The sequence below is a fragment of the Babylonia areolata genome, chromosome 16 (genome assembly GCF_041734735.1).
Source record: "Babylonia areolata isolate BAREFJ2019XMU chromosome 16, ASM4173473v1, whole genome shotgun sequence".
In the NCBI taxonomy this organism is placed as follows: domain Eukaryota; kingdom Metazoa; phylum Mollusca; class Gastropoda; order Neogastropoda; family Buccinidae; genus Babylonia; species Babylonia areolata.
Genome location: NC_134891.1, coordinates 29786992 through 29859080, shown reverse-complemented (window position 1 = coordinate 29859080; position 72089 = coordinate 29786992). Strand labels below are relative to the sequence as shown.

General features: G+C 42.8%; 3 protein-coding genes and 1 long non-coding RNA gene across 7 annotated transcripts in view; 1 reads left to right on the top strand and 3 right to left on the bottom strand.

Moving 5' to 3' along the window:
- The window catches only part of LOC143290980 (uncharacterized), an 11627-nt gene extending 2281 nt beyond the window's left edge, over window positions 1-9346 (top strand). For both annotated transcript variants that reach the window (XM_076600567.1, XM_076600566.1), the window contains exons 2-4: window positions 2656-2982; window positions 4888-5124; window positions 8662-9346. In XM_076600567.1, the coding sequence (XP_076456682.1) occupies window positions 2684-2982; window positions 4888-5124; window positions 8662-9277 (1152 nt within the window). In that variant the 5' untranslated portion in view covers window positions 2656-2683 and the 3' untranslated portion in view covers window positions 9278-9346. The remainder of the gene's footprint in view (window positions 1-2655; window positions 2983-4887; window positions 5125-8661) is intronic.
- A 3251-nt stretch (window positions 9347-12597) lies between these two features.
- On the bottom strand, window positions 12598-19770 carry LOC143290979 (uncharacterized). 2 transcript variants are annotated; one of them, XM_076600564.1, is made up of 3 exons: window positions 18968-19770; window positions 16398-16787; window positions 12598-15618 (listed from the first exon to the last, which is right to left on the bottom strand). In XM_076600564.1, the coding sequence occupies exons 1-3, from the start codon at window positions 19269-19271 to the stop codon at window positions 15023-15025; spliced, it is 1290 nt and encodes a 429-aa protein (XP_076456679.1). In that variant the 5' UTR covers window positions 19272-19770; the 3' UTR covers window positions 12598-15022. The 2 variants fall into 2 exon arrangements, with proteins under 2 accessions (XP_076456679.1, XP_076456680.1); XM_076600565.1 differs by having other exon boundaries at window positions 16398-16784.
- An 8172-nt stretch (window positions 19771-27942) lies between these two features.
- On the bottom strand, window positions 27943-52891 carry LOC143291308 (uncharacterized). Of its 2 annotated transcripts, none has more exons than XM_076601159.1 (13): window positions 52800-52891; window positions 49618-49821; window positions 48015-48103; window positions 46846-46989; window positions 45839-45948; window positions 44825-44949; window positions 39296-39408; window positions 36973-37112; window positions 34370-34491; window positions 33255-33427; window positions 31624-31737; window positions 30718-30840; window positions 27943-28509 (listed from the first exon to the last, which is right to left on the bottom strand). In XM_076601159.1, exons 2-13 carry the CDS (start codon window positions 49771-49773, stop codon window positions 28359-28361), a joined length of 1560 nt encoding a protein of 519 aa, XP_076457274.1. In that variant the 5' UTR covers window positions 49774-49821; window positions 52800-52891; the 3' UTR covers window positions 27943-28358. The 2 variants fall into 2 exon arrangements, with proteins under 2 accessions (XP_076457274.1, XP_076457273.1); XM_076601158.1 differs by having other exon boundaries at window positions 27946-28509; window positions 34370-34494.
- A 1663-nt stretch (window positions 52892-54554) lies between these two features.
- LOC143291307 (uncharacterized) lies at window positions 54555-59173 on the bottom strand. The gene is made up of 2 exons (XR_013056501.1): window positions 59043-59173; window positions 54555-58963 (listed from the first exon to the last, which is right to left on the bottom strand). It is a non-coding gene; the product is annotated as an uncharacterized LOC143291307 (long non-coding RNA).
- Between the last annotated feature and the right edge of the window lie 12916 nt (window positions 59174-72089).

The following is a 72089-nucleotide window of genomic DNA, read 5'->3' as shown; positions in this document are numbered from 1 at the left end:
CACACAAGCTTTTTATGTATTGAGAATAATTTCAAAATGTAATGTTCAAGATGAGAAAGATCAGTTTAAAGCAAAATAACTCCCCTAGCATTAATTACAGATTAATTTCCCTTTTTTACTATCTGCACCAAAACGTTTGCAAAATAAATATAACTTCCATGCTTAGCAAAAAAAGTTCCTGTTTGAACAAAAAATGATAATAATGACTGCTCTAGGTGTTGTGTCAGAATATCATATCAAAATGCCAAGTTTAGAGAATAAAATTTTTTTTAATATAACAGTAAATGCAGTTTGCATATAATTTGGCTTCTTTTTTTATTTTTTGTGCCAACTCCAGAGGTGCAATATTGTTTTGAACAATGTAGTATTGACTGTGCAATTAAGTGGATAGTATTGACTGTGTTGTCAAGTGAATAGTATTGACTGTGCTGACAAGTGAATAGTATTAACTGTGTTGTCAAGTTGATAGTATTGACTGTGCTGACAAGGGAATAGTATTGACTGTGTTGTCAAGTGAATAGCACTGACTGTGTTGTCAAGTGAATAGTATTGACTGTGTTGTCAAGTGAATAGTATTGACTGTGCTGACAAGTGAATAGTATTAACTGTGTTGTCAAGTTGATAGTATTGACTGTGTTGTCAAGTGGATAGTATTGACTGTGTTGTCAAGTGAATAGTATTAACTGTGTTGTCAAGTGAATAGTATTGACTGTGTTGTCAAGTGGATAGTATTCACTGTGCTGTCAAGTGAATAGTATTGACTGTGTTGTCAAGTGAATAGTATTAACTGTGTTGTCAAGTGGATAGTATTGACTGTGTTGTCAAGTGAACAGTATTGACTGTGCAATCAAGTGAATAGTATTGTCCATGCTGTCAAGTGAATAGCATTGACACTCTACAATTAAGTGAACATTAATGACCTTCTGCAGTCGAGTGATAGCATTAATGCTCTACTGTCATGGTGAATGAGCAACACAAACATTTTACGGCCAAAATACCTTCTCCGTCAAAGCTGGATGTCCCAGATGATTTGAGCAAAGCTGGAGTAAGTTCAATAGGTGGTGGAAAAATCGCAACATAGCAACACGACTGGACAAGGAAGAAAGAACCTAAAAGTGTGCCGTGTTTCTCGCTTGTTTGAGTGGGGAAACACAGGAAGTGAATGAAGGTCTCCCTATTGGAAACGATGATGAAAAGACAGACATCGCCTCTGTACTCACGGAGTCTGAAGACCTGTGTCGGATCAACGCATGAGGTCTATGAAAAATTAACGTTTCACAGTATCAGTATCAGTATCAGTAGCTCAAGGAGGCGTCACTGCGTTCGGACAAACCCATATACGCTACACCGTTTCACAGCAAACAAGAAGGGCAAATAGCAGATTCATACGTATAGTGGAGTGATGGCGTAGAGGTAACGCGTCCGCCTAGGAAGCGAGAGAATCTGAGTGCGCTGGTTCGAATCACGGCTCAGCCGCCGATATTTTCTCCCCCTCCACTAGACCTTGAGTGGTGGTCTGGACGCTAGTCATTCGGATGAGACGATAAACCGAGGTCCCGTGTGTAGCATGCACTTAGCGCACGTAAAAGAACCCACGGCAACAAAAGGGTTGTTCCTGACAAATTTCTGTAGAAAAATCCACTTGGATAGGAAAAACAAATCAAACTGCACGCAGGAAAAAATACAAAAAATGGGTGGCGCTGTAGTGTAGCGACGCGCTCTCCCCGGGGAGAGCAGCCCAAATTTCACACAGAGAAATCTGTTGTGATAAAACGAAATACAAATACAAATAGCAGTTCTCAGTAAAATGGCCAAATCATGCAGTTCTGGCAGTCCAGAAAACGGAATGATACGTGACAGACTTATCTTGGGCATCAGAAATGACGACGTGAAAACAAAACAAAAATATTTGAGGAGAAAGAGCACGACTTGGAAAAAGCATTTAAAATCTGTGGCATACAAGAGACTTCGCAGATACAGATGAAGTGCATGGCCACCAATGCTGAAGTCACTGTCCAGCAACTGAAGCAGTACTGAAAAAGAAACACAAACAAAACAAAACACACACACAAATTTTTTAACCCAAAAAAGCAACACTTCTGCTGATTGGACAAAGGCTTCGGGACAGCAAACTTCTGGAAATAAAGCTCGTCAGATGCATCAGAAATGCTCTCGTTGTACGAGGGGAGGGGAGGGGGATCCGCACAGCACAGAGGAATGTTCAGCAGGGGCTGCACAGTACTGGAACTGCAGGAAAGTTGGATATTTTGCAGCCTGTTGCCATCCAAGGGGCTTTACCTCAGTGACTGAAAGTGAAGATGATTGGGTAGGGGGATCGTGTGGCATTGTCAGTCTTGTTCAAACCAAGTAATTTTTAGTATATCTATTTGTTTATCTGTTTATCTATACTGCTGTGAGTATACAGACCCATTCATAGCGGATTAAAAGATATATATATATATATATATATATATATATATATATATATTGCATCCTCCTCACATTCTCTTTTCTTCTTCCTACTTCTGAGCACTGTTAACGTTGTTGCTGTTGTTGTTGTCGTCGATGGTGGGGGTGGTGGTTGTGTGTGTGTGTGTGTGTGTGTGTGTGTGTGTGTGTGCGCGCGCACATACACGGCAATCGTGTGTTTGCCAGCGAGCATTGCCGCAACTGGCTGATATCCATGATGAAGGGCACAGCACCCCCACACCTCAGCAGTGCAGAAGCTCAACTCACCACCATTGATATGGACTTCTACATCAACCACACCAACCACTCCACCGCCTATCCTGACCCAGTGTTCTTACCTTGCAACAATCCTCGGAATGTCATCAGCCCTCATGTCGCGGACATTGTGGACTTTGTGTTGTTTGTCGGGATATTTCCGGTCCTCGTGACTTGTGGCGTCATCACTAACGTCATCAACATGGCTGTCTTTGTTCGGCTTGGATTGGCGGATCGAATCAATCTGTGTTTGTTCTGGTAAGTGGTGTTCATGATGTTTGAGGTGGTAGTATTTCAGTGGCAGCATTTCACTTGTTCTGGTAAGTGGTGTTCATGATGTTTGAGGTGGTAGTATTTCAGTGGCAGCATTTCACGCCATAGCATTCCCTGTGAAACGCTGTAGACGTTTTCCCTTTTTCTTACACATGAGTGTACATCTGGTCCGGCTTCACACTTAACAAATCCATACATTTGGTCTGGCTTCACACTTAACAAATCCATACATCTGGTCTGGCTTCACACTTAACAAATCCATACATTTGGTCTGGCTTCACACTTAACAAATCCATACATCTGGTCTGGCTTCACACTTAACAAATCCATACATCTGGTCTGGCTTCACACTTAACAAATCCATACATTTGGTCTGGCTTCACACTTAACAAATCCATACATCTGGTCCGGCTTCACACTTAAATCCAGTTCATAACATGAAATGCGAAAGCACAAACGATGAAACAGAAGCATATAAAAATAGGTAATGAAATTACAATCCTCTATATCATAAAATACAAAACCCACAAAACAAGATTCTCAGGCCTACTACAATTGCTACACTCCAGCACGCACGCACACACACACACACACACACACACACACACACACACACACACACACACACACACACACACGCCCGCGCGCACGCGTACGGACTTCATTAAACAGTTGAGATAAGAGTTGTTACGGTTAAAACATATACATGTATAAAGGAGGATAATCATAATTAACATGAAATGGATTTATTGAAAATAAAAGGGTAAAATAAAGGATTTTAGATAGAATAGGTAAAATGGGTGACAATCTACAATTTGAACCAGGATTTATATGTACTTTAGTGTGTGTTTGTATTGATATGATGTGTATCGATGTTACATGTTATTTTATGATTTATCTGTACTTTGTTTTCTGTGTAGCCTACTGTCCAAACCTTGGAGACGAACGACTGAAAAAAGACACATTACCCCATGCTACATGTACTTTAAGCTGGTGACAAAGTGTCGCAAATCTCTCATTGTGCATGTTGTTGTTTTATTTGCGTGGGGTTTTATTTTGTTGTTGTTGTTGTTTTTGTTTTGTTTTGTTTTTTGTTTTGTTTTGTTTTTTCCCCTGTCTGTTCCATTGTATATAGTTTGCATCATTTTGTTCTGATTAGTACCCACTACACTTTGTCACCAGAGTTTTCAGCTAATGATATTAAACATTTCAGTGTTCAGTGTTCTCTCTCTGTCATAGTCATTTCAGGATTTATATGTACTTTAGTATATGTTTGTATTGATATGATGTGTGTCGATGTTACACGCGTAAATATTTATCATATGATTTATATGTACTTTGTTTTCTGTGTACTGTCCAAACCTTGGAGATGAACGACTGAAAACAAGATACATCCCCCCCTCCCCCCCTGTCACATATGCTTTAAGCTAATTCCAAAGTGTCACAAATTTCTTAATAGTTTATGTTGTTTCAATTCTGTTTTTCATTTCTGTTCCATTTTATCATTTTTGCACCATTTTGTTCTGATTAGTACCTGCTATGTCACTGGAGCTTTTCAGCTAATGACATTGAACATTTCAGTGTCCAGTGTAGTACAATATAGGTAATCGGGTGCTTGATGCTACATTGTGCCAAAATGAATGTGTTTTATGACTCTAAGGGTTCCTCTATATGTCTCTAATCTAGCTGTGTTTATTCAGTTATTTTATGTATTAGATAAGTAAAGCTACTATAGCTTCAGCTTATTTTGTAGCGCCATATAAAAATCTTCTCCTTGTTCGTCTTCTTCTTCTCCTCATCATCTTATTCATCTATTGTTATTGTCATTATTACTATTATTATCATAATAGTTGTTGTTATGGAATGATTGTATGTTCATCATTCTGTCAGTCTGGCAGTGTCAGACACAGGCTTCATGCTGTTCCTGATGTGTGGCAAGTCCTACGCTCTCATCAGTCTGCTGGACCCCGAGGCGGGCAACTTCTGGCAGAACCGACACCGTGGTGCTACGATGGGCAGTGCCCTTGGTTTCCAGGCCATCTCCAACGTCATCACGGCGCTGATCGCTGTGGAGAGGTGTCACTGTGTGCTGAGCCCTTTGAAGGCTGGTCAGATCTTCAAGACAAAGTGAGTCTCTCGTCCGTTTGCCTGGCTTTCGCTGGCACCGAACAGTCGTGAGACTCACCACTGCGTTTGAGACCGCGTTCCTTTACATGTGTGTGTGTGTGTGTGTGTGTGTGTGTGTGTGTGTGTGTGTGTTTGTGTGTGTTGATGCATATATAGTCATGTATGTGTATCATTAGATATTAACATATGCACACACACACACACACACACACACACACAGACAGACACACACACACACACACGCTCAGGTATGCAGGCACACCTGTCCAACAACTTTTTTTTTCTTCTCAAGGCCTGACTAAGCGCGTTGGGTTACGCTGCTGGTCAGGTATCTGCTTGGCAGATGTGGTGTAGCGTGTTTTCTGAAGGTCAGCATCCTGTCAAACTGTATTCCTAGGTAGTGTAGGCATTCAGTTTTCTCGATCTGAATTCCGTCGAATGACACAGGCGGTGGTGATTTGCTCACGGTTCTGTTGTTGAGGGTGCACAGCAACGTTTGGGCTTTCACTGGATTGATGGAAGATCTTGTGTCCTTGCACCACTGAGCGATATTGTTCAGTTGTTTCTGGACGGCTTTAGTTCTTTCCTGAGCATCTTTCGAAGTTTTGAAGACCAGGCCATCATCCACAAGAGTAAGCACCCGAGCTATTCCATTGTTGTTCAAGTCTGCAAGGCCTTTCGTGTAGACGTTGTAGAGGACAGGAGAGAGCGGAGACCCTTGTGGCAGTCCCATGGAAAGTTTAGAAGGTGCAGACAACCAATCTCCAAGGCGTAGGACGACGGTTCTTTCCTGAAGCGCTGCTGCTATCCATCTTGTCAGTGTCAAACTTACTCCATATCTTAGTAGCAGCTCTATGAGGTGCGCAAACTGAGCTTTATTGTAGGCATATTCAAGGTCGATTGCTACTGCTAGTGTTTCTTCTTTTCTTTGAAATCCTTCATATACCTCACAAAGACAAGATATATGCTTATTGTCAACGTGACTGGTCTAAGCATGATTCAGTGACAAAGTGACATAAAAAGATAGCAATCAAAAGAACTAGAGGGAGACAAATAAAACAAACAGAACATGCATTACGTTGTATTGCCACTCAGGTTCCTCTCAATGTTTCACCCAACCCTACCCTTGCACAATGAGCTGAATGATCACGAGCATAGCCACGTGTTGTTCAACGTCTGTTGCATTTCATGTTCTACTTTCGTGCTGAGTCAAGATTCTCTTCAATCGTTAATTTTCTCTCCACTTACTTTCTTGGTCGTGACGAGTCATATCAAATGTTTCAGAGTCAGCAGATCACTGGAGACAGTTATTAATGGACTCTTTGGAAAAAAAAGGCTGAACGTGGATGACTTTGTATCATCATCATCATCATCATCGTCATCGTCACAGTAATAATAATAATTGTGATGGCGATTATGATTATGACGGTAAAAAACAAACAAATTTGTAGCAGCAAATCTTGTGCACAGACAAAAAGGTTTAACACAACATTGTACACATATTCCCAACTCTGACGCAAAAGGGAAAAGGGTACAACCTGTAAATGAATGTGCACAGAATGCAACAGAAACTACAAATGGACGAAAGGAGGGCAAGCGGAGTGATTCTGGTAAGCAGTTGGACTTTAAAGAGCTGGGTTCTCATGAAGCAAAAGAGGGAGATCACTGTAAGGTCCAGACACAGAGGAAGAGTTATGGCCCGTTGTAGGGTGATGCTGGGAAGAAATAAAGTGGGTGTGAAGGTGATGGCTGAGATGTGGTGTGAAGGTGATGGCTGAGATGTGGTGTGAAGGTGATGGCTGAGATGTGGTGTGAAGGTGATGGCAGATGTGGTGTGGTGTGAAGGGACGTGATGACACAGATGTGGTGTGAAGGTGATGACACAGATGTGGTGTGAAGGTGATGACACAGATGTGGTGTGAAGGTGATGACAGAGATGTGGTGTGAAGGTGATCAGAGATGTGACGTGTGGTGTGAAGGGACGTGATGACACAGATGTGGTGTGAAGGTGATGGCAGAGATGTGGTGTGAAGGTGATGGCAGAGATGTGATGTGAAAGTGATGGCAGAGATGTGGTGTGAAGGTGATGACACAGATGTGGTGTGAAGGTGATGACAGATGTGGTGTGAAGGTGATGGCAGAGATGTGGTGTGAAGGTGATGACAGAGATGTGGTGTGAAGGTGATGACACAGATGTGGTGTGAAGGTGATGACAGATGTGGTGTGAAGGTGATGACAGATGTGGTGTGAAGGTGATGACAGATGTGGTGTGAAGGTGATGACAGATGTGGTGTGAAGGTGATGACAGATGTGGTGTGAAGGTGATGGCAGAGATGTGGTGTGAAGGTGATGACACAGATGTGGTGTGAAGGTGATGACGGAGATGTGGTGTGAAGGTGATGACGGAGATGTGGTGTGAAGGTGATGACAGATGTGGTGTGAAGGTGATGACAGAGATGTGGTGTGAAGGTGATGACACAGATGTGGTGTGAAGGTGATGACAGATGTGGTGTGAAGGTGATGACACAGATGTGGTGTGAAGGTGATGGCAGAGATGTGGTGTGAAGGTGATGACAGAGATGTGGTGTGAAGGTGATGACGGAGATGTGGTGTGAAGGTGATGACGGAGATGTGGTGTGAAGGTGATGACGGAGATTTGGTGTGAAAGTGATGACACATATATGGTGTGAAGGTGATGACAGATGTGGTGTGAAGGTGATGACAGATGTGGTGTGAAGGTGATGATAGAGATGTGATGTGGTGTGAAGGTGATGACAGATGTGGTGTGAAGGTGATGATAGAGATGTGATGTGGTGTGAAGGTGATGACGGAGATGTGGTGTGAAAGTGGTCACAGAGATGTGATGTGTGGTGTGAAGGTGATGATGGAGATGTGGTGTGAAGGTGATGACAGATGTGGTGTGAAGGTGATGACAGATGTGGTGTGAAGGTGATGACAGAGATGTGGTGTGAAGGTGATGACAGAGATGTGATGTGAAGGTGATGACAGATGTGGTGTGAAGATGTGATGTGAAGGTGATGACAGAGATGTGATGTGAAGGTGACGACAGATGTGGTGTGAAGGTGATGACACAGATGTGAGGTGGTGTGAAGGTGATGACAGATGTGGTGTGAAGGTGATGACAGATGTGGTGTGAAGGTGATGACACAGATGTGATGTGAAGGTGATGACACAGATGTGAGGTGGTGTGAAGGTGATGACAGATGTGGTGTGAAGGTGATGACAGATGTGATGTGAAGGTGATGACAGATGTGATGTGAAGGTGATGACAGATGTGGTGTGAAGGTGATGACACAGATGTGAGGTGGTGTGAAGGTGATGACAGATGTGGTGTGAAGGTGATGACAGATGTGATGTGAAGGTGATGACAGATGTGGTGTGAAGGTGATGACAGATGTGATGTGAAGGTGATGACAGATGTGATGTGAAGGTGATGACAGATGGGGAGAGCGATGCCGGAGGAGTGTTGTTGGGAGGGTGAAGCATTCTGTAGTTGTGAGTGACGTGACGTTTCAGGACCATGGGGGTGGTGATTGTCATGGTGGCTGTCTACATCCTGACCGTGCTCAACACTGCCCTGGGCATCAAGTACCAGACAGTGCACGTCACCGACCCCCTCACCAACACCTCCACCTTCATCTCCCACCTCTCCCCCACCTACCTCCGCCACAGAACCCTCATCGACATTGTTTATAACTTCATGCTGCTTGCCATCCTCCCTTTTCTCTGCCTCCTCACTGTCACCGTCTGCACTACCGCCATCATCGTTCGGCTCAAAGTCTCCGCCACTTGGCGGCGGGAGACTGCGTCAAACGTGACGTCAGTGGAGAAACAGGACGTGTCAGTGACGCGGATGCTGGTGACGGTGTGCTGTGTTTTCGTCACGTGTATGACGCCAACTGTGACGCGGCAGCTACTTGCCTTCGGTCGTACACCGGGCTTTTTAACCACTGGCCACCTGTGCAATTTATTCAAAGTTTCTGCTGCGTCACTTCACCTGCTGGAACTTATAAACACTTCCTGCAATTTCCTCATCTACATCAAGCAGAGTTCTGGCTATCGGTCGGCTCTCCAGATGATGTGTTCCTGTCTTACCAAGAACCCCAGGAAAAAGACAGGCTGCAGGTCCTAGTTTCTGTCACTCCATTCAATGTTTTGACAGAGCTCACTTCTGAACACAATGTCAAACTATACCAGACATGCCACGCGCTTAACAGAAATGATGTACTGTGCCATGTTTGTCATGTTCGCAGTAAAGCACGTTCATATCAATGAAGAATCAATAATTACGTCGGAAGCTACATCAATTCGTCTTTGATTCTTCACATAAGTAAAGTTGACACTTTACCTTCTTTTTTTAAAGCATGCCACAGATTGTTTTTTAACAAGCGAAGTAATCACACACACACGCACACTCGCATACACACACACACACACACGCACACACTCGCACACACACACACACACACACACACACAAACACGTCCACACGCACACACCTACCTTCACAATGTTCATAAAGACACACACACACACACACACACACACACACACACGCTAACGCGCATGCCCGCAACAGTAATGGCGTCAATATGATTATGGCTTTACAACATAAAAAGCAACATCTCAAGAAAAAAGGATGTGCGTGTGTGTGGGGGGGGGGGGGGTGTTGATGTGTGTGCACATATAACATAGAGAAAATCTCTCTCTCTCTACATATATATATATATATGTGTGTGTGTGTGTGTGTGTGTGTACTTTTGTATGCAGAGGTATTTAAAGAGAGCTTTTGAATGTCGACAATTCCTCTGCACGCACGATGTACCTGAATGAACCTTTGTTTTGTCCCCTTCCCGACCAAAGCCTCCTTTGTATTGTGGCCCAAGGCCCATGTACATTAAAACAGTTCTGAGTTCTGAGTTCTCTCTCTCTCTCTCTCTCACACACACACACACACATGGACGCAAACGAGCGCACAACACACAAGATGCACACTTACACACACACACACACACACACACACACACACACACACACTCACACAAACTCACACACACACACACACACACACACACACACACACACACACAGTAGGAAATGACTGAGAAATGGCTTTACTGTTTACAGTATGGCACATGACATGCATTTTGATCGTCACCGGGTTGCAATGTGAAAAATCATCAACGACAAAACATCAAGATAAAAAGAGGAGAGGGGTGGGAGGGGAGGGGGTATACGATAGTGAGCAACTGAACTGGAAAAACCTGAATAAAAGAAACGTTTATCATTTTATGTATTCATATTGAATGACTGTCATACTATTGTGCAACATACACCACGTGTGTCTTTCTCTTATTGGGATAATAAAAGTATTCTGTATTCTGTAAATGTTATACACTGCAGCAGCAGCTTAGAAAAAAAAAAAGCTCTCAAAGTAGCTGCAGTGAAAAGCAATGTTAAACAAATAGCAAAGTCAAACAAAACGGCAATGTCAAGCATAATATTAATGGCAGTGTCAAACAAAACGGCAGTGTCCAGCATAATATTAATGGCAGTGTCAAACAAGACGGCAATGTCAAGCATAATATTAATGGCAGTGTCAAACAAAACGGCAGTGTCCAGCATAATATTAATGGCAGTGTCAAACAAAACGGCAATGTCAAACAAATGGCAATGTCAAGCATAATGACAGTGTCTAACAAAATGGCCACCTTGAAACGCAATGCCAAACATTGCCTGTAGCAAAAAGCAATGTCAATGCCAAACAAAATGGCTGTTCTTAAAAGCAATATCAATGTCAAACATTAATGCCTGTAGCAAAAAGCAGTGTCAATGTCAAGCAAAATGCCTGTAGCAAAAAGCAATGTCAATGCCAAACAAAATGGCTGCTATGAAAAGCCATTTCAAATTAAACGGCTGTTGCAAAATGCAATGAATGAATGATGAATGATATAGATACTTCAAAAGCGCCTATCCTTGGTCGGAGACCAAGCTCTAGGCGCTTTACAAACACGGGGACATTTGCACAACAGGCTGCCTGTCTGGGTAGAGCCGTCTGACAGCTGCCATTGGGCGCTTATCATTCGTTTCCTGTGTCATTCAATTAGATTTCAGGCACGCACACACACACACTCAGACTAGTAACATTTTACGTGTATGACGGTTTTGTTTATTTACCCCACCATATTTCCACTTTCGGGGGAGAGGGGGGATAGAGGTGGGGGGAGAGCAGGGAGGGGTGAGGGGGGGTGCATGCTGGGTGTCTTGTTTCCATCACCCACCGAACGCTGTCATGACTGAATTACAGGATCTTTAATGTGTATATTTGATCTTCTCAGTGCGTATACACACGAAGGGGGTTCAGGCACTAGCAAGTCTGCACATATGTTGACCTGGGAGATCGGAATAAATCTCCACCCTTTACCCACGAGGCGAACCCGGGACCCTCAGACTGAAAGTCCAACGCTTTAACCATTCGTCTATTGCGCCCGTCAAAAAAAAAAAAATGGCTACAGCGTCAAGCTTTTACAGAAAAACTTTTACGTGTTTTGGGTCGCCTCTAACATTCGTTTTTCCGTCAGTTCTTTGTGATTAAGAGCGAAAAATTCAATTCTAGTGAGGCTTGACAAAAGCACGTTTGACAGGAAACCGGTTTGACTGAATGCACGCTGACCAGAAGTGCCAGGCAGCAATGATTTGGAGTGATGGCCCTTTGTTTCACTTCAGAGTCACAGTACGTTATTTTTACTGGTCTAGTTTGCCAAGTGTTTATATAGGTCAACTTTGCAAACTGTTTATATCAAAGACCAAGTTTGCCAACTGGAATAAAATAGATAAAAACTATTATTATTATTATATATATATATAATTCTTACAGTGATCTATCTGTCTTACATTCCGATTCCAACTGTCGTTTACATTCCGAATCTGCATCTGAATAACTGAATGTGGAAATAAGGAAAAGTGCAATGTGTTCAGCAGTCAAGCTCGTCAGAAACAGAAACCAATTCGGGTCATTTAAAACGTCTTTGAATTCTAGCCGGTCCAAACGGGGTAAAGACTTACTCATCAGAATGCATTTGTCACATACACAATAAAGTAAACAATACATACCGAAAAAGAAGAAGAAAGTCTGTATACATTTAAAATTTACGATAAACAAGAACAGAAATCGAAGAAATAGAAATCTTGTCTAGTCATGCACTGAAAGGTCGGAATGACATACATTCATTTTTAAAAGTTATAAAAACTAAAACAAAAACAACAACAAAAAAGAAACAAACAAAAAATCAACAACAGACATACAATCGACAACTACATTGTTGCCATATAAACAGACGAAACAAAAGACAAAAAAAAAAAAAAAAAAAACGAGATAAAATCGTTCCAGTTCTTTAAAAAAAAAAAAAAATTTTAAAAAGAGAGAGAGAGAAAGAGAGAGAGAAAACGGAGGGGATATAACCGCAACAAAGGTGGCCTTTCATGTCCTGCTCCCATGGTGACCTCCCATGGTGATCACACACACATGGTGACCTCAGTTTCAAACACCTTTCTCTTCACGTCCATCTTGGCGCGAGTCCTGCCAAGGTCTTCAGTGTCGGCAGATTGATGGGGAGCTGTCTGTGGGGGGACATGGTGGCGGTCTCCACTCGGGGGGAGAGGGAAGGGGGACCGGGGGCGCTCACTCAGTCTGGCTCCGCGACTGAGCGATTGTTGTCGTCAGTTGGGGGCTTAGTAGGTGGTGTCCCGATAGGAGTACTGCCGTAATGTTGGTTCCAAGGAAATTACTGTATACTTCCGTTTCGCTGGTTTCTGGTTTTCACTGTTTCGTCACTTCCTGTCAATGGTGGACATCTTAATTACTTAGCCGGTTAAATGTTGAGACTGAGTTAAAAAATACGACAAGTACGTTTGATCAGAACAGGCATTATCGAACACCACCGAAGTGACTCGGCAGCAGTGCAGGGTCTCCTCTGGTGTGTGGCCTCCTGACGACCTAACATCGATAGTTCCCTGTGGACTGCCTGCGTTGGGACTGGGACAGAGGAACACGGGTGACTGCGTGTCGAGGACTGGGAGTGAGCGCTGCGGGAGTCATGCCGCTGAAACGGCGCGGAGCATGGGGCACACGGTGAGTACGACTGATTAGTAACTGAGTCAATGTTAGTATTAATTATTATTGAAACAGTTTAAAAGCAAATCATGTCAGCAATTCGCCAAGCACACGTTATTGGCACTTAAATGTTTTCATAGATTGCCACCGGATAAAGAACCAGTCAGGTGAAGTTTGTACGTATGTCTGTACGCCGAATTTTTAAAGATTTTGAGAAGAAAAAAAAGTAATAATCATGACATAAATGTGACACAAATCAATACAAATGATTTTCAAAAGTATATATATAATGTCATAAAGTGGCATAAATCGATTCTTTCGACAAATACAGTTTATACTCATCTTACCACCAGCCTCATCAACCCGAAAACAGACAGGTAAAACTGGGCTATAGTTCTTACCACCAGCCTCATCAACCCGAAAACAGACAGGTAAAACTGGGCTATAGTTCTTACCACCAGCCTCATCAACCCGAAAACAGAAAGGTAAAACTGGGCTGTAGTTCTTACCACCAGCCTCATCAACCCGAAAACAGAAAGGTAAAACTGGGCTATAGTTCTTACCACCAGCCTCATCAACCCGAAAACAGACAGGTAAAACTGGGCTATAGTTCTTACCACCAGCCTCATCAACCCGAAAACAGACAGGTAAAACTGGGCTATAGTTCTTACCACCAGCCTCATCAACCCGAAAACAGAAAGGTAAAACTGGGCTATAGTTCTTACCACCAGCCTCATCAACCCGAAAACAGACAGGTAAAACTGGGCTATAGTTCTTACCACCAGCCTCATCAACCCGAAAACAGACAGACAGACAAAACTGGGCTATAGTTCTTACCACCAGCCTCATCAACCCGAAAACAGAAAGGTAAAACTGGGCTATAGTTCTTACCACCAGCCTCATCAACCCGAAAACAGACAGACAGACAAAACTGGGCTGTAGTTCTTACCACCAGCCTCATCAACCCGAAAACAGAAAGGTAAAACTGGGCTATAGTTCTTACCACCAGCCTCATCAACCCGAAAACAGACAGGTAAAACTGGGCTATAGTTCTTACCACCAGCCTCATCAACCCGAAAACAGACAGACAAAACTGGGCTATAGTTCTTACCACCAGCCTCATCAACCCGAAAACAGACAGGTAAAACTGGGCTATAGTTCTTACCACCAGCCTCATCAACCCGAAAACAGACAGGTAAAACTGGGCTATAGCTCGGCGTGTGTGAGACGCTACGCTGCCTAGTGTATTCAGTGTGTGTCATAGGAAATGGTTTTGGTACAAGTCACGGTTTATGTATCGTGCTGAATGCAAGTCAAAATGAAATTTACTTGACATGTTTTTACCCTGTACGCAAATGCAGTGCATATGACAGTAGACTATACGTTTCTATCTGACAAAATCATCTTCAAGTGATTCTGTGAAATACATACATACATATATATATATATATACTACCCTGAAAATGAGGGTTAGAATATAGTGCCAAAGAAATAAGGAACTATTTATTTATTTATAAAGAAAAAAATCGCTGAGGAATAAAAAAAATATTTTAAAAATAAATACACCGCGTTTTGCAAACGCGCACAGACGGTAAGGACAATAACCTTACTCCACATCAGGTAATCCGAAAGACAAATACCTCATTCAAGATTCTAAAAAAAATGATGTCATATCTAGGTCCCACACTCCACTGAGTGTTGACAAGTGTCAGGTACGGTGCATCTCCACCATTCAGAGCTCTACGGGGTGTGCGCCACCAGGCCTTACCTCTGCATGGCCGCTGGAAACCAGAACCCTGCAGCGCTGACGACGCAAGCGGCAACATTCTGGCACGGCAGAAGATACACGGCCAGATCCTTACCCATACGCAGATAAACCAGAAAAGACTCTATCCATTGCTGGAAGTGTTTTGACATCGACGAACAAGGATCTTCCCTTCGGTCAAAGAGTAGTACTTCTTCTTCTTCTTCTTCTTCTTCTTCTTCTTCTTCTTCTTCTTCATCATCATCATCATCATCATCATCATCATCTTCTTCTTCTTCTTCTTCTTCTTCTTCTTCTTCTTCTTCATCATCATCATCTTCTTCTTCTTCTTCTTCTTCTTCCATCTGATGTCCAGAGTCAAAACACTGACCGCTATCGCCATTTTGGACTGACAACGTCTTCGGGATTTCCCGTAACTGGAAGGTGACGAGGCGAAGCAGGGTGCAATAGCTGTACAGCTGAAGTCCGGAGGTGACCACCAGACACACCAAGGAGCTCAGGTACAGGCTGTAGCCACGCCGGTACGACTGGCGGCTGAAGGGAGGCAACTCGCAGTCGTATGGGAACACCAACATGAGGGACAGAATTCCGGTGTCTGAAACACGAGGCACACAACAGAATAGAGAATAGAATACAACACAATAGAATATATGTCTTTATTACCAAGTGTACCGGGGTCACAAGGAATATTGGGGGAGGGGGGGGGGGGTAATACATAATAAGATACGAACATAAATCGAAAATCATACAGTAGAAAATAGGATACATACAAGTGCATATCAGTATAAAACCTTGTGCATGCTCACACATGCACGCACTGCACACACACACACACGCGCGAACAGAAGCTGCATGTTACATGTGGATTGGGGCTGATGACTAGATCTTCAGATAGATGGTTATTTGTCATGAACACACACACACACACACACACACACACACACACACACAGAGAGAGAGAGAGAGAGAGAGAGAGAGAGAGAGAGAGAGAGAGAGAGAGAGAGTTGAAGATGAATTGCATTTCCGTCTTAGATACGTGTATCTTATTTCATAATTTGCGAAACCATCTAACTACAACTGTACAGCAGTATGATCATCAATCAAATGTGTGATCACTAGAAAAATACAAAACAATTTTCTAAAACCAAGTGATTCATTCAACCGCGATGACTGTCAAAAAACACTCGCCAACTATGTATTTCATTGCATGCGTATTAGATGACTGTTTATTTCTTTGTTCCCTTTGTTCTTTGTTGTGTCTACTGATTAATCCTTCGGGATTTTATGACACTAAGTCAAGTCAAGTCAAGTCAAGCCAAGTCAAGTCAAGTCAAGTGACAGTCCCACTCCCCAAACCCTCAAACCAACACTCACACGGCATCCACACTGTGCAGGCAGCCACGCACAGGACCAGGAAGTTGGAGAAGGTGCCGGCGCCCATGTTGGAGCAGCGACCCCCTCCCCGGCTCCCTCCCCCTCCACCCACCACCAAGGCCCAAGGGTCCAGGGGTCTGAGTGCCCCCCAGAAGGCCAGCCCGGCTCCAAGACCCAGCGCCAGAATCACACAGCCGAACAGCACGCAATACGCACTCCTCATGACGACATGCTGGAGGTCCGCGTCGATCTCGGTCTCAACGCGGTGGGCGTGTCTGTGGGCGTGGCTGAGGCCGTGTCTGTGGCTGGTGGTGGTGGTGGTGGTAGTCACGGTCAGGTTGAGGGCAAGCTGGACATACTTCAGGTAGATGTTCTTCGGCTCCTGGCCTGCTGTGGCAACGCCACGCAAAGGGTATACAGCATAGAGAGAATTCATAGGATTATATATAAATATATAGGATACAGTTACACACACACACACACACACACACACACACACACACACACACACACACACCGATATATATATATATATATATATATATATATATCCCCTCTGTTGTACTCGCTATTCACACATGACCGTGCAACTCATAATGAATGTAACACCATGGTTAAGTTTGCCTATATTATTACTCTAGACTGAAGGGCTGATTACGAACATTGATGAGTCAAAATATAGGGAAGAAGTACTACAACTTGTCAGCTGGTGTGATCAAAACAACTTAGAACTCAATGTATAAAAAACAAAAGATTTAATTTCAGATTTGAGGAAGACCAGATCTGACCCCTTACCACCTGTCATTAAAGACTGACGAGCACTGAAGTAGGGGTCATTAGTCAATTGAAATTTCTCGGACTGATCATTTCCGATGATTTGAAAAATACGGGAAAAAATTGTTAAGAAAGCACAGCAGTGCATGTATACCTACTTTCTTCGGCGCCTCAAATAGTCCGGAATTATAAAAAGAAATATCACGGTTGATCTCTACAGAGCTGTCATCGGAATTGTGTTAAGCTTTGCCGTTACTGTTTGGTACGGAAACATTTCCAAGGCAGAGATTACAGCCCTGAACAGAATCGTAAAACTGCCACCAAGGTTACCGGGACTGATCTACCTTCTCTAGACGACGTATATATATCATAAGCGGCTACTCAGAAAAGCAAAATAAATCAGCTATGACGAATAACATTCAGCTTTTGGAATTTTCGAGATGCTCCCATCCGGTCCTCTGTACAGAAGTATTAGAACCAAAGCCAATCGCTTCGCCAAGAACTTTTTCCCCCAAAGCTGTCAATGCCCTGTCTCTCGAACTAATCCAGTATGATTAATGAGAATTGTGCAATCAACAATCATTTACCTAAAGATCTAGTTGTCAGCCCCGTCCGTATGTAATGTGTAATGTGCGGCTTATGTTCAAACATGTGTGTGTGTGTGTGTGTGTGTGTGTGTGTGTGTGTGTGTGTGTGTGTGTGTGAGTGTGATATATCATTAGAGAGAGAGACAGAGAGAGAATCTATCATTCTTACTGAATCTAAGTGCATGGAATACGAAATATATAATTCTGAGAGCCAATACTACTTCAGCTTACCAAAAAATATTGGCATACCCCAACTGAAGCCCATAGTACCCGTAGAACAGAGATGAGAAATTGACTGAAAAAAAAGTGCAGTGTAAAAGTTCTACTGAGTTCTGAACGATTCACGGCGGATAACGTCTTTCAAAAGAATTCAGTTCTAATGGTGACAAGACTCATTTGATTCCCGATTCGATTAATCATCATCGACATGATAATAGTCATTGACAAATTTATAAATGGTGAATCAAAGACCATCCTTTATGTTTCGTTTATTTTTTCTCAGGCTCTCTCGTGCATGTAAAACAATTATTCTTAATCAACAGACTGTCAATAGTATAATAATAATAATAATATGATGATGATGATGATTATTATTATAATGATTATTATTATTATTACTCATTTATATTATTATTATTATTATTGTCGTCGTCGTTCAGTTATAAAGCTGATCGATGTTGTTGCTACAGGGACAGATTAGAAGACTACACAATGCCTAATATGTTGCATACTTGTAGTTTTGATGGCTGCAACATAAAAGGCTGTTGTTGTTGTTTGTTGTTGTTGTTGTTGTTTTTGTTTTGTTTTTTAGGGGGGTGCTGGGGGGGTTGTTTGTTTGTTTGTTTTAAAGGTTTTTTTGTTTGGTTTTTTTTGTACGCTTATAGTTGACTACATCAAGTTTTTGCGCCTTATAAATATTATTAGTAGTAGTAGTAGTTCTTTTTTTTATGTATTTATCTATTATTTATTTATTTATTTACTTATTTCTTTTTTTTATTATGATTATTTTATTATTATCATTTTCTTCTTTTTTTTCTTCTTTTTTTCTCAAGGCCTGACTCAGCGCGTTGGGTTACGCTGCTGGTCAGGCATCTGCTTGTCCGAACGCAGTGACGCCTCCATGAGCTACTGAAATTGAAACTGAAACTGAACACTGGACGATGGAGAAAAAAAAAAGAAAAAAAAGAAAAAAGCTCACACAACACTCACCCCGAGAAGTCTTGTTGGAGCCCCATAACTCCAGAATCCTGACACACTGTCCTATTGTCAGAATCTCTAACGTGGTGGGATACCGCCCGATGTCGTACTCTGCGTCAGTCCAGCAGCCTGGAATCACGGAGCAGGCCACAAAAAACGCCAGAGCTGCCATGTACATAGCCATCTCCCACGCACGAATCATTTTGAGTCTGGAGACTATACACGTATCATCTTCGAGGATATTGTCATCCACGACGTGAAGAGGAGTAGTGTCGTGTTCGTCAGTCAGAATGCTTACAGCCACAAATTCTTCCATGTTTGTCGCGGTCAATGTTCCGTTCAGTTCAATGGCTGCACCACGTGGGAAATGTGAAGTCACGTGAAGACTGAGGAAAATCAGCCAGTCACCACAAACACCAGCAATTTTAGCGAGATAAATATCCAGAATACTGAATGAACGAACAGTCGATGATGATCACAAACACTTCTTTTTTTTTTCAGATTGTTAACTTCATTTACCGGTCATTTTCCACCAACTGAGCCTGTTCACAATCAAGGCGACTAAAAAATGGGGAACAACCCTTCCCGGTCTTCGAACAGCACCGAACCGGTGTTGATGGTGGCGAGTCAACTTTTGCGGGTTGTTCTGGAAGATTCTGCTCTCATGAAAACGATCTGAGTTCCACAGATTTGTGAAGAAAAGGCCGAGCCTTACTTCTACACAATTGAAAACAATAGTGGGTCTAAAGATGACGTGGAAGGTTGTTTTGGAATGTCAGTCAGCGCGTGCAGGACTGAGGTATGGATGGGTTCCGGTGGTGGTGTTGTTTTTGCAGGGGCCTGTCGAGGGCCGGTCACGTGGAACGAATGACAGCCCTTGGGGCGTCTGGCCTGTTGACTAACAGGTGAAGAGTTACCCCCTGATTACCAAACTTGAAAGCGTGTCAAAGTTATGTGCGTCCTTCACCACAGGCACTTGAAAAGAGACTTCTTCCTTTTTTCTTTTTTCTTTTTTTCTTTTTTTTTGTCCCCCCTCACCAATGCCTAACTAAGCGTGCTGATGATACGCCGCTGGTCAGGCATCTGCTTAGCAGATGTGGTGAAGCGTATATGGATTTGTCCGAACGCTCCTTCAGTAACTGAACTGAACTGAACTGAACTTCTTCATCGTTCGAAGGCTGCGACTCCAACTGAACTCGTCAGTGTACACGAGTGGGCTTTTATGTGTACGACCGTTTTTACCCCCACCACGTAGGCATGTATACTCCGTTTTCGGGGAGATGATGGAGGAAGGGAAGAGACAAACCAGCCATCCAGACAAGACAGAGAAGACATAATTCTTTATTTCTGATGATAACAAATAAGCTGTTATAGTATCCTATATACATGGACCTATCTAAAAGCAAATTTTATGCACAGTTTAAGTGATATTTGGCCTACCGTTAACAGGGTCATTTTCAATTTTAGTATCCTAAATTCTGGGAGATATTTTAACGTAAATTTTCGCGCATTTTGCAATGCAGGCATGTGAAAAGTGTGCAATGTAATCCACCCTTGTGATCAAGAGTTAAGAGGCGTATCAGTGTTTTCCTATTTAAGTATCCTGATTTAATTGTTTAAGTATCGTGACTTAATTCTGTGAGCGATCAAACGGAAATATTCCTGTATAGTATTTTGCAATGCGGCAGGGGCGTGAAATTGACGAGTAATACACCTTCTATTCAAGGAGAAGGTTTTAACTCTTTCACCGCCATCAGTAGGCGACTTTTCGTTGTTGACCAGACAGTGTATCGCCTTATGCATATTTTGTCGACATCATAGGGGTCATGTTGATAAGACCACTTTTTCACATTGTAACAATGCTTGACAGCTGCAGGCAGTTTCCAGCCAACAGAACAATGACTAACTTTTGCTTCCTGACCCAGCGGTTTGAAGTGAACAAGTCCATACATGCGCGCGCGCGCGTGTGTGTGTGTGTGTGTGAATAGAATAGAATAGATTTTATTGTCATGAAACCTTAAGGTTTATAAGACACAAGTGCAATGATAAATAAATGAAAGAATAAAAATACACAATTAATCAGTTAATGCAATACAATTGGAACAGCATTCATAAACAAATTTTCCTAATCTTGTTCGTATATATTCATCATCTGTTAGCATCAACTGACTGGAAAAATGTCCTGTGTTGTTCGAATTTTTAATATTGTGTGTGTGTGTGTGTGTGATTACGTGCCCACTCCAGTTTTTTGGTTGATTTTTTTATCAGTATGTATGTATCAGTGTGTTTGTGGGTGGGTGTGTGTATGTGTGTGTGTGCGTGCGCGCGTTCCCGCTCAGGTTCTTTCCTTTTTTTCTTTTTCTTTTTTTTTTTCTTTTTTTTATTGATAAGGTATTTGTGTGTGTGTGTGTGTGTGAGAGAGAGAGAGAGTCTGTGTGTGTCTGTGCCTGTTTATGTGCGTTCGTTCGATCTCAGTTTAGCTGAATGTTACATTCATGTGTGTGTGTGTGTGTCTGAATGTGACAGAGTAGCAAGAGATCGTAGTATATAGTGAATGTTTATTAATGTTCTGCCCTGCCTTGCAGTTGTATCGTGTTGCAAAATGTTCACTACGTGCAAGCGCCTGTGAAGCTGTTTACTTCCTCCGATCAGTACCTGACGTCACGGCACACTGACTGACTGCCGTCCCATTGTCGCCACTGTTCTGTGTTGTTGGTTTTCACCTGCGGGAGAGTTTAGGGGTGAGACAGAGAGAGAGAGAGTGGGAGAGAGAGAGAAGAGAGGGAGAGAGCGTGGGGGAGCGCTGTTTGTCCGTTTGAGCGCGTGTGCTTGTCAGTGGTGTGTGCGTATGTGTTTGGGAAGAAGAAAGAGTGTTTTGGTTTTGTGGTGTGTGTGTGTGTGTGTGTGTGTGTGTGTGTGTGATAGAGAGAGTTCTGTATGTATGTGTGTGTGTGTGTGTGTGTGAGTGATAAGAGTTTTTGTGTGTGTGTGTGTGTGTGTGCACGCTTTTTTTTTTCTTTTTCTTTTTTTCTTTTTTTTTTTTTTTTGTTGCTTTTTTGTCATTTCCATGAAATCCCAATATCTTATGTCGACTTACATCTTGTATAATTTCTTGCGATACTTTTCTTGTTGGATCTCACTATAGCAGGAAGAAAAAAAACAAAACAAAAAAAATCCACACACAAACAAATAATGACTATTTCTGTTTTAATCAAAACACTGATTAGACATATATTACAATTTCATTACAGATCAAACGAGTCATCATCAATTAACATTTCAAAAGTGTCCATTACAGTTTCTTAAGATGGCTGCACCTTGTAATTTCCCAAACACCAGAATCATGCGATAAATTTGTTTTCATTACTATGTATCACTGACAACAACAATCGATTAGTTGTGATCTCTAGTTAACTGAAGATTATAAGTGACAGGAAGAAAATCAACTGCAATAATCACAACATTAACAACAACAAAAATGATAATAATAATAATAATAATAAAACAATAACTATAATTATGATAAGACATAATGAATGGCATTTGTACAGCACATTTCTCTGAGTACTTTTGGACTCAAGTGTTGGTTGGGTATCTCCCATCCACACTCAATCATTCCAGAAAATGACCAACAACACTCAGCCACACACACACACACACACACACACACACACCAATCAGCTGAAAAAACAGCTTAAATCAACAAGGAAAAAAAAAAGAAAAATCACAAAACACCTCACACAACAGATGAGTTTTTAGCTGCGAATGGAACAGAGTGAACGTTGGTTTGTGCCAAAGACCTGAAGGCAGTGAATTCCAGAGGGTGGGAACTAAAAAACTAAAATTGCGATAGCCGAAAGACTTCATTCGTTTGGACTACTTAAGATCTTTTCCCCTGAGGAATGATATTGGCAACATAGCACTTTATATACTGATAAGGAAATATGTATAAATGTATTGAGAAAAATGCACATACATTTACACATAGATGCTCTCTATACATAAAAAAATAATAATGATAAAATTACATAACATGGACAAAAAGTCAAGAATATAAATCTTTTTGAGCCTGTTCAAAAATCCCTGAAAGAAGCTGCCTTCTGTTTTACAGTTAAACCTTGATACTTAAGAGAATCAGCATTTTATTATATTAAAGTGGCAATTCACGAATCTTAAAACACAGCAAGACGGTCTTTAACTTCCATAAATATAACCTCAGTTGTTGGGGTTTTTTTTTAATATTTAATAGCACCATGTTTCCAATTTTTACAGTAATATGTATCAAACTAATAGAACAAAGAAAATTAGAAAAAGGGGAAGAAGAACGGCAAAGGAAAAAAAAAGAAGGAAAAAAGAAGGGAAACAATCAGAAAAGAAGGGAAACAACAAGGGAAAAAAGAAGGGAAACAACAAGAAAAGAAGGGGGGAAAAGAAGGGAAACAACAAGAAAAGAAGGGGAAAAAGAAGGGAAACAACAAGAAGGGGGGAAAAGAAGGGAAACAACAAGAAAAGAAGGGGGAAAAAGAAGGGAAACAACAGGAAAAGAAGGGAAACAACAAGAAAAGAAGGGGAAAAAGAAGGGAAACAACAAGAAAAGAAGGGGAAAAAGAAGGGAAACAACAAGAAAAGAAGGGAAACAACAAGAAAAGAAGGGGAAAAAGAAGGGAAACAACAAGAAGGGGGGAAAAGAAGGGAAACAACAAGAAGGGGGGAAAAGAAGGGAAACAACAAGAAAAGAAGGGGGAAAAAGAAGGGAAACAACAGGAAAAGAAGGGAAACAACAAGAAAAGAAGGGGAAAAAGAAGGGAAACAACAAGAAAAGAAGGGAAACAACAAGAAAAGAAGGGGGAAAAGAAGGGAAACAACAAGAAGGGGGGAAAAGAAGGGAAACAACAAGAAAAGAAGGGGGAAAAAGAAGGGAAACAACAGGAAAAGAAGGGAAACAACAAGAAAAGAAGGGGAAAAAGAAGGGAAACAACAGGAAAATAAGGGAAACAACAGGAAAAGAGGGGGGGGGGAGAAGGGAAACAACAAGAAGGGGGAAAAAGAAGGGAAACAACAAGAAGGGGGAAAAAGAAGGGAAACAACAAGAAAAGAAGGGAACAACAGGAAAAGAAGGGGGAAAAGAAGGGAAACAACAAGAAGGGGGGGAAAGAAGGGAAACAACAAGAAAAGAAGGGAAACAACAAGAAAAGAAGGGAAACAACAAGAAAAGAAGGAGAAAAAAAGAAGGGAAACAAGAAGAAAAGAAGGAGAAAAAAAGAAGGGAAACAACAAGAAAAGAAGGGGGGGAGAAGGGAAACAAGAAGAAAAGAAGGAAAAAAAAAGAAGGGAAACAACAAGAAAAGAAGGGAAACAACAAGAAAAGAAGGAGAAAAAAAGAAGGGAAACAACAAGAAAAGAAGGGAAACAACAAGAAAAGAAGGAATACATCAACACTTCATACAATCAAACACATCAAGTGAAGATCATGAGCTTTTTGTTCTGAAGGCGACAGGAGTATTGTGTTGTCTGCATGTAAAACATGAACATTGTGTGGTCTGTATGTAAAACATGAACATTGTGTGGTCTGTATGTAAAACATGAACATTGTCTGGTCTGTATGTAAAACATGAATAACTGTACACAAAATGTGTCAATGAGCAAAAAGCAGAAATAACACAATGCAAGAAAATAGCCGATAACATTCAGTTAACAAAACAGAAAATTTCTGTGCTTATTTTAAAATATTCAAGAATATGTGTTTGATGCTTCCAAATGGACAATATCTCTGATTATGTGTAATATGATACAAGATGTGATCGCAAGAATTAAAAAGTTTTTCTTTTAAGAGCAAAAACAAAATTCTCCAGATATACAATTCTCTCATTATTAGTAATATTCTAAAATATATGATCAGTGCTAACTAGCATTAAAAAAAAAAAGAGAAATTAAAACAAACTGTTCGTTTAGCTGGTTATACTATTTTGAAATATATGATCTGTGCTAGGAAACACAAAAAGAAATTCACAAAAAAGGCATATAGGGCCTAACAAATTCAAGTGAGCTTCAGAAACCAATCAGTCTGCAGCCATAACTGACCATAACCAAAAATATCAAGCAGTCAACATTAAAACAAAGGCTTCACTGATTGATCAAACATCAACATCAAAGGTGAAGGCTGCACAGTCATTTCTCTAGCAATACAAATATAAAAACTCCATGCTAAAAAAAATTCAGCTGTGTATATTTACATCAATCGGATTCTTTCTACAAGATCACTCGTATGTATGTATGTATGTATGTATGTGTATGTGTGTGTGTGTGTGTGTGTGTGTGTGTGTGTGTGTGTGTGTTGTTGTGTGTGTGTGTGTTGTGTGTGTGTGTGTGTGTGTGTGTGTGTGTGTGTGTGTGTGTGTGTCTGTTGTGTGTGTGTGTGTTGTGTGTGTGTGTGTGTGTGTTGTGTGTGTGTTGTGTGTGTGTGTGTTGTGTGTGTGTGTGTGTGTGCACATACGTGTACAATGTGTGTTGCTTTGTTTCTGTTGGTATTTTATTACATATGAATTCCACAAGTGAATTCACCATCACACTGAACAACTTCCCCCACCTAAGCAATCATCACACACATGCTCATGTGTTTCTTTCTCCATCACCTGATGGTGTACCCCAAAACAACAGAGCTCCTTTCTCTATCACCTGATGGTGTACCCCAAAACAACAGAACTTTCCCTATCACCTGATGGTGTACCCCAAAACAACAGAACTTTCCCTATCACCTGATGGTGTACCCCAAAACAACACAGCTCCTTTCTCTATCACCTGATGGTGTACCCCAAAACAACACAGCTCCTTTCTCTATCACCTGATGGTGTACCCCAAAACAACAGAACTTTCCCTATCACCTGATGGTGTACCCCAAAACAACAGAACTTTCCCTATCACCTGATGGTGTACCCCAAAACAACAGAACTCCTTTCTCTATCACCTGATGGTGTACCCCAAAACAACACAGCTCCTTTCTCTATCACCTGATGGTGTACCCCAAAACAACACAGCTCCTTTCTCTATCACCTGATGGTGTACCCCAAAACAACACAGCTCCTTTCTCTATCACCTGATGGTGTACCCCAAAACAACACAGCTCCTTTCTCTATCACCTGATGGTGTACCCCAAAACAACACAGCTCCTTTCTCTATCACCTGATGGTGTACCCCAAAACAACACAGCTCCTTTCTCTATCACCTGATGGTGTACCCCAAAACAACAGATCTCCTTTCTCTATCACCTGATGGTGTACCCCAAAACAACAGAGTTCCTTTCTCTATCACCTGATGGTGTACCCCAAAACAACACAGCTCCTTTCTCTATCACCTGATGGTGTACCCCAAAACAACAGATCTCCTTTCTCTATCACCTGATGGTGTACCCCAAAACAACACAGCTCCTTTCTCTATCACCTGATGGTGTACCCCAAAACAACACAGTTCCTTTCTCTATCACCTGATGGTGTACCCCAAAACAACACAGCTCCTTTCTCTATCACCTGATGGTGTACCCCAAAACAACACAGCTCCTTTCTCTATCACCTGATGGTGTACCCCAAAACAACACAGCTCCTTTCTCTATCACCTGATGGTGTACCCCAAAACAACAGATCTCCTTTCTCTATCACCTGATGGTGTACCCTAAAACAACACATCTTTAACTTTTCCATAATCATAAAACATCAATGCACCCCAAATCCCACCCAAACACAGCATATTTTGTATTTTGTATTTCTTTTTATCACAACAGATTTCTCTGTGTGAAATTCAGGCTGCTCTCCCCAGGGAGAGCGCATCGCTACACTACAGCGCCACCCATTTTTTTGTATTTTTTCCTGCGTGCATTTTTGTTTGTTTTTCGTATCGAAGTGGATTTTTATACAGAATTTTGCCAGGAACAACCTTTTTGTTGCCGTGGGTTCTTTTACGTGCGCTAAGTGCATGCTGCACACGGGAGCTCAGTTTATCGTCTCATCCGAATGACTAGCGTCCAGACCACCACTCAAGGTCTAGTGGAGAGGGAGAAAATATCGGCAGCTAAGCTGTGATTGGAACCAGCGCGCTCAGATTCTCTCGCTTCCCAGGCGGACGCGTTACCTCTAGGCCATCACTCCACATATGTACAATCATGAAACATCAATTCACCCAAACCCACCCAAACACATCTGATGTAAAATCATGAAACATCAATTCACCCAAACCCACCCAAACACAGTGGATCTGATGTTCAATCATGCAACATCAATTCACCAAACCCACCCAAACACAGCATATCTGATGTAAAATCATGCAACATCAATTCACCAAACCCACCCAAACACAGCATATCTGATGTAAAATCATGAAACATCAATTCACCCAAACCCACCCAAACACAGTGGATCTGATGTACAATCATGAAACATCAATTCACCCAAACCCACCCAAACACAGCATATCTGATGTTCAATCATGAAACCTCAATTCACCAAACCCAACCAAACACAGCGTATTTCACGTTCAACCACAGAATGGAACATGCCCAAACTCATTCTCACATAAAGTACCTGACATTCAACCACATAACTTGAACACACCCAAACACACCCTCACACAACACACACCCACCCTCACACACACCCTCACATAACAAACACACCCACCCTCACACAACAAACACACCCTCACACAGCAAACACACCCACCCTCACACAACAAACACACCCTCACACAACAAACCCACCCACCCTCACACACACCCTCACACAGCAAACACACACACCCTCACACAGCAAACACACCCACCCTCACACAACAAACACACCCTCACACAGCAAACCCACCCACCCTCACACAACAAACACACCCTCACACAGCAAACACACCCACCCTCACACAACAAACACACCCTCACACAACAAACCCACCCACCCTCACACAATAAACACACCCACCTCACACAGCAAACACACCCTCAAACAACAAACACACCCACCCTCACACAACAAACACACCCACCCTCACACAACAAACACACTCTCACACAGCAAACACACCCACCCTCACACAACAAACACACCCTCACACAACAAACACACCCACCCTCACACAACAAACACACCCTCACACAACACACACACCCTCCCTCACACAACAAACACACCCACCCACACACAACGTATCCAATGCTGAGCCATGGGACTGTCTCTCACACAGCGTATTTCAGGTTCAGCCACAACTCGGGGGTGGGTCTCAGGGTGAAGGACTGTCTCTCACACAGCGTATTTCAGGTTCAGCCACAGCTTGGGGGTGGGTCTCAGGGTGAAGGACTGTCTCTCACACAGCGTATTTCAGGTTCAGCCACAACTCGGGGGTGGGTCTCAGGGTGAAGGACTGTCTCTCACACAGCGTATTTCAGGGTCAGCCACAGCTCGGGGGTGGGTCTCAGGGTGAAGGTCTGTGTCTTGCGGTAAGTGACGCCTGGCAAGGGGGAGAACTCAAACTTGCTCAGCAGTACAGCCACAAAGAGACGTAGCTCCAGCATGGCGAACCTGTGGACATCACACACACACACACACACACACACACACACACACACACACATACACACACATTAAATGGTGAACCTGTATTTTTTTTGTGGATATTACACACACACACACACAAGCACACATAAACACACATAAACACATACACACTCACACCCTCACCCCACACCCCCTCCACACACACACATACACACACAGTCACTCACTCATACATAAATACACACACATACACTCAATCACACACACACACACACATACTCATCTCCCACCCCCCACCCCCTCCCACACACACATACACTAAATGGTGATCCTGTAGTTCTTGATGATTATTTATTATTTCAATATCTTTCAAATTGTTTGAATCAAAACGAAATTGGTATTTCTTATAAATTTTTTACAAATTTCTGAATGTTTGAAGTTCAGTTGGTATATACCTTTGACTGATTATGCTTTTGTTATAATGAATACGCTTTATACTGTTATCAATATGGTTAAGATAGTTATACTTCATTCTCAGTCAGTCATACCAAAGAAAGTTAAGCTTCACTCTCAGTCAGTCGAATCAAAAACATTTACACTTCACTATCAGTCAGTTCTTTCCAGGAAGATGTTGAAGAGAGTTGGTGAGAGCAAACAGCCTTGCCTCACTCCGACTGTGGTTCTGAACCAGTCCCCTATGTTACTGTTGAAGTAGACTGATCATCAGGGCTTGCCAAGACATTCCTGCAGGGCACAGTGCAAGGGGGGAGAAGGAGAGGCAGACAGAGGAAGAGATGGGAGGACAACATCCCAGAATGGACGGGCTTGAGGTTGAGCGATACAATCAGGAGGTCAGAAAACCGAGAGGATTGGAGGATGCTGGTTGCCAGATCACCTGTGGCGCCCCAACGGTCCACAAGACTACGGGATAGGTGAAGGTGAAGGTGATCAGTCAGTAAAATCAAAGACAGTCACGCTTTACTCTCAGTCAGTCCAATCCTTTGTTGCTCCTCCTTTTCACATCTCTGTCACTTCTTCTGTCACTTCTTCTGTCACTTCTTCTGCTGCTTTCCCGGTCTCAGTCATCCCACCACCTCCTCTTATCACTCCCACCTACCCACCCCACCCCTGTGCGCACACGCACACACACACACACACACACACAGGGTTTTTTTCCTATCTACTGTCACTGAACAGTTTTCAGTTTCAATTTCTCAAGTAGGCGACACCGCGTTCGGACAAATCCATACACGCTACACCACAATTGCTAGGCAGATGCCTGACAGCAGCATAACCCAACACGCTTGTCAGGCCTTGACTGCATGCTTATATAATTATTTGTGTACCTATCAGAGTAGATTCCTTTTTACATAATTTTGCCAGGGGACAACACTCTCGTTGCCATGGGCTCTTTTTCAGTGCACCAAGTGCGTGCTGCACACGGGATTTCGGTGTATCGTCTCACCCAAAAAGACTAGACGCTCAGTTTGATTTTCCAGACAAACTTGGGAGAAAGGGCGAGAGCGGGATTCGAACCCTCATCCTCACAGAATCTCTGAGAGTCTTAACCATTCTGCCACCTTCCCTTTCTTTTTCTTTTTTTCTTTTTTTTTTTTGCTGCCCCACCATTATCTGCACTGTTTCAGTGGCATTACTCCCACACCGCTCATTTAGATTCCCCCATACAAGGCCGTCGCAGTTCCAGCGTTGGCAGTCCGCAGGGAACCATGGATGTTAGGTCGCCAGGAGGCCACACACCAGAGGAGACCCTGCACTGCTGCTGAGTCACTTCGGTGGTGTTCAATGGTGCCTGTTCTGTCTCCCTTCCTTTTTGTTGGGTTATGTTGCTGTCAGGCATCTGCCTACAAGTGGTGTAGCATATACAGAATTTGTCCAAACGCAGTGACTCCTCTTCAAGAAACTGAAACTGAAACTGTCACTGAAATGGAAAGACAGTAAGTGAAGAAAGAAAGGAAGAGAACCTGGTGACGCCTCCTTGAGAAACTGAAACTGAAACTGTCACTGAAATGGAAAGACAGTAAGTGAAGAAAGAAAGGAAGAGAACCTGGTGACGCTTCCTTGAGAAACTGAAACTGAAACTGTCACTGAAATGGAAAGACAGTAAGTGAAGAAAGAAAGGAAGAGAACCTGGTGACGCCTCCTTGAGAAACTGAAACTGAAACTGTCACTGAAATGGAAAGACAGTAAGTGAAGAAAGAAAGGAAAAACTACCTGTAGCCCAGACACATGTGGGGACCGCTGATGAAAGGCTGGTAGGCGTAGAACGGCACCGACGATTCATCCAGGAACCGCTCCGGATGAAACTCATCTGGGTTCTCCCAGTACGCTGGGTTTCTGCAACATCACATTGCTCTGTGTGTGTGTGTGTGTCTGTCTGTCTGTCTGCGAAAGAAAGAGAGCACAAAACAACACAACACATTATAACCCAACCCAAAACAACCCAGCACAACCCAACCCAACCCAGCACAACCCAACCCAACCCAACCCAGCACAACCCAACCCAACCCAGCACAACCCAACCCAACCCAGCACAACCCAACCCAACCCAACCCAGCACAACCCAGCACAACCCAACCCAACTCAGCACAACACAACCCAACCCAGCACAACCCAACCCAACCCAGCACAACCCAGCCCAAAACAACACAACACATTATAACCCAACCCAAAACAACCCAGCCAAACCCAACCCAACCCAACCCAACCCAACACAATACCAAACACACACACACCCTACACACACACACCCTACAGAAACACACACACAAACACACACACACTACCCACACACACACACACTACCCACACCACACACACACACACCCACACACACACACCCACACACACACACACACACCCTACCCACACACACACACACACACACACCCTACCCGCACACACACACACACACACACACACACTACCCACACACCCACACACTACCCACACACACACACACACAGACACACACACCCTACCCCCCCCCCCTCCCACACACACACACCCTACCCGCCCGCCCCCCCCAAACACACAGACACCCTACCCACACACACACACCCACACACACACCCTACCCACACACACACACACACACACACACACAGAGCAGCGACCGACCTGTGCAGGGCTCCAATGGACAGGGTGATCACCGTGCCCTGCGGGATCTGGTAGCCACACATCATCATGTCTCTCCGTGCAATCCGCATCACCGTGGGCACCGGGGGGTACAGCCTGAAGGAGCACACACACAACGCACAGCATCGCTGTGGGTCCAATGGTCACCCCCCCCACCTGACTAGCAATCCAGTGTCTGGGGGTTCGAGTTTTCAATGTGTCCGGTACGCAGACTTGGATTTTTTTTTTCCCCTCCCTCCACCTGGATGACTTTGTGTAATGGTCTGGGTGCTAGTCTTTCGGATGAGGCAATAAACTGAGGTTTCATGTGCGGCATTCACTTAGTGCATGTAAAAGAACCTACGGTAAAAAAAAAAAAAAAAAATCTAATTTAAAAAAAAAAGAGCAATCCAAGCAGAATTCTGTAGAAAAATCCACTTTGGTCGTAAAACATAAAAATATATACAAATGCAGTCAAGAAAACAAGGGGGGTGGGTGGAGCTGGTGCACTGTGGTGATGCCCTCCCCAGGGAGAACAGCCTGAAATCTCTTGTGACAAAATATAAAAAACAACAACAGTGTAGGCCCATGGGTAGCACGACCACCTAGGAAGCAAGAGAATCTGTGCACACTGGTTTTATCTCCACACTCGCCACAGAATTTTCTCCCCATCCACTTGACTTTGACCAACGATGGACTGACATCACAGGACTAACAACAACAACAACAAGAAAACCCAACCAATGATGGACTGACATCACAGGACTAACAACAACAACAACAACAACAAGAAAACCCAACCAACAATGGACTGACATCACAGGACTAACAACAACAACAACAACAACAAGAAAACCCAACCAACAATGGACTGACATCACAGGACTAACAACAACAACAACAACAACAAGAAAACCCAACCAACAATGGACTGACATCACAGGACTAACAACAGCAACAACAACAAAACCCAACCAACAATGGACTGACATCACAGGACTAACAACAACAACAACAACAACATGAAAACCCAACCAACAATGGACTGACATCACAGGACTAGCAACAACAACAACAACAACAAGAAAACCCAACCAACGATGAACTGACATCACAGGACTAACAACAACAACAACAACAAGAAAACCCAACCAACGATGAACTGACATCACAAGACTAACAACAACAACAAGAAAACCCAACCAACGATGGACATCACAGGACTAACAACAACAACAACAAGAAAACCCAACCAATGATGGACTGACATCACAGGACTAACAACAACAACAAGAAAACCCAACCAATGATGGACTGACATCACAGGACTAACAACAACAACAAGAAAACCCAACCAATGATGGACATTACAGGACTAACAACAACAACAACAACAACAAGAAAACCCAACCAATGATGGACTGACATCACAGGACTAACAACAACACCAAGAAAACCCAACCAATGATGGACATTACAGGACTAACAACAACAACAACAACAAGAAAACCCAACCAATGATGGACTGACATCACAGGACTAACAACAACACCAAGAAAACCCAACCAATGATGGACATTACAGGACTAACAACAACAACAACAACAAGAAAACCCAACCAACGATGGACTGACCTCATCACTTCCTTCACCACACAGTTGACATACGGCATCTGGTCCAGGTCTTTCAAGGTGATTGGCTGTCCAGACGGAGGCAGGTGTGACATCACTTCCTGTCTGGCCTTGGCCTGGACGTCCGGCCGCGTGGCCAGCGTCAGCAGTATCCAGCACAGGGAGGAAGCCGACGTCTGCACAGCACGGAGCGAGACGTTGGTCTGTTTACCGGTCTCTCTTCACACCCGTCAAGCGATATATCACAGTTTGAATATACTGTTCTCTCTTCAAACTGGTCGGTGACGTCAGAATTTGAGTAAACAAAATAATGCTATGATTTGCATTTGTGTCAACCATCATAAGAGTAATTACTTTCAAAAAGTGAAGGGGAAAAAAGGGAGAAAGAACGGGCAAGACAGCAGGAAAGTAACTAAAGGAGAGACACAAAGAAAACAAAACGTTGGCCTTTCGGGGTCTGTGCTAAATACCTGGCCACCTAGCTTAAACACTACATACATCACAGCAAACTATGATAATTATGATATAACTCACAGATACCTATGATCATTATGACATACCTCACATTATGACATACCTCACAGTTAGCTATGATAGTCACGACATACCTCATAGCTACTTATGATAACTACGACATACCTCACAGCTATTTATGATGATTATGGTATACCTCACAGCTAGCTATGCTAGCTATGGTAGTCACAACACACCTCACAGCTAGCTATGCTAGCTATGGTAGTCACAACACACCTCACAGCTAGCTGATAATTACAACATACCTCACAACTATGATGATTACGACATACCTCACAGTTTTAATGATTACGATATAATTCACAGATACATATGCTAATTACAACGTACCTCACAACTAACTATGATGATTACAATATATCTCACAGCTAGCTATGACAATCATGATATACCTCATAGCTAGCTACGATAATTATGACATACCTCACAGCTAGCTATGGTAGTCACGACATACCTCACAGCTAGCTATGACAGTCACGACATACCTCACAGCCAGCTATGGTAGTCACGACATACCTCGTGACCTGCGATCATGAAGGTCATGACATACCTCGTGACCTGCGATCATGAAGGTCATGACATACCTCGTGACCTGCGATCATGAAGGTCATGACATGGTCCCTCAGCTCCACGTCAGACAGACGATCCCCCGTCTCTCCGTCCGTTGCCAATAGCAACGTCTCCAGGAGATCCCTGCCTGACCTTTCTTCTGCCCATCACACAGGAGATTCCATCATTCCTTCAATCATATCCCTCATGATTAACATCACCATGCAACTAATCAGTATCTGTCTACCACACAGGAGATTCCATCATTCCTTCAATCATATCCCTCATGATTAACATCACCATGCAACTAATCAGTATCTGTCTACCACACAGGAGATTCCATCATTCCTTCAATCGTGTCCCTCATGATTAACATCACCATGCAACTAATCAGTATCTGTCTACCACAGAAAAGATTCCATCATTCCTTCAATCATATCCCTCATGATTAACATCACCATGCAACTAATCAGTATCTGTCTACCACAGAAAAGATTCCATCATTCCTTCAATCGTGTCCCTCATGATTAACATCACCATGCAACTAATCAGTATCTGTCTACCACAGAAAAGATTCCATCATTCCTTCAATCATATCCCTCATGATTAACATCACCATGCAACTAATCAGTATCTGTCTACCACAGAAAAGATTCCATCATTCCTTCAATCATGTCCCTCATGATTAACATCACCATGCAACTAATCAGTATCTGTCTACCACAGAAAAGATTCCATCATTCCTTCAATCATGTCCCTCATGATTAACATCACCATGCAACTAATCAGTATCTGTCTACCACAGAAAAGATTCCATCATTCCTTCAATCATATCCCTCATGATTAACATCACCATGCAACTAATCAGTATCTGTCCATCACAGAAAAGATTCCTTCAATCATGTCCCTCATGATTAACATCACCATGCAACTAATCAGTATCTGTCTACCACAGAAATGATTCCATCATTCCTTCAATCATGTCCCTCATGATTAACATCACCATGTACAAATCAATGTCTGTCCATCACAAAAAAGACTCAATCATTCGTTCAACAGAAACCGAAGAAAAACCTGGCATGCCCATTATGTAAAACTTTGAAGGCAGATGAACCACATTTTGTTTTGTGCTGTCCAGCTCTCAGTGAAATTAGACTGAAGGCTCCTCCTTCCAAGTATTACCATTATTCAACTTTTCTGATGTCATCCACTAGACAAAGAGATATGCATTATCTATCATACTGGATTGCTGTTTTTTAAGCATTCAAACTTAGAGAAACTATGACACAGCATATCACGATCTGTAGTCCTCATTTCCGGTATTGCAAGAAACATCTGAATGCTTCCTGGACATTCAAAACTGGATGACTCTAAATAAGGTACAATTGAACACAGACAAAACTGAAGCAACAATCATAGGAACTAAACAAAAACTCTCTTCCATCATAGCTGACAAAATCAAACTAGGCAGTACATCCATCCCTCTTTCCAGCTCAGTCAGGAACCTCGGTGTTGTCCTTGACAACACACTGTCCATGCAAAAATTTATCAGTCAGACATGTCAATCCTGCTCCTATCAATTGCAACGCATCAGTTCCATTCTGAAATATCTGTCCACTGATGCAACATCTAGACTTGTTTCTCTCATTCTCTCTCGCCTTGACTGCTGTAACTCTCTATTGCCTGGTTTGCCTGCTTCATCCATTCAGTCCCTTCAGCGCATACAAAACTGCTGTCCGACTCGTCCTTAGAAAGAAAAGATCTGAGCACATCACTCCTATTTTGCAACATCTCCCTGTCTCACACAGAATAAAGTATAAGATCAGCACTCTATGTTATAAATGTATTCACAAATCTGCCCCTTCCTATCTTTGTGCTGCCTTCACCTCTACACTCCATCTCGCTCTCTATGATCGGCTTCGGATCCACTCTGTTTACGCACCCCCAGATTCAAACACTCCACTGTTGGACGCCGTTCTTTCTCTGTCTCTGGACCTTGTATTTGGAATGAACTTCCTCTTTTGCTTCGTGAGGTCTCCATACTCAGCTCTTCCAAGTCTGGCCTTAAAACCCACCTCTTCCCAAAATAGCCTCCCTTGCCTGCCCCTCCTTTGTCTTTATTTCTACAGTTTTAGAGTTATGCATGCATGTGAATGACTGGTGTGAAAGTGCTTAGATTCGTCTCTGCACAAGATTCAGCGATGTATAAATACCATCATTTATTTATTTTATTTATTTATTGTTTCACTGAATTTTGTTTATGCTCATGAAGATGTTGAGATGGTGTTTGTTCACACACCCCTTCATGAGGGGGCCACAGGCTGAGTTTCAGTTTCAGTAGCTCAAGGAGGCGTCACTGCATTCTGACAAATCCATATACGCTACACCACATCTGCCAAGCAGATGCCTGACCAGCAGCGTAACCCATAGTCAGGCCTTGAGGATAAAAAAAAAAAGGGTGAATAAATAATAGATAAATACATAAAAAATAACTACTACCACTACTAATAATATGTATAAGGCGCAAAAACGTGACGAAGTCAACTATAAGCGTACATAAATAACTAAACAATACTGAAGATTGACATTGACTCAGTGAGCGGGTTGACTGTGTGAGCAGTGTGAGGCGACCCTTCACCTGATTCCTCCATGGCCTTCTCCTTTTCACCAACGATTTTCTTGATGAGGGAGTTGATAAACCCCAGACCGGCAGCAAACTTTCTGTTTCCCTCCGTGGGCAGTCTGCTGTACACGCTGGGGATGACCACTCTCAATAGGCTGAAATAAAAACAAAATGTGTGAGCATGCAACACACGCACGAGAGGACAAGCACGCAGACACACACACACACACACACACACACAACTGAACACATTCACACCACACACACACACACACACACACACACACACACACACACACACACACACAGCACAGCACAGCACAGTTTGAGAGACTGACCCGGCGCGGCCCCAAACCTACGTGCATCACAAAACGCCACACCTAACAGACACATCACACACAGCACGCACAAGGCACAAAACGCCACACCTAACAGAAACATCACACACAGCACACACAGCACGCACAAGGCACAAAACACCACACCTAACAGAAACATCACACACAGCACGCACAAGGCACAAAACGCCACACCTAACAGAAACATCACAAACATCACACACAGCACACACAGCACGCACAAGGCACAAAACACCACACCTAACAGAAACATCACACACAACACGCACAAGGCACAAAACGCCACACCTAACAGACACATCACACACAGCACACACAGCACACACAAGGCACAAAACGCCACACCTAACAGACACATCACACACAGCACACACAGCACGCACAAGGCACAAAACGCCACACCTAACAGACACATCACACACAGCACGCACAGCACACACAAGGCACAAAACGCCACACCTAACAGACACATCACACACAGCACACACAGCACACACAGCACACACAGCACACACAAGGCACAAAACGCCACACCTAACAGAAACATCACACACAGCACACACAAGGCACAAAACGCCACACCTAACAGAAACATCACACACAGCACACACAGCACGCACAAGGCACAAAACGCCACACCTAACAGAAACATCACACACAGCACACACAAGGCACAAAACGCCACACCTAACAGAAACATCACACACAGCACACACAAGGCACAAAACGCCACACCTAACAGACACATCACACACAGCACGCACAAGGCACAAAACGCCACACCTAACAGACACATCAAACACAGCACGCACAAGGCACAAAACGCCACACCTAACAGACACATCAAACACAGCACGCACAAGGCACAAAACGCCACACCTAACAGAAACATCACACACAGCACGCACAAGGCACAAAACGCCACACCTAACAGACACATCAAACACAGCACGCACAAGGCACAAAACGCCACACCTAACAGAAACATCACACACAGCACGCACAAGGCACAAAACGCCACACCTAACAGACACATCAAACACAGCACGCACAAGGCACAAAACGCCACACCTAACAGAAACATCACACACAGCACGCACAAGGCACAAAACGCCACACCTAACAGACACATCAAACACAGCACACACAAGGCACAAAACGCCACACCTAACAGAAACATCGCACACAGCACACACAGCACACACAAGGCACAAAACACCACACCTAACAGAAACATCACACACAGCACGCACAGCACGCACAAGGCACAAAACGCCACACCTAACAGAAACATCACACACAGCACACACAGCACACACAGCACACACAAGGCACAAAACGCCACACCTAACAGAAACATCACACACATCGCACACAGCACACACAAGGCACAAAACACCACACCTAACAGAAACATCAAACACAGCACGCACAAGGCACAAAACGCCACACGTAACAGACACATCACACACAGCACACACAAGGCACAAAACGCCACACCTAACAGAAACATCACACACAGCACACACAGCACGCACAAGGCACAAAACCCCACACCTAACAGAAACATCACACACATCGCACACAGCACGCACAAGGCACAAAACACCACACCTAACAGAAACATCACACACAGCACACACAGCACGCACAAGGCACAAAACGCCACACCTAACAGAAACATCACACACAGCACACACAAGGCACAAAACGCCACACCTAACAGAAACATCACACACATCACACACAGCACGCACAAGGCACAAAACACCACACCTAACAGACACATCAAACACAGCACACACAGCACGCACAAGGCACAAAACGCCACACCTAACAGAAACATCACACACAGCACACACAGCACACACAAGGCACAAAACGCCACACCTAACAGAAACATCGCACACAGCACACACAAGGCAAACATATCCAGTCACTCTGGTGACAACGCCCAGCACACACAGTCAGTGACTGACCCGGCGCGACCCCTCTGCAGGATGTTCCTCAAGGCCTGGTGCATCTTGTCCGCCGGGTCCTCCAGGGCGTTGCTATGGTAACCCAGGCCCGACTGGTTCAGCACGTCCAGCGTCTGCCGCACAAACACATTGGACTTACAGTACAGTGTTGCACAGTTTTGTACAGCAGTGTTGTCAGTGCAGTACAGTGTCATATAGTGCTGTACATTATAGGACAGTGCAGTGTTGTAGAGTGCAGTACGGTGTTGTACACTATAGTGCAGTATGGTGTTGTGCACTATAGTGCCGTACAGTGTTGTACACTATATTGCAGTACAGTGTTGTACACTATTATACAGTACAGTGTTGTGCACTATAGTGCAGTACAGTGTTGTATACCATAGTACAGTACAGTGTTGTACACTATAGTGCAGTACAGTGTTGTATACCATAGTACAGTACAGTGTTGTGCACTATAGTACAGTGCAGTACAGTGTTGTACACTATAGTGCAGTACAGTGTTGTATACCATAGTACAGTACAGTGTTGTGCACTATAGTACAGTGCAGTACAGTGTTGTACACTATAGTACAGTGCAGTGTTGAACACTATAGTACATTACAGTGCAGTAGTGTTGTACACTATAGTACAGTATAATACAGTACAATATTGTACACTATAGTACATTACAGTGTAATAAGTACAGTGCAGTACAGTATTGTACACTACAGTACAGTGCAGTACAGTGTTGCACACTATAGTACAGTGCAGTGTAGTAAGTACAGTGTAGTACAGTGTTGTACATTACAGTACAGTGCAGTACAGTGTTGTACACTATAGTACAGTACAGTGCAGTACACTGTAGTAAGTACAGTGCAGTACAGGGTTGTACACTACAGTACAGTAGTGTTGTACACTATAGTATAGTACAATACAGTGCAGTACATTGTAGTAAGTACAGTGCAGTACAGTGTTGTACACTACAGTGCAGTACAGTGTTGTACACTACAGTACAGTAGTGTTGTACACTATAGTATAGTACAATACAGTGCAGTACACTGTAGTAAGTACAGTGCAGTACAGTGTTGTACACTACAGTGCAGTACAGTGTTGTACACTACAGTACAGCGCAGTACAATACAGTATTGTACAGTACCATTCTGGCTTCTACACAACAGTGCAATACAGTATTGTACAGTTCAGTTTTGGATTCTACTGTACAGAACACAACAGTCCAAACCAATACAGCACAGCACAGTGCATTAAAGTACAGTACAGTGCAATATCGTACAGTACAGTATCATACATCACAGTACAAAACGGTACAGTACAGTACAGTGCAAAAAAGTGCAGTGCAGTACGGTCCTGAACAATACTTTACAGTTCAGTACAGTACAGCACAGTGCAATACAGTTCAGTACAGTACAGCACAGTGCAATACAGTACAATGCAGTTCAGTATGGTACAGCACAGTGCAATACAGTACAATGCAGTTCAGTACGGTACAGCACAGTGCAATACAGTACAATACAGTTCAGTATGGTACAGCACAGTGCAATACAGTACAATGCAGTTCAGTACAGTACAGCACAGTGCAATACAGTACAATGCAGTTCAGTACGGTACAGCACAGTGCAATACAGTACAATGCAGTTCAGTACAGCACAGTGCAATACAGTACAATACAGTTCAGTACAACACAGTGCAATACAGTACAATACAGTTCAGTACGGTACAGCACAGTGCAATACAGAACAATACAGTTCAGTACGGTACAGCACAGTGCGATACAGTACAATGCAGTTCAGTATGGTACAGCACAGTGCAATACAGAACAATGCAGTTCAGTACAGTACAGCACAGTGCAATACAGTACAATGCAGTTCAGTACGGTACAGCACAGTGCAATACAGTACAATGCAGTTCAGTACAGCACAGTGCAATACAGTACAATGCAGTTCAGTACAGTACAGTGCAATACAGTACAATGCAGTTCAGTATAGTACAGCACAGTGCAATACAGTACAATGCAGTTCAGTACAGTACAGCACAGTGCAATACAGTACAATGCAGTTCAGTACAGTACAGCACAGTGCAATACAGTACAATGCAGTTCAGTACAGTACAGCACAGTGCAATACAGTACAATACAGTTCAGTACAGCACAGTGCAATACAGTTCAGTACGGTACAGCACAGTGCAATACAGAACAATACAGTTCAGTACGGTACAGCACAGTGCAATACAGTACAATGCAGTTCAGTACAGCACAGTGCAATTCAGTTCAGTACAGTACAGCACAGTGCAATACAGTACAATGCAGTTCAGTACAGTACAGCACAGTGCAATACAGTTCAGTACGGTACAGCACAGTGCAATACAGTACAATACAGTTCAGTATGGTACAGCACAGTGCAATACAGTACAATGCAGTTCGGTACAGTACAGCACAGTGCAATACAGTACAATACAGTTCAGTACAGCACAGTGCAATACAGTTCAGTACGGTACAGCACAGTGCAATACAGTACAATGCAGTTCAGTACAGTACAGCACAGTGCAATACAGTACAATGCAGTTCAGTACAGTACAGCACAGTGCAATACAGTTCAGTACGGTACAGCACAGTGCAATACAGTACAATGCAGTTCAGTACAGTACAGCACAGTGCAATGCAGTACAATGCAGTTCAGTACAGTACAGCACAGTGCAATACAGTACAATACAGTTCAGTACAGCACAGTGCAATACAGTTCAGTACGGTACAGCACAGTGCAATACAGTTCAGTACGGTACAGCACAGTGCAATACAGTACAATGCAGTTCAGTACAGCACAGCACAGTGCAATACAGTACAATGCAGTTCAGTACAGCACAGTGCAATACAGTACAATACAGTTCAGTATGGTACAGCACAGTGCAATACAGTACAATGCAGTTCAGTACAGTACAGCACAGTGCAATACAGTACAATACAGTTCAGTACAGTACAGCACAGTGCAATACAGTACAATGCAGTTCAGTACAGTACAGCACAGTGCAATACAGTACAATGCAGTTCAGTACAGTACAGCACAGTGCAATACAGTAATCAGTACGGTACAGCACAGTGCAATACAGTACAATGCAGTTCAGTACAGTACAGCACAGTGCAATACAGTACAATACAGTTCAGTACAGCACAGTGCAATACAGTTCAGTACGGTACAGCACAGTGCAATACAGTACAATACAGTTCAGTACAGTACAGCACAGTGCAATACAGTACAATGCAGTTCAGTACGGTACAGCACAGTGCAATACAGTACAATGCAGTTCAGTACAGCACAGTGCAATACAGTACAATGCAGTTCAGTACGGTACAGCACAGTGCAATACAGTCAGTACAATGCAGTTCAGTACGGTACAGCACAGTGCAATACAGTACAATGCAGTTCAGTACAGTACAGCACAGTGCAATACAGTACAATGCAGTTCAGTACAGTACAGCACAGTGCAATACAGTTCAGTACGGTACAGCACAGTGCAATACAGTACAATACAGTTCAGTACAACACAGTGCAATACAGTACAATACAGTTCAGTACAGCACAGTGCAATACAGTACAATACAGTTCAGTATGGTACAGTACAGTACAGCACAGTACAATGCAGTTCAGTACAGTACAGCACAGTGCAATACAGTTCAGTACAGCACAGTGCAATACAGTTCAGTACGGTACAGCACAGTGCAATACAGTACAATGCAGTTCAGTACAGTACAGCACAGTGCAATACAGTTCAGTACGGTACAGCACAGTGCAATACAGTACAATGCAGTTCAGTACAGTACAGCACAGTGCAATACAGTACAATGCAGTTCAGTACAGTACAGCACAGTGCAATACAGTACAATACAGTTCAGTACAGCACAGTGCAATACAGTTCAGTACGGTACAGCACAGTGCAATACAGTTCAGTACGGTACAGCACAGTGCAATACAGTACAATACAGTTCAGTACGGTACAGCACAGTGCAATACAGTTCAGTACAGTACAGCACAGTGCAATACAGTACAATGCAGTTCAGTACAGCACAGTGCAATACAGTACAATACAGTTCAGTATGGTACAGCACAGTGCAATACAGTACAATACAGTTCAGTACAGTACAGCACAGTGCAATACAGTACAATGCAGTTCAGTACAGCACAGTGCAATACAGTTCAGTACGGTACAGCACAGTGCAATACAGTACAATGCAGTTCAGTACAGTACAGCACAGTGCAATACAGTACAATGCAGTTCAGTACAGTACAGCACAGTGCAATACAGTTCAGTACGGTACAGCACAGTGCAATACAGTACAATACAGTTCAGTACAGTACAGCACAGTGCAATACAGTACAATGCAGTTCAGTACAGTACAGCACAGTGCAATACAGTACAATGCAGTTCAGTACAGTACAGCACAGTGCAATACAGTACAATGCAGTTCAGTACAGTACAGCACAGTGCAATACAGTACAATACAGTTCAGTACAGCACAGTGCAATACAGTACAATACAGTTCAGTACGGTACAGCACAGTGCAATACAGTACAATACAGTTCAGTACGGTACAGCAGAGCACAGCACAGTACAGGCCTGTACAGTACAGTCTGTGTGTATAAATGGACAGCAGTGCAGCGCTTTGCACCAAATTATATTGTACTGTACTGTACTGTACTGTATTGTATTGAATTGTATTGTATTATATTGTATTGCACTGCATTGTATTGTACCCATTCTGCATTGCAACGCACTGTAATGTGTTGTATTGCATTACATTGTAATGTGTTGTATTGCATTACATTAAATTGTATTACACTGTATTGTAATGCACTGCACCGCATTGTTCTGCATTGCATCACACAGTATTGTAATGTATTACATTGTTTTGCATTGTATTACAGTATTGTAGTGCACAGCATTGTATTGTTCAGCGTCGTATCGCACTGCATTGTAATGTATTGTATTGTACTGTATTGCATTGTAATGTATTGTACTGTATTGTATTGTATTGCATCATATTCTATTGCACTGCATTACCTTATATTGCCTTGTACTGAGGAGGTGGCAGAATGGTTAAGACGCTCAGCTGCCAGTACAGAGAGTCCGTGAGGGTGTGGGTTCGAATCTTGCTCTCGCCCTTTCTCCCAAATTTGACTGGAAAAATCAAACTGAGCGTCCAGTCTTTCGGATAAGACAATAAACCAAGGTCTCCTGTGCAGCACGCACTTGGTGCACTGAAAAAGAACCCATGGCAACGAGAGTGTTGTCCTCTGGCCAAATCATATAAAAAGAAATCCACTCTGATAGGTACACAAATATATAAGCAGGCACCCAAGGCCTGACTAAGCGCGTTGGGTTATGCTGCTGTCAGGCATCTGCCTAGCAGATGTGGTGTGGCGGATACGGATTTGTCCGAATGCAGTGACGCCTCCTTGAGAAACTGAAACCGTACTGGATTGCATTCTACTGTGTTCTATTCTGATACAGTAACGCGCTGAAGTGTTACAGTCCAGGTACCAGGTTACTGGAGGTGGAGTGCACGTCCACTTGGGCAGTTCCCTCGGACTGGCTGTCCGTGTCTATGGCCCTGCCCCACATGGCACACAGCTGTTCCGCTTTCTTCTGGAACACCGGCAGCAGACCTGGAAGAAACATCATAATAATGGTATTTATACAGCGCTGAATCTTGTGCAGAGACAAATCAAAGGGCTTTCACACCAGTCATTCACACGCATGCATAACTCTAAAACTGGAGAAACTAAAGACAAGGAAGAGGCAGGGAAGGGAGGCTATTTTGGGAAGAGGTGTGTTTTAAGGCCAGACTTGAAAGAGCTGAATGTGGAGACTTGACGAAGCGAAAAAGGAAGTTCATTCCAAACATCACAATACGCTGCCAGCACCATGTCTTCAGTCCTCTGGTCTTCACTATAAGTGGGGTTTATGTGCGCATGCACACACACGCACACACACACACACATAGATATATGTGTATATATATACAACACACCTATATGCACATCACTCCTATTTTGCAACATCTCCATTGGCTCCCTGTCACACACAGAATAAAGCATAAGATCAGCACTCTATGTTATAAATGTATTCACAAATCTGCCCCTTCCTATCTCTGTGGCTGCCTTCACCTCTACACTCCATCTCGCTCTCTACGATCGGCTTCTGATCCACTTTGTTTACGCATACCCAGATTCAAACACTCAACTGTTGGACACCGTTCTTTCTCTGTCTCTGGACCTTGCATTTGGAATGAACTTCCTTTTTCGCTTCATCAGGTGGCACTCAGCTCTTTCAAGTCTGGCCTTAAAACCCACCTCTTCACAAAATAGCCTCCCTCCCCTACCTCTTCCTTGTCTTCAGTTTCTTCAGTTTAGAGTTATGCATGCGTGTGAATGACTGGTGTGAAAGCGCTCAGATTTGTCTCTGCACAAGATTCAGCGCTATATAATTATTATCATAATATATTATTATTATTTTATTACCTTCCAGGTAAGCCATTAACACAACATAACTCACCTTCCAGGTAGCCCATCTTGAAGGCAGGGCTGCACAGTCGACGCTGCGCTGTGTGGTGGGCACCTTCCGTAGACAACAGACTGGTTTTGCCGGCGATCATCTCAAACACTCTGGAACCATTGGCATTATGATCACCATTTACTTTCACTTTCACTTTCTCACGGACCTGTCACATACCTACTACATCACATCTGCTTGGCAGATGCCTGAACAGCAGTGTGAACTCAATGTACCAGTCAGTCCTTGAGTGCATGCATGTATACTGGAGTGTCTGTAACTTAGAAAAACTGCTAGAAAGACACAGGGACAGTTTCTGAGGTATTTCTGGTCTGTCTCCCTAACCTTTCTCCATTTCACGACCATCTGCACAAAACAGAACAAAACACTGATTGTCTCCCTTGTATTAACACACACACACACACACACACACACACACACACACACACACACACATACACATGCACACACAAGCGCGTGCGTGCACACACACACACACACACACACACACACGTGTTCACATACATGTGTGAACACAAAGATATGTATGTCAAGATATGTATGTATATACACAGTCAAGCATACCACATGTACAGGAGTATATACTGTTTGAACAGGTAACTTGAGGTAACTTACTGCAGAGAGAAGAGGTCAGTTTGGAGATTTCTACCTGTAAATGATAGACACACCAAAAGGTAACTTACTGCAGAGAGAAGAGGTCAGTTTGGAGATTTCTACCTGTAGATAATAGACACACCAAAAGGTAACTTACTGCAGAGAGAAGAGGTCAGTTTGGAGATTTCTACCTGTAGATAATAGACACACCAAAAGGTAACTTACTGCAGAGAGAAGAGGTCAGTTTGGAGATTTCTACCTGTAGATAATAGACACACCAAAAGGTAACTTACTGCAGAGAGAAGAGGTCAGTTTGGAGATTTCTACCTGTAGATAATAGACACACCAAAAGGTAACTTACTGCAGAGAGAAGAGGTCAGTTTGGAGATTTCTACCTGTAGATGAAAGAAGGGCGGGGGTAATGCTTGGTGTTGGTCACCAGGACGTCTTTGAAAGCGTCGGCATCGGCAACCATCACACGGTAACGTCCAAAGACTGAGCGGTACCGCACAATCCCTGTCTTCAGCTCTGTAACCCAGCTGTTGGCAGTCGTCCGTCAGTCCTGGTTTCTTTCTTTTTAAGACATTTTTCATAAAATAAAGTACATACAGACAAAAAAATCAAAGTGAAATGACAGCCCTTCACTGACATCCTGACCTGTAAACTCTCTCTATCTCAGTGAGGTGACAGCCCTTCACTGACATCCCGACCTGTTAGCTCTGTTTCATCTCAGTGAGGTGAAAGCCCTTCACTGACATCCTGACCTGTAAGCTCTGCTGATTTCAGTGAGGTGACAGCCCTTCACTGACATCCTGACCTGTAAGCTCAGTCTGATCTCAGTGAGGTGACAGCTACTTCACTGACATCCTGACCTGTAAGCCCTCTCTTATCTCAGTGAGGTGACAGCCCTTCACTGACATCCTGACCTGTAAGCTCTCTCTTATCTCAGTGAGGTGACAGCTACTTCACTGACATCCTCACCTGTAAGCTCTCTCTTATCTCAGTGAGGTGACAGCCCTTCACTGACATCCTGACCTGTAAGCTCTCTCTTATCTCAGTGAGGTGACAGCTACTTCACTGACATCCTGACCTGTAAGCTCTCTCTTATCTCAGTGAGGTGACAGCCCTTCACTGACATCCTGACCTGTAAGCTCTCTCTTATCTCAGTGAGGTGACAGCCCTTCAATGGCATCCTGACCTGTAAGCTCTGTCTGATCTCAGTGAGGTGACAGCCCTTCACTGGCATCCTGACCTGTAAGCTCTGTCTGATCTCACTGACTCCTGCAATGTCACCGCACTGAATGGTAACCACAGAAGCACCTTAAACTTCTCAAACAAGTTAATATATTTCCACGAATGTTTGTGTGCACATGTGTGTGTGCATGTGTGTGCATGTGTGTGTGTGTGTGTGTATGTGCTTTATGTCGGACTGATGTGCTATTGTAAACCACTTGGAAAGGTTTGAAAGCGCTATACAAATGTATTATTATAGTCATTATTATTATCATTAGTGTTGTTGTTCGCAATGTATAGCACAGCACTGTGACAGGGACAAGTGACTCACTCTATAAAAGGGTCAATGGGCTCTCTCCTCAAGATCTCTGGGATGTGGCCGAACAGAAGATGATACCAGGACTCTGCAGCTCCTGGAATCTGTACACACGCAGTATGCAGATGCGCAGGCACACATTCATGTACACGTGCGTAGGACACATGCATACACACGCATGTACTTACACACAAAGTGCACAAATAGTTCAGTTCAGTTAACTCAGCGAGGCGTCACTGACCAACAGCGGAACCCAACGCACCAAGTCAGGCCTTGAAAGTGTAGAAATAACATGCGTACATCAACACACATGTCAATACATGTGTGTTCACACATACTCACTTTGTATACAAATGTATGTTCACTCAGTGATTCACTACCATTCCCTTCAGTCACTCAGTATCCTCTCTTCTTCCTCTCTCTCTCCCTTCTTCCTCTCTCTCTCTCTTCTTCCTCTCTCTCTCTTCCTCTCTTTCATCTTCCTCTCTCTTCTTCCTCTCTCTCTCCCTTCTTCCTCTCTCTCTTCCTGTCTCTCATCTTCCTGTCTCTCTCTCTTCTTCCTCTCTCTCTCTTCCTCTCATCTTCCTCTCTCTTCTTCCTCTCTCTCTCCCTTCTTCCTCTCTCTCTTCCTGTCTCTCATCTTCCTGTCTCTCTCTCTTCTTCCTCTCTTCCTGTCTCTCTCTCTCTTCTTCCTCTCTCTCTTCCTGTCTCTCTGTCTGTCTCTCTCTCTGTCTCTCTCTTCTTCCTCTCTCTTCTTCCTGTCTCTCTTCCTGTCTCTCTTCTTCCTCTCTCTCTCTTCCTGTCTCTCTCTTCTTTCTCTCTCTCTCATCTTCCTGTCTCTTTTCTTTCCCTCTCTCTCTCTTCCTGTCTCTCTCTTCTTCTCTCTCTCTCATCTTCCTGTCTCTCTCTTCTTTCCCTCTCTCTCATCTTCCTGTCTCTCTCTTCTTTCCCTCTCTCTCATCTTCCTGTCTCTCTCTCATCTTCCTGTCTCTCTCTTCTTTCTCTCTCTCTCATCTTCCTGTCTCTCTCTCTTCCTGTCTCTCTCTTCTTCCTCTCTCTCTCTCTTCTTCCTCTCTCTCTCATCTTCCTGTCTCTCTCTCATCTTCCTGTCTCTCTTCTTCCTCTCTCTCTTCCTGTCTCTCTTCTTCCTCTCTCTTCTTCCTCTCTCTCTCTCTTCCTCTCTTCTTCCTCTCTCTCTCTTCCTCTCTCTCTCTCTTCCTGTCTCTCTCTTCTTCCTCTCTCTTCCTGTCTCTCTCTCATACTGGACAGACAGACAGACATATATACATACATACATACATACATATATACACACATACATACATACATACGTACATACACACATACATACATACATACATACACACATACATACATATGTGCATACATACATACATATGTAAGTACACACACACACACACGTACGTACATACGAACATACGTACATACATACATACATACATACACACATCATGTTGTATTCATGCATACATACATACATACATACACACATACACACATACATACATACATACACACATACATACATACATACATCTATACATCCTTTTTTTTTTTTTTTAAAGGCCCCACTTTAAAGTTAACAAAACATTCCTACCTTTTTCAGAGGAGAGAGCTGGGGGGAGATAACCAGTCTGCTGAAGACCCAGGAGAAAAACAAGATGGCTCCGTAGACACACACGGTCCCCCACGTCAGCTCTCCAACGGCCAACCCATAAAGCCAGCCAACTTTTTCCACCACAGCAGCAAACATTTCGCCTCCTTGGGGGAAAGTGTGGAGCCAATTTTCAACTCACCAAATCTGCAAACAGTTCAAAGGATTATTGTTCACACTGAGCAATCCTGTCACAAGCTTCAGAAAGCAGTGGAACTGTGGAGCCGATTTTCAACTCACCAAATCTGCAAACAGTTCAAAGGATTATTGTTCACACTGAGCAATCCTGTCACAAGCTTCAGAAAGCAGTGGAACTGTGGAGCCGATTTTCAACTCACCAAATCTGCAAACAGTTCAAAGGATTATTGTTCACACTGAGCAATCCTGTCACAACAAGCTTCAGAAAGCAGTGGAAGTGCAAAAGCCTCCAAGACTCAGACAAGTTGCGACCTCAATGAAAAGCATCACCATATTGCAGGAATTTTTGTGGGTTTTTTGGTGGGTTGGTTTGTTTGCTTGCTTGCTTGTTGTTGTTTTGTTATGGTATGATTTTATTACCTTGGTCTTTGACCCCTGACCCCATGATCTGGCCACAATCAATCACTGACCCAAGTCTCAAATGTCATCTCTCTGAACCAAATAGGAATTAGACTCAGTGTGGATGACACACATCAAAGACTGCTGCTGATGAGCATGCACCTCAGTGACAGGCTGTCACCTCACTGAGATAAGACAGAGCTGACTGATCAGGATGTCAGTGAAGGGCTGTCACCTCACTGAGATAAGACAGACCTTACAGATCAGGATGTCAGTTACCTTTCTCTATTTGGAGGTCTTCCTCTTGGGTTTACTTCTGATCACCAAAATCTATGCCATCTTTGATAAGCACACAAAAATTGGTCACAGGTTGAAAGCAGAAATTGTTAGTACAGCATGTGTACATGGGACTGTGAAGGAATTCAAAAGAACTTGTCTGTCAAACATTTCTGACCTTTTGTTTAAGGGCGAATGATAAGAAATCAATGTGTGTGCCACTGAGAAGCTCTTTGTTTCTGGTAATTTTGTGTCTAACTTCATTAAAAATGCTTACAAGCATTTTAGTAAACATTACTTTCACAGACTTATTTGTAATTTTTGTTCAAGAATGTTACTAAAAATGCTTAAAAAGAATTCTGTGTGAACAAATTTTTCACTTTTTTTTTTTAGAATATTAAATATGAAAGGCAACTGATTCTGAAAATGGATACTTCAATCTTCAAATTGGAAGGTCAGCCGTCATTACTGACTATTAATGACCTGTGTGCGCAGAGGCGTAGATACCTAATCATAACCTAAGTACACCTATCTTTCCTCCGGAGGGGGTGACAATGAGAAAGAACATGTATACATACTCCCTCCCACCGTCACTCGCAGCGTCCCTCCGGAGGAAAAAAAAAAAAAAAGGGCGGGGGGACTAAACTGTGATCTTGTTCAGCTCCCTCTTGAAAGCTACCAAGGAGGGAGCCTCTGCTGCTGTTGCAGGCAGGGAGTTCCAGACGGGGATGGTTGATGGGAAAAAACTGTATTTATAAGGGTCAGAGGAGGAGCTAAGATGGACAAATTATCCTTTCTTGAGAAATTTGTCTGGAGGGATGTCTACAATGCCATTGACCATTTTATACATCAGAGTCAGCCTTTGTCTGTTCCGCCGTGATTCAAGGGATTCCCATCCTAGTTCTTGCAGCATGTGTGTTACGCTGCTGGTCCACCCATAGTCATTGTGTACATAACGTGCTGTTCTTCTTTGCACCATTTCAATCTTGTTCTTTTGGCCTTCTTTGTACGGGCTCCAGACTGATGAGCAATACTCCAGGTGCGGGCGTACAAGAGTTTGGTAGGCCTTGGCTTTGGTGGTTTTATTGGATGTTTTTAGATTCCTTTTTAGGAAGCCTACCATGCTATTGGCTTTATTGGTGACTCTTGTAACATGTTCTTTCCAGTTTAGATCATTTCTTATGTCAACGCCGAGATATTTTGCGCTGTCAACATGTTCGAGTGTGTGTCCTTTTAATTTGTAGTTGTAGCTGATGGGGTTCCTTGATGTTGTACAGGTAAGGACATTACATTTTTCTGGGTGGAATTCCATTCCCCAACGCTGTTCCCAGTCAGACAGTGTGTTGAGGTCTCGTTGGAGCATTTTAAAGTCTTGGATTGTCTTGATGGTAGAGTAGACTATACAGTCATCAGCGAACAATCTAATATTGGCCTTGATGTTCTGTGGCAGATCGTTGATGTAAATCAGAAATAGGATGGGGCCTAGAACTGTCCCCTGTGGGACTCCGCTGATGACAGGTGCTGGCTCAGATTTTTCGCCGTCAACTACGACGGTTTGGGTGCGGTCGGAAAGGAAGGCCTTGATCCAGTCCAACGTCGATCCTCGTATACCATAATGGTCCAGCTTACGGAGGAGGCGTTACTTATTTTCTTACAAGTGATCTATTACTGCTATTTTGATTACTTATTTTCTTACAAGTGATCTATTACTGCTATTTTGATTATTAAAGAAATGTTTTAAAAGAATAATAATAATAATAAAGATAACAATGCAGCTCTAAATATTTCTTATTTTTTCAATGTCGGTGTGAAACAAGTCAGATACAAGGTAAGATTTTTTGTGAACATGATCTGCTTCATCATGTTTAGATATATCAAAGCTCCTGTGGAACCCATCTAATGCCAATGCGCTTTGCATGCGCGTGTGCGACTGTGTGATTGTATTTACTTTTTGTCACAACAGGATGTTATTTACTTTTTGTCACAACAGGATTTTGCTGTGTGAAAATCGTGTCACAGTGCAGCACCACTTTGACAAGTGTAAAAAACAACAACAGCCTATGCTATGCAAGTAGATCTTTCTTAAAAAAGAAAAAATCTTGCTAGGTTTTGTTACCTTCTGTTTTGTTTTCACGTTTTGACTTTTGTGTGTGTTTTTTTGTTTGGTTTTTTTTTTGTTTTGTTGTTGTTTTTGTTGTTGTTTTACACATTGTTTGCGCTTTGTGCTTGCTGCGCCTCGGTTTATCGTTTCATCCGAAAGTGTGTTATTCTAAAATATTGGTAATTCCCCGAGAACTACTACATCAAATTACCCTTTCTCTCTCCGAACTTCTGGGTTTGTGCGAAGAGGGAGCAGCGAGACCTGAAACAGAACGATTCTGTTCAAAGTTCGATTGAAGCAGACTTCCTGACGTAACATCCGGAAAGTTATTACTGGTTGTTTCCCTTGGATCGTCTGCTCTGTTTTGAGAGTTTTGGGGTAATTTAATCAACACCGATAATAATCCCCCTGTCGTGTGTCGTGTGTGTGTGCGGGTGGTGGTGGGGGTTGGGGGGGGGGGGTATGCTGGGTACTGATATGACCCCATAACCCACCAAACTCTCACATTGATAACATGATCTTTTACACTAGTATCTGACAGTATTTCACTTTTACTATCGGAAAGTTGATGTATTTTCTTATTGATTACTTTTTGGCTAACTTTTCACACAGTTTAAATCCATGTTCAAAATGACCACTTACATTGACATAGCATACTACATGATTGCAGTTAAGATATCGAATCCCTGCCTACCACAATAAACACACACACACACACACACACACACACACACACACACACACAATTAAACCCAGTTAGCTGATACTGGAAGATAAACATGTGGGAATGTCTGGCAAATTTGTCAAAAACTGCTGCAAAAAACGCCATGGCATGGTGAAGTAAATCAATCTCTTGTTCTATATTTTTTCATTCTATTGCTAAATCACTTTTTATATGTGGTACATGTAACTGTGCATGCACGGCATGTCTTATAAACCTTGTTAAGGTTTGATTGACATCAAAATTGATTCTGATTTTGATTCTGGTTCACACACACAAACATGTACACACAGACATGCACACACTCAAACACATGTACACACAAGCACACACACACACACACAGTTTCAGTTTCAGTTTCACTTTCTCAAGGAGGCGTCACTGCGTTCGGACAAATCCATACACGCTACACCACATCTGTTGAGCAGATGCCTAACCAGCAGCATAACCCAACGCGCTTAGTCAGGCCTTGAGTGCATGCTTACATATTTGTGTACCTATGAAAGTGGATTTCATTTTACGTAATTTCGCCAGAGGACAACACTCTCGTTGCCATGGGTTCTTTTTCAGTGCGCCAAGTGCGTGCTGCACACGGGACCTCGGTTTGTCGTCTCATCCGAAAGACTAGACGCTCAGTTTGATTTTCCAGTCAAACTTAGGAGAAAGGGCGAGAGCGGGATTCGAACCCACACCCTCACGGACTCTCTGTATTGGCAGCTGAGCGTCTTAACCATTCTGCCACCTTCCTCCTCGTGCTATATTTCCCTTATTCTTTATTTGGTGGGGGTGGGGGTTCACACAGCTTTGTCATCACACGGCTGCCAGAAATCAATATGGCTACCAGAACACAAAACATCCACACACACACACACACACACACATATGTACACACACACTGACACACACACACACACACACACACACACACACACTCACACACACACTCACACACACACTCACACACACACACACACGCACGCACGCACGCACACTCAAACACATATGTACACACACACACACACACACACACACACACACACACACACACACATACTCAAACACATGTACACCCATACACACGCACACATACACACACACTCAAACACATATGTATACACACATACACACACACACATACACACTCAAACACACATACATACACACTCAAACACATATGTACACACGCACACACACACATACACACACACACACACACACACACACACCATCACCATAATTCTGTGCTATATTTCCCTTATTCTTTATTTGGTGGGGGTGGGGGTTCACACAGCTTTGTCATCACACGGCTGCCAGAAATCAATATGGCTACCAGAACACAAAACATCCACAACAACAACAACGCTGACCAAAATCATCACATGAATGCACAAACAGTTCAACTGAGTCATGTCACAATCACATCTTATATCATTCAACAACAACTGTAACATTCATTTTGTCCTTTCCACAACATGTTACAACTTGTGAGCATAGCACTCGCCAAATCAGACAAGTCGACTTTATAGTATCCCTTTAGAGAAATTCACAGACAACACACTTTTATCTTTTCTTCTCCAAATTTTTCCATCATGTAACACTCAACAAAATCAACTCCTTCAATCCCTCTCTCTCATGAGTTCAGAAACTCCACTCTCCACCACTGTTTTGTTCAAATGATAGCCCCACATATCTCAAAGACTGGCCAAGTAACAATTCTATTCTACACAAACTGTTTTAAAAATGAAACTGTCAAATGCAACAATTGTCTTCAAGAAAACATCAACATGTTCCAGAGAGCTTATAGCAGAAAAGAATCAGTTTAAAAAAAATAATAACAATATAAAAAAAATAATAATAATAAAACCCATACATGCATCTGGGGGTGAGGAGGATGGGGGTGGGTGGTGGAGGGAGGGGGGGGTGTCTGATGAGCCGAAAACAGCACAGAATCAGCTGCAAGTTACTTACAAACTGTTTAAGTCGCAAATCAGTAAAGAGACATTTTACGTTTTCATTTGTCAGTTCTGTACACTGTGGGAGAGGATATGTATATATATGTACATATTTCCAGTACTTACATACTTCCTTGCACAGTCTGAGAGGGAAGGGGCAAGCAAAACTCTGCAATACGGGAATGTCTGGTACCAGAAGGCTATAATAACTGAGCTGTAACTTAACTGTAATGACAGGACTCTGCGGGCTTTCTTTCGTCTCAGCATGAAGAAGGAACTCTTCACGTACTCCATTAAACCTTCTTCATTTAAAATACAAACAATACCTTAAAAGTGAATACCGGGAAAAAGAACACAGGAATCATTATCAGTGTATCGTGAGCATTTCCTCCTTTTCCTGGACAATGGTGATTTTTTCTTCTTCCTAATTCTCAGTGCCACTGCCAACAGTTTGGGTTACACCAAAAAATCAAGCTGTTCTTCATCCACAACCCTTCCCTGCTAGCACACGTTTTCATGAGCTTCAGGAGTCTTCCAGTTCCAATCTCTGTCTACACCCAGCACAAACCAGTTGATCCTCCGCATCACTGGTCCCACATGCAGTGTTTCTTCTTTCTGTGTCAACTCTAACAATGTTTCTTTCTCTGTCCATTAAACAATGTTTCTTCTTTCTGTGTCAACTCTAATGATGTTTCTTTCTCTGTCCATTAAACAATGTTTCTTCTTTCTGTGTCAACTCTACTGATGTTTCTTTCTCTGTCCATTAAACAATGTTTCTTCTTTCTGTGTCAACTCTAACAATGTTTCTTTCTCCGCCCATTAAACAATGTTTCTTCTTTCTGTGTCAACTCTAACAATGTTTCTTTCTCCGTCCATTAAACAATGTTTCTTCTTTCTCAGTTTCTGTGTCAACTCTAGTTTCTTCTTTCTGTGTCAACTCTAACAATGGTTCTTTCTCTGTCCATTAAACAATGTTTCTTCTTTCTGTGTCAACTCTAACAATGTTTCTTCTTTCTGTGACAACTCTAACAATGTTTCTTCTTTCTGTGTCAACTCTAACAATATTTCTTTCTTCATGTGTCAACTCCAACAATATTTCTTCTCACTCTGTCAACTCCAACAATATTTCTTCTTTCTCCGTCAACTCTTAACAATGTTTCTTTTCTCTGTCCACTATCACAATGTTTCTTCTTTTTGTGTCAACTCCAACAATTTCTTTTTCTCTATCAACTCAAATAATACTTCTTTCTGTATCAAACATCACAAATGTCTGGAACAACCCTCCCATACATGATCCCATAATGCAATGGTAAAAATGGTGGTCCTGTGTCAGTGTCTTTAAAACACATCCAATCTTGATCAAAGGAAGAAAAAAAAAGAACCAAAGCAAACAAATAATAAAATTTAAAAAAAGAATTGACAGCAGCATGTCAAACTACAAGACAGTGTGGTGGTGGGTGTGGTGAACGAAGAGGGAAGGGGTTACCCCCCTTTGCTGATGGCACAAAAACACAACAAAGCACAACTCTGGTGAACGAAGAGGGAAGGGGTTACCCCCCTTTGCTGATGGCACAAAAACACAACAAAGCGCAACTCCTGAAAGATGTGATGCACCTGGTTCACCTCGTCTGTATCACATGCTGGTCTTTGCTAGAGATGGCAAGGGTACCAACATTCTGTTCACTACTGGAATGACTTCAAACTGCTCCATTAGGAACACATTTTTCAACCTGAGCCTCACCTTACTTAGATCTTCATGGCTTACTTGTCAAAGATTGTGTTTCCAATCATTAGTGAATTCAAACTGCCCCAATAATGACACAAATTTCAATCAGAACCTCATCTTACTTTTATTTTCAATGCTTGCTTGTCAAAGATTGTGTTTCCAATCATTAGTGAATTCAAACTGCCCCAATAACAACACAAATTTCAATCAGAGCCTCATCTTACTTTTATTTTCAATGCTTTTTTTTTTTGTAAAAGATTGTCTTTTCCAATCAATCGTGAATTACTAATGAATACAAAAATCATGGTCTTATCTGCGCTTCAAATGAAATCAAATACCCAGTTTCATCAGCACATGTCAGTTAACACAGCATTAAGCACATCCACAAAACCACACGACATTCTTGTTTTTCTTTACAAGACATTCAAAAACATATTTCATGGAATGTATTTCATTATTCATGAGCAACTGAACAGGCTGAATGGATTTTAAAAACAGAAAAGGAACTTCAAAGACACCCAGAAAAAAAACGAATAACTTCTCCAACAGAATGGTTTGTGTCCAACCAAATGCAGTAGAAATCAAAGAAACGATTCATATGAATAAATAAATAAATGACCCATCACACAAATAAATGAATTCACCAAACAGCATTTTTTTGTGTACAAATGAATGCCACTGACACATCAAAGAAACAAGTAACATAAATATATAAATTAATAGATAAATAAATAAATAAACAGACGAACAAAGTCATATAAACAACTCGTCCTTCTAACAAAAAGAAGATGATGCAAATAACTGAACGAACAATCAGGTAAATGAAGAAGTGAACAAAAACCAAATGGCAATAATTTTCCAAGACCAATGCTGTAATGATTCTCCCTGGCACTAGTTCAGGGAGACAGACATGGTCACTCTGTCTCCTCCACTCTGTCTGTGTCCAGGGGTCTGTTTCATCTGTCACTCTCTCCACACAACAGACATGGTCACTCTGTCTCTTCCTTCTCCACTCTCTCTGTGTCCTGTGGTCTGTTTCATCTGTCACTCTCTCCACACAACAGACATGGTCACTGTGTCCCCTTCTCCACTCTCTGTGTCCAGTGGTCTGTTTCATCTGTCACTCTCTCCACACAACAGACATGGTCACTCTGTCTCCTTCTCCACTCTCTCTGTGTCCAGTGGTCTGTTTCATCTGTCACTCTCTCCACACAACAGACATGGTCACTCTGTCCCCTTCTCCACTCTCTGTGTCCAGTGGTCTGTTTCATCTGTCACTCTCTCCACACAACAGACATGGTCACTCTGTCTCCTTCTCCACTCTCTCTGTGTCCAGTGGTCTGTTTCATCTGTCACTCTCTCCACACAACAGACATGGTCACTCTGTCCCCTTCTCCACTCTCTGTGTCCAGGGGTCTGTTTCATCTGTCACTCTCTCCACACAACAGACATGGTCACTCTGTCCCCTTCTCCACTCTCTCTGTGTCCAGTGGTCTGTTTCATCTGTCACTCTCTCCACACAACAGACATGGTCACTCTGTCTCCTTCTCCACTCTCTCTGTGTCCAGTGGTCTGTTTCATCTGTCACTCTCTCCACACAACAGACATGGTCACTGTGTCTCTTCCTTCTCCACTCTCTCTGTGTCCAGTGGTCTGTTTCATCTGTCACTCTCTCCACACAACAGACATGGTCACTGTGTCTCCTTCTCCACTCTCTGTGTGTCCTGTGGTCTGTTTCATCTGTCACTCTCTCCACACAACAGACATGGTCACTCTGTCTCCTTCTCCACTCTCTGTGCCCTGTGGTCTGTTTCATCTGTCACTCTCTCCACACAACAGACATGGTCACTCTGTCTCTTCCTTCTCCACTCTCTGTGTCCAGTGGTCTGTTTCATCTGTCACTGTCTCCACACAACAGACATGGTCACTCTATCTCTTCCTTCACCACCTTCTCTGTGCCCTGTGGTCTGTTTCATCTGTCACTGTCTCCACACAACAGACATGGTCACTCTGTCTCTTCCTTCTCCACTCTCTGTGTCCTGTGCTCTGTCTCACCTGTCACTCTCTATAGACCACGAAGAAATGTGAAATGCCCATGGACTACCTCCTGACCGACATCAATGGGGTTCCATTTACAACTTGGTTTTAGTGAAGGACTACGGCTCTCAAACTAGAAGGCAAGGTTGCTCTGGCCCTCAGCGCTGCAGCCTTGGGGGCTAGCTGGCCTTTGGGAACCATCCCCAACTCTGGCCCTCAGTGCTGCAGCCTTGGGGGCTAGCTGGCCTTTGGGAACCATCCCCAACTCTGGCCCTCAGTGCTGCAGCCTTGGGGGCTAGCTGGCCTTTGGGAACCATCCCCAACAATGACTGTCCTAAAACCCTCTTGGTGAAGACAGCGGGGATGTAACTTGGGCAAGACACTCTCCACTAAAATCAAATTCTAGCCCAGATAGTCGGGACAGCAGTTGCCTCCTCTGCTGTTCCGATGGTCTAAGTTTGACACGACCGTCATACTTAAAGAAATAAAATACAAAAAGTGAAAGGAGAGTTTTGAAAAACAAACCAGTAATCCAAAAGCACAGTTTTGAAGAAGAAAGAAATCACCCAAACAGTAACAATTAACAACAAAGCGTGGCAATAAATTGTAGAAAGTGAAGAGAAAACTGAACACACCAAGGCCTTGTGTGGAGGCACACAGACCTCTCTGCCCAGAGCCGCTTTCTACAACAAGGCAAAAGCTTCCAAATAATGCACAACCCTCTGGCTCATTTTCCCTACACGACAAGTGTGGCCTTCAAACTCACAGCTTGCTGGCGAGCATTAAAAAAAAACACAAAAAAACCTGCTGCTAAGACAAAACAAACAACAACAAAAAAAACCCATGGTGTGGATCGTTCACTGTTTGACAGATGAAAAACGACAGACTGGCCGGTTTCACCACAAAGTCATGTTCACAAACACCCACCCGTTCACAGCGTTGACACAAATCAGAGTGAACAAAATTCCACACTTTCCCCAGATTGTTTCCAAAACCCTGCATGGCCATTGTCTATAATAGAATTTTTTTTTTTTTTAAACCCAACTCCAAAACAAAATAGCATAGAAGCATACATGTCTGCAGCTCAAAACACATACACAACAAAAGGAACTCACAGAGTCAGAGGACGGTGAGGAGGAGGGGGTGGGGGTGGGGGGGGAGAGAAAGAGACATACTGTAACAGAAAACCACAACCAAATACAGAAACATCAACCGAATAAACCGAATAAAGAAACATCAACCGAATAAACCGAATAAAGAAACATCAACCGAGTAAAGAAACATCAATACTGAATCAGATGACTGACAGCGATAGAGAAATGGAGAACAGGAACATGGACTCACTGACTTGGCTGTAACTTTTTTTCCTTTTTTTCTTTTTTTTTTCTTTTGGCGTAAGCAAAACCTTCAATACTGTAAGACTGTTGAAAGGTATGAATTCCAAGACTCTTTCAGACCTGACAAAGTAAAACATGTACCAGTATTTCCGTGTCTTTTTCACCCATGGAAATTGTCTTCCAGTTTTTCCAAGACTTTTTCCAGACTGTGATGACTCTGGTGAACCCTGTTGTTAGTCACTGCCCAGGGATGTTATCTTTCAGCATTGACTTTCTGTGTGCAACTGAACTGAGTAGATCACCACCAAGTCTGTCTCTATCTATTTAGTGATGGTATTTTCCATCACTGTCTTTCTGTGTGCAACTGAACTGAGTATTTCACCACCAAGTCTGTCCCTATCTATTTAGTGATGGTATTTTCTATCACTGTCTTTCTGTGTACAACTGAACAGAGTATTTCACCACCAAGTCTGTCCCTATCTATTTAGTGATGGTATTTTCCACCACTGTCTTTCTGTGTGCAACTGAACTGAGTATTTCACCACCAAGTCTGTCCCTATCTATTTAGTGATGGTATTTTCTATCACTGTCTTTCTGTGTACAACTGAACAGAATATTTCACCACCAAGTCTGTCCCTATCTATTTAGTGATGGTATTTTCTATCACTGTCTTTCTGTGTACAACTGAACAGAATATTTCACCACCAAGTCTGTCCCTATCTATTTAGTGATGGTATTTTCTATCACTGTCTTTCTGTGTACAACTGAACAGAATATTTCACCACCAAGTCTGTCCCTATCTATTTAGTGATGGTATTTTCCATCACTATCTTTCTGTGTGCATCTGAACAGAATATTTCACCAACAAGTCTGTCCCTATCTATTTAGTGATGGTATTTTTCATTACCGTCTTTTTGTGTGCATCTGAACTGAGTATTTCACCACAAAGCCAGTCCCTGTTTATACCAGGACAACTTTCACTGATAGTCCAACAATGATACACATTGCTGCCAACTTCAGTGCTGTTTTGAAAACTGGGTGTGTGACACTGACGATTTGGCAAGTCTTCACGTTTCATGACATAATACACTGCACAGAAACCATCATTTGCATGTACCTGGAAAAGAAGAGGTGAACAAAAATGCATCCCATGGCAATGCACTGAAAACACACACAAAGCGGTATAGTATCAGCTGGCATTAACTCTCTCCATACGAACAGCAAAAAGAGACGACATTAACAGCGTTTCTCCCCAATTACCACCATCAAAATATTACAAGCGGAAGGCTCTTACACTGAAGAGGTGAATGTTGACAAAGAATACCACAATTCTGACGATGGAAGCTAAAGGTTGGATCATTCAGACACCCACTGGACATCTGAGGGGTCTGTGTAGAGGAGAAGAGAGGACTGGCCGTACTGAGTGAGTTAATGTTATCATCAAACACATTCTGGAAAAATAACATTTACTGGCACTGAACACATTCTCAGAGTGATTCTGTTATTTAAAGAAAAGAAAGAAAAAAAAAAAAAAAAACACCACCAAAACAAATGTATCTAAATCTTTCTGAATGCAGGGAATTACAGTTTAAAGAATGATACTTGGAGATGAAAGTCTTGGGTTACTGTTTAAATGACACTGGGGGCTGAAATTCTGAATTACAGTTTAAAGAATGATACTTGGAGATGAAAGTCTCGGGTTACTGTTTAAATGACACTGGGGGCTGAAATTCTGAATTACAGTTTAAAGAATGATACTTGGAGATGAAAGTCTCAGGTTACTGTTTAAATGACACTGGGGGCTGAAATTCTGAATTACAGTTTAAAGAATGATACTTGGAGATAAAAGTCTCTAGTTACTGTTTAAATGACACTGGGGGCTGAAATTCTGAATTACAGTTTAAAGAATGATACTTGGAGATGAAAGTCTCAGGTTACTGTTTAAATGACACTTGGGGCTGAAATTCTGAATTACAGTTTAAAGAATGATACTTGGAGATGAAAGTCTCAGGTTACTGTTTAAATGACACTGGGGGCTGAAATTCTGAATTACAGTTTAAAGAATGATACTTGGAGATGAAAGTCTCAGGTTACTGTTTAAATGACACTGGGGGCTGAAATTCTGAATTACAGTTTAAAGAATGATACTTGGAGATGAAAGTCTCAGGTGTTTAAATGACACTGGGGGCTGAAATTCTGAATTACAGTTTAAAGAATGATACTTGGAGATGAAAGTCTCAGGTTACTGTTTAAATGACACTTGGGGCTGAAATTCTGAATTACAGTTTAAAGAATGATACTTGGAGATGAAAGTCTCTAGTTACTGTTTAAATGACACTGGGGGCTGAAATTCTGAATTACAGTTTAAAGAATGATACTTGGAGATGAAAGTCTCTAGTTACTGTTTAAATGACACTGGGGGCTGAAATTCTGAATTACAGTTTAAAGAATGATACTTGGAGATGAAAGTCTCAGGTTACTGTTTAAATGACACTGGGGGCTGAAATTCTGAATTACAGTTTAAAGAATGATACTTGGAGATGAAAGTCTCAGGTTACTGTTTAAATGACACTGGGGGCTGAAATTCTGAATTACAGTTTAAAGAATGATACTTGGAGATGAAAGTCTCAGGTTACTGTTTAAATGACACTTGGGGCTGAAATTCTGAATTACAGTTTAAAGAATGATACTTGGAGATGAAAGTCTCTAGTTACTGTTTAAATGACACTTGGGGCTGAAATTCTGAATTACAGTTTAAAGAATGATACTTGGAGTTGAAAGTCTCAAGTTACTGTTTAAATGACACTGGGGGCTGAAATTTTGTAGTCGCTCTAAAAACACTGGTACCTTCCACAGGAATTGAGATACTGTTTAAAAAAAACACACCTCCCCTACTGGTTATGAATTAGTGGGTCTACTTTTGAGCTTCTGTCCTCGGGCAAAAGGAAAGGAAAAGTTTTCAACATAAAGACATTTTTGCTGGAAGGCAGCTTAGGATTATGTTTTCCTTATCCAATGAAATGGCCAGAAATGCTTCAACTCTTTACAAGACATCAGAACCAGTCAGAATTTTCCATGCTTTGACCCTTTAGAAAATAAATATTTAATGCATAGTCTTATTACAACTCTCTTTCGTTTGTTGGTGAAAGTGACTATCAGCAGTCTCGTTATATCTCGGGTGAATAACTTTTTGTTTAGTGAACATTATAGACAAGAAAGAAATTGCAAAAACAGCATGATGAAAAAGAAAGACAATGAAAGTGACTGACACAAAAAGATGGACAATGACAGTGACTGACACAAAAAGATGGACAATGACAGTGACTGACACAAAAACATGGACAATGACAGTGACTGACACAAAAAGATGGACAATGACAGTGACTGACACAAAAACATGGACAATGACAGTGACTGACACAAAAACATGGACAATGACAGTGACTGACACAAAAACATGGACAATGAGACAAAGGGAGGAAGTCTACGCACACATCTGTTCAATATTAACACGTGTCACCCTGACACACACCACAATAACACGTGTCACCCCGACACACACCACAATAACACGTGTCACCCCGACACACACCACAATAACATGTGTCACCCCGACACACACCACAATAACACGTGTCACCCCGACACACACCACAGTCACAGTGAAACACCACTATCCACTACCAGTGCACCATTACAAATCACACCACTTCTCATCAGTAATCATCTTTACAACATTCAAAACAAATTCCCTTTTCTATATCTCATCAGTAATCATTTTTACAACATTCAAAACAAATTCCCTTTTCTATATCTCATCAGTAATCATTTTTACAACATTCAAAACAAATTCCCTTTTCTATATCTCATCAGTAATCATTCTAGCAACGCTCAAAACTTCTTCTCATTTCTATATCTCATCAGTAATCATTTTGCAATGTTCAAAACAGATTTCTTTTCTATTTCTCATCATTAATCACTTTATAAACATTCAAAACAACAAATACTTCTCTTTTCTTTTCTATTTCATAGAACAGAATCACTTCTGTATATATATGTACAACATAATGATTTCTGTCACATGTTCAGACAGACATAATTGTTTTAAATCTGGGGGGATGGGGGGGGGGGTTGTTCCCTGTGCAGTGGAATTGTAATCTTTTTTTTTTTTTTTTTTTTACAAGTGAGCAGGCCCTCGCATACATGTCAACTCAGGCACAGCAGCAAAGCAGCAAAAACACTGACGCCACACCAAAAAGTTCTTAATCACACATGATCATGTCAACGTCAGTGCCTTATTCATCCAAACACGTCCTCAGCTCCAAAGACAATATCATGCCCCACACATGTAAACATGTAACAATGCAAAAGTAAACATGTAACAATGCAAACTATTCAACAAGGAAAGGGAAAAGGAAGAACTGTGTGTCTTAAGCCCCATCATACAACAGACACTAGACATTCCAATGACAAGACTTGTGATGCCCTAATGCTGTCGGTGACCTTTGAAGAAAACAACAACAAAAATAAAAACAGATGACAGATCAGCCCTGTGCCGAATGAACTTTAAAAAAAAAAGAAAAAAAAAAGGAAACACTCAATGAACATTTTCACAACAGACCATGTATGAAGCTACCGCTAATTCAAAGAGAAAGCACAGGAATCCATGTTTTCAAACAAATCCAAAACATCCACGGTTGTAAGTTTTGTGGAAAAAGTATCCGGCAAGACAGGCTTCAAGTTGTACTGAAAATAAAATCAAGGGGAGAGAAAAAATACAATCATTAATCTGAAGATGGCATGTCATTTTTTTTATGAATTTCTTTCTTCTTAATGTATCAGTGATACTAACACTAATGATAACACCAAAACCGGTCACTCCATCTACTTTAACGCATCTAATCAACCTCAGCAACGAAAAAATGATATATTTTGGTGACAGGGGGGTGGGGGGAGGAGGGAAATGGAAGGGGGAGGGGGGGGGGACTAGAGCAGGGAGTGACAAATGGGGTGGGGTGGGGGGAGGGGAGGCAGAGGGAGGAGGATGAGAAGAAAAATGGTCCAGAATACATGTGGTGAAGGGAGGGGTACAGGGGGAAATCCTCCCTTCCTGCCATGCCGTCGAGACCCCCACCCAACCCAACCCCCCCTGTGGGACTCGCAGTTCCCAGGGCAGATTAATCATACACATTTCACAGGACACGCAGTTCCCAGGGCAGATTAATCATACACATTTCACAGGACACGCAGTTCCCAGGGCAGATTAATCATACACATTTCATGGGACACGCAGTTCCCAGGGCAGATTAATCATACACATTTCATGGGACACGCAGTTCCCAGGGCAGATTAATCATACACATTTCACGGGACACGCAGTTCCCAGGGCAGATTAATCACACACATTTCACAGGACACGCAGTTCCCAGGGCAGATTAATCATACACATTTCATGGGACACGCAGTTCCCAGGGCAGATTAATCATACACATTTCATGGGACACACAGTTCCCAGGGCAGATTAATCATACACATTTCATGGGACTCGCAGTTCCCAGGGCAGATTAATCATACACATTTCACAGGACACGCAGTTCCCAGGGCAGATTAATCATACACATTTCAAAGGACACGCAGTTCCCAGGGCAGATTAATCATACACATTTCAAAGGACACGCAGTTCCCAGGGCAGATTAATCATACACATTTCATGGGACTCGCAGTTTCCAGTATATAATTATTGAATACATTAAATTGAACTCGCAGTTTCCAGGACAGATTTATTACATACATTTCATAGAACAGTCAGTTTCCAGGACAGATTTATTACATATGTTCAATAGGGGCACGTGGGGCCAGTTTGTTACACACATTTGATACACAGTAACTGATACAGGATTAAGGGATGAACACTGCTGGATGTTTTTTCCTGTCATTTTTGACTTGGCCATCACCTGTTGCCGCCAGATTCTTTTCGCGTACACAGAAATAGAGGAACTTCTCTTTTAACTGAATCTCCAAATTGAAATGATAATATATCTTCCATAAACAGCAGATAAACATTGTTCACAAGCATGAACAGGGGAACACACACACACACACACACACACACACACACACACAACTTCTCTTTTGACCTGAACCTCCAAATTGAAACAATAACTTTTCTGTCAACAGTGGATATTGCGCATGTGCACACACGTGTGCGTGCGCTCACACACACACACACACACACACACATACACAGAAAGAACTTCTCTTTCAACCTCAATCTCCAAATTGAAATAAAAACCTTTCTGCCAACTGTGGATATTGCACACATGCACACACACACACACACACACACACACACACACACACACACACACACACACAGAACTTCTCTTTCAACCTCAATCTCCAAACTGAAATAAAACCTTTTCTGTCAACTGTGGATATTGCACACATGCACACACACACACACACACACACACACACACACACAGAGAGAACTTCTCTTTCGACCTCAATCTCCAAACTGAAATAAAACCTTTTCTGTCAACAGCGGGTATTGTTCATAAGCATGCACATACACAAGACACAGACACACACAGAGAAAACTTCTCTTTCTTTCAACCTGAATCTCCAAAACCGAAGGTTTATATGCAGTATATAGACCTGCCCCAACTGTCAGCGAACATTTCGTGCGCAGATTGGACTATTCAGCCATCTGTGCATTCACAGATAGATTCATGAGCATCCTCCCCCCCCACCCCACCACCACCCTCCCCCCATCCCCCAGCTGGATGACAACAATGGTCATCATCGATCTCGATGGACACACACCACCACCACCATAAAAAGCGAATTTGACACAAGAAGACAGCATGGAGAACCTGATTCATGACAGCCAACCAAAAGTACTCCACAAACAGAACTAATCAGACACCATGGAGAACCTGATTCGTGACAGCCAACCAAAAGTACTCCACAAACAGAACAAACTAATCAGACACCATGGAGAACCTGATTCGTGCCAGCCAACCAAAAGTACTCCACAAACAGAACAAACTAATCAGACACCATGGAGAACCTGATTCGTGCCAGCCAACCAAAAGTACTCCACAAACAGAACAAACTAATCAGACACCATGAAGAACCTGATTCGTGACAGCCAACCAAAAGTACTCCACAAACAGAACAAACTAATCAGACACCATGGAGAACCTGATTAGTGCCAGCCAACCAAAAGTACTCCACAAACAGAACAAACTAATCAGACACCATGGAGAACCTGATTCGTGACAGCCAACCAAAAGTACTCCACAAACAGAACAAACTAATCAGACACCATGGAGAACCTGATTCGTGCCAGCCAACCAAAAGTACTCCACAAACAGAACAAACTAATCAGACAGCATGGAGAACCTGATTCATGCCAGCCAACCAAAAGTACTCCACAAACAGAACAAACTAATCAGACACCATGAAGAACCTGATTCGTGACAGCCAACCAAAAGTACTCCACAAACAGAACAAACTAATCAGACACCATGAAGAACCTGATTCGTGACAGCCAACCAAAAGTACTCCACAAACAGAACAAACTAATCAGACACCATGAAGAACCTGATTCGTGACAGCCAACCAAAAGTACTCCACAAACAGAACAAACTAATCAGACACCATGAAGAACCTGATTCATGCCAGCCAACCAAAAGTACTCCACAAACAGAACAAACTAATCAGACACCATGGAGAACCTGATTCGTGACAGCCAACCAAAAGTACTCCACAAACAGAACAAACTAATCAGACAGCATGGAGAACCTGATTCGTGACAGCCAACCAAAAGTACTCCACAAACAGAACAAACTAATCAGACACCATGGAGAACCTGATTCGTGACAGCCAACCAAAAGTACTCCACAAAAAGAACAAACTAATCAAACTCATGAACAAAAGGCAAAAACTGTGGTTTGCAGTGAAGTGCTGGTCACAGACAGAACGCCATGTGGAAATTTGGTCTTGTAAAGTTATTCTTGTTGCTTATCATCCAGTCGACAGCACAGGGCTGTATCAGCACTGTCAAACCATACAAATGCTCAACACAAAACTGTCACATCTACACAAAAAAAACCACTAAGACAAACCCACAAAACAGTTCATGACACAGTATCTCAACCCATTTAGCTCCTTATGGCAAATAAGACAAGGCCATGCTGAGGACGCCAGCCATTCCGCTTAATTTATCATCAATTGTTTCCAAACATTCCCTTCATTATGTTGTAGGGTGTGTTTGTGTGTGTTTGTGTGTGTGTGTGTGTGTGGTAGTGTGTCTGTCTGTTAATGAGTGTGTGTGTGTGTGTGTATGCGATTGTGTGTGCGTGTGTGTGGGTGTATATGTGATTGTGTGGGTGTGTGTGGTGTCAGGTTAAAACTGGTGTGTGTGTTTTTTTCACGGTACAGAAAGTGAAGCAGTTCATGGTGTGGTGAGGCGGTGTGAGACTGGTGTGTGTGTTTTTTTCACGGTACAGAAAGTGAACCAGTTCATGGTGTGGTGAGGCGGTGTGAGACTGGTGTGTGTGGTTTTTTCACGGTACAGAAAGTGAACCAGTTCATGGTGTGGTGAGGCGGTGTGAGACTGGTGTGTGTGGTTTTTTCACGGTAAAGAAAGTGAAGCAGTTCATGGTGTGGTGAGGCGGTGTGAGACTGGTGTGTGGTTTTTTCACGGTACAGAAAGTGAACCAGTTCATGGTGTGGTGAGGCGGTGTGAGACTGGTGTGTGGTTTTTTCACGGTAAAGAAAGTGAACCAGTTCATGGTGTGGTGAGGCGGTGTGAGACTGGTGTGTGTGGTTTTTTCACGGTAAAGAAAGTGAAGCAGTTCATGGTGTGGTGAGGCGGTGTGAGACTGGTGTGTGTGGTTTTTTCACGGTAAAGAAAGTGAACCAGTTCATGGTGTGGTGAGGCGGTGTGAGACTGGTGTGTGTGGTTTTTTCACGGTAAAGAAAGTGAACCAGTTCATGGTGTGGTGAGGCGGTGTGAGACTGGTGTGTGTGGTTTTTTCACGGTACAGAAAGTGAACCAGTTCATGGTGTGGTGAGGCGGTAAGTGGTGACAGGGGACAGACAACAGAAAAGGAAAAAAAAAAAGAAAGAAATACAAAACAAACCAAAAAAAAAAAATCGACCATAAAGCATCGACAATATGGCAACAAGCTTAACGTCAAACTGACAGGATATGATGTGCGCCACCCCCTACCCCCAACCATCCCACCGCCACGGCTCTCTGCCCCTGCCCCCCACAACCCCCCCACTACCACCTCCACACACACACCACTCCCCCCACCAACCACCACCACCTCCACCCCCACACCACCACCGCCACCAACCACCACCACACACACACCACCACCCCCACCAACCACCCCCACCACCACACACACACCACCACCCCCACCAACCACCACCACCACCACACACACACCACCACCACCACCAACCACCCCCACCTCCACACACACACCACCACCACCCACCAATTACCACCACCTCCACACACACACCACCACCCCCAATCACCACCACCTCCACACACACACCACCACCCCCAATCACCACCACCTCCACACACACACCACACACACACACACACCACTACCTCCCCCTCACTCCCCAACCCCTTAACCACCACCACCTCCACACAAACATGAATGATTTGCATGTGGTCTTTTATCTTATTCGGCGACTGTTTTATAGTATCTAAAGAGATACATCAAACTACAACATCCCCACCCCCTCAGCCAATTCCACCCCCCCCCCCCTCAAAAAACCCCACACATATACACATGCATACATACATACATACAAAATATATACATAAATGTTGAGAAATATGTGGTGTTCATTACTTTGAAGGAGTCAAAGGGGCATTGTTGACGCATTTGGACTTTCAAAATGCTGGGTAGTGTACCAGTGGGAGTTTCTATCGGCAAGTGTGTTTGGTTTTAGTGTCATTCACATGTTTTTCTTCCTTTTTTTCTCTTTCTTCTCTGCAATTATATTTGTTTTAATATCAAGGTGGATTTTTCTTCAGAATTTCGCACAGGGGCAACCCTGTTGTTGCTGTGGGTTCTTTTACGTGTGCCAAGTGCATGCTGTACGCAGAACCTGGGTATATCGTGTCAAACCAACCATTGTGCTTCTGGTGTACAATTTTCCAGAGGATTCCACATGAAAGGTTTCTTTGCTGGGAAGGGATATGGAGGTGTCTAACATGTGTAGGTGAAGATTTGAAACAAACGTTGTCACACTGGTGTTCATTTATGCTTGATAACTGCTTCTCGGCACAAAGGGTTTGTGTATGTGTGTGTGTGTGTGTGTGTTTGGGTGTTCTTTCTTTAGTTTAACGTCTTTTCACTTTGAACGAACTTAGGTGTGTGTGTGTGTGTGTGTGTGTGTGTGTGTGTATTTGCTGTTGTTGTTTTCTGAAACAAGAGAGAAAATATAAAAGGTAATCATGACAGTGAAATAAGTTTACACTGCATATTGGAAAAGGCCTATTCTAGTAAAAACTGTGTGTGTGTGTGTGTGTGTGTGTGTGTGTGTGTGTGTGTGTGTGTGTGTGTGTGTGTGTGTGTGTGTGTGTGTGTGTGTGCGTGTGTGTGTGTGTGTGTGTGTGTGTGTGTGTGTGTGTGTGTGTGTGTGTGTGTGTGTGTGTGTGTGCATGCTCCTATATATGTATCTATGCAACATGTGCATCGCAAGTATAAGAATCATAAAATTATCACCACTGAACAAATCAAAAAAGGGAAAACATCAAACTGAACAGCTTGGAAGCTTTCCAGTCAAAATCAAACAAAATCTCTCACACTTTATTCTGGACAACAACAACAACAACAACAACAACATCCTCACAGCCATTCTTTGAACTACATAAATGACACGTTTCCTCAGGCGGATACGACAATACCCCTGAGACTTTTCTCTTTCAGCGTCATTAACAATTATGCCAATTATGGAGTGATGGCCTAGAGGTAACGCGTCCGCCAAGGAAGCGAGAGAATCTGAGCGCGCTGGTTCCAATCACGGCTCAGCCGCCGATATCTTCTCCCCCTCCACTAGACCTTGAGTGCTGGTCTGGACACTAGTCATTCGGATGAGATGATAAACCGAGGTCCCGTGTGCAGCATGCACTTAGCGCACGTAAAAGAACCCACGGCAACAAAAGGGTTGTTCCTGGCAAAATTCTGAAGACAAATCCACTTCGATAGGAAAAACAAATAAAACTGCACACAGGAAAAAATACCAAAAAAATGGGTGGCGCTGTAGTGTAGCGACGCGCTCTCCCTGGGGACAGCAGCCCGAATTTCACACAGAGAAATCTGTTGTGATCAAAAGAAATACAAATACAGATACAGTTTTTTGCCAGGCAGTCTGTTGCTGCACCGATGTCAGCTTACAGTTGATCAGAACCGTCAGCAAAAGACAGGACCGTTAACCAACTTTCCAAGCAAGCGGGCAACTGATTCAGGTGGATACACAACAGCTATACCAAACGCTTTAGTTTTGAGAAACCAAGTTTTCTTGTAAGGAATGTGCACAATCTGGACAGTTCCAGAAGTATGAGATACCAATGTACAGCACGGAACTGACTCCGACTGTTTTTTATCACCATTTTTACAACAGTGCTGAATCACACATACACCTACACATATGCACATTCATAGACATGTCTGCACACACACAC

Coding starts and splice junctions, on each gene's coding strand:
- LOC143290979 (XM_076600564.1), bottom strand. CDS start 19,271: ATGGAAGAATTTGTGGCTGTAAGCATTCTGACTGACGAACACGACACT. Junction 16,788..18,967: donor CTCCAACAAGACTTCTCGGG/GTGAGTGTTGTG, acceptor GCGTTGCCACAG/CAGGCCAGGAGCCGAAGAAC. Junction 15,619..16,397: donor CTGCACAGTGTGGATGCCGT/GTGAGTGTTGGT, acceptor CTCGTGTTTCAG/ACACCGGAATTCTGTCCCTC.
- LOC143291308 (XM_076601158.1), bottom strand. CDS start 49,773: ATGTTTGCTGCTGTGGTGGAAAAAGTTGGCTGGCTTTATGGGTTGGCC. Junction 48,104..49,617: donor AGCTCTCTCCTCTGAAAAAG/GTAGGAATGTTT, acceptor GCGTGTGTACAG/ATTCCAGGAGCTGCAGAGTC. Junction 44,950..45,838: donor CAAGATGGGCTACCTGGAAG/GTGAGTTATGTT, acceptor TGTTTCTTCCAG/GTCTGCTGCCGGTGTTCCAG.